Here is a 72089-nt window from a genome sequence, read left to right as displayed (position 1 = left end):
GTTTCCAGGCTCTCGGCCTCACGTGGCCCTCCACGTGGCTGGCTCAGATAGTAGATGGCTGTCAGCTGTGGCTAGTTGGCCATCAGCTGTAACCAGTTAGCCATTGGCCACTAATATAACTGCCATGGCTTTGCTAGCAGAAAATGGGGGCTAGCAAGAAGATGCTGGCTGAGCTGGCAAGCGCGGATTGCAGTTAGGACGGTGGGTTGCGGACAGTGTGGATCCAGCCGCCAGTGAGACTATAGTGCTGCCAGCGAGAATATAGTAGTATGACTCCCCTATCTGTGGCTCCGTGGGTGTTCCTTTTTGGCCTCACCATGTCCTGCGTTCTTATGTGGGGAGCGGGACCAGAGACCCCGCAGGCTGCCCCGCACGACACTTCCTATTTGCAGAAAAGAATTCTTTCCCCTTTCAATATCCTAAGGGAATCGAGCTACGGGCAAAAGGCCACCGAGATCTGGTGAGACCAAAGTTCCAACCTGGCTGCACTTGTATTTGTTCTACTGGGGCTGGGATGGAGGGGGCTTAGGAGCTGGGGTGCAGAATGGAAGAGCTGGTATCTGCAAGTAGCAGAACCCCTGGGATGGAGTAGGAGACTCAGCTGCAGGAGCTGAGTTCGGTGGGGCACCCAAAGAGTGGCAGCAACAGGTTGCAATCTAGACAAGCAATTGGCTTCAGTGGAAGCAGCAGTTCTACCCAGCCTAGCTGAACTAACTGATCATGCAGAGGTGGGGCTACTGGTAGTCCCATCGGATACTGGTAGTAAGGATGGGACCCCATTTCAGGGAGGGGATGAAGATGATGGGAACCTGGGGAGAAATAGACAAAGCCTCAGTCCTAGAGGAGCTGAAAGACTAGACTAGCGGCTGGCAACTGAGGCAATACTACCCCCTGGAGGACTTTTGGAAAATCTGTGAGGTCACTTGGACTGGTAATGGGGGTTAGGTGTCCTGCAATGCACAGGACAGTCTTGCAAAATGAAGACTAGTCCAGCATCCCAGATGATTTTCGAATGTTCTGTTGGACGTCCATGGAGGTGAAAATCCCATTTATAAGTATATAAACTTATACAATAAATATTTTACATATATGCATAAAGGGTTTTGTTCCCCCCCGCCAAAAACCACACAATTTTAATTTTATGCATTGCATAGAAATGGAAGAGTGACTTTTGTTTTTTTCCAGAGGTATACCCAGAGTCATTCACCATTCCAGAAAATCATGTCAAACTACTGTGATGTTGCTTTTGGAATCAGAGTTGTCAATGCAAAACCCCATTATCAGTTTGTGTTTGTAGCTGTTGCATTCATGAGGATTCTATATGAAGGCCCACGCCTCTCACTACTTCACTTAGTCATTCCATGTAGTCCTGTGTGGACATTTACATACTTAAATACATGGTAGTTTACTATGGATTATTTTAAATTCCTCTTTATGTCGCAAGACATTATTGATCTTTTTAAATTTATGTGTGTAGAAATGTTATAGTAGCTATGAATTTAATGTCAGGACAGTAAAGGGGCGCGATAAAAAAGACTTGTTATAAAAGAGAGATGTTGATTCTGATAAGGTTGAAAACTACTGTGCCAAACTGTTGGCTTCCTCAGGGCCAGAACCATGTCGATTTTTCTTCTACTTGGCTTAATTAACCCAGTGCCAGGTCAGAGTAGGTGCTTAGAAAAAAGCAGGTGAGTGAATAATGAATACTGAGTGTGGACTCAAGCATAGAGCCAGAGAGTCAGGGATCTAGGTCAGCAGAGTGGGGAGATAAAACTAGCAGGAGATGGGGCCTCTTGATTGCCGAAAGAGGGCAGGATCCCAGTTATGGAAAGAGGGTCCTGGTTTAGAGCTCTCACCAAAGCCAGAGTGCTCTGATAGCAAGGCTCAGTGCTCCTATAGGCCTCGTCTTGAGTTATGCTTGGGTCCAGGGACTGAGGTCAGATGGTTCCAGTGACAGAGAGAGATGTGTTCACACCCTCACATGCTGGTATCAACCTTAGGAACCACTAGACCTCATCAACTAAAAGAAAGGCTGTTTCCCAGCATGGCAATACCTCTTCATTGTGTTACCTGGGCTGAGGCAGAGATGACCCCAGGGAAAATGAGGTTCAGGTGCGGTCCCTACAGTATATTAATGCCGTCCATGTCCCCAGTGGCGTCTCAGGCTGCCTTGGCCTTCAGGGAGATCGGTCCCCCACTTTCCTTTTGTTGCTGCTGTTGTTTTTCACTCTCCTGATACCCTTTCCATCAATAATGACCCCTCCTTCTGGTTCCTGTCCCCAGAGGTGACTGCTCAATATCTGAAAAATGAATGCCTAAAGCCTTCACGGTTCCTGATGAGGGAATGGGTTCTCCTCACCTTTGTACGGAGTGTGGGGGTGAAGGGAAGTACCTCTGGTAGAGATAAAATGGAGAAATGTTGAGGAAGGTATTGAACCACCTGATGTCAGAGGTGGAAGCCACTCTGAGGTCATCGGGTTCCCTGGATGCCAAACCTGCCTGCACAGTGGACTCACTGGGAATTTTGTTGAAATATAGATATAGCAGCTCTCAACTCTCAGACAGTCTGATTCAGTATGTCTAAATTGAGGCCTGGAATATGCATATTAATAAATAGCATCGGTGATTTTGACAAGGAGCCTGGTTATGGAATCCACTCAGATTGACCTCATTTTACTAGAAGCCAGCTGAGTCCGAGAGGGGCAGTGACTTGCCCCAGGTCACACAGCAAGTCATGGCAGAGTTGGTGCTAGCACTGACGTTTCTTTCCATTGTATCGGTTGTGGGACTATCTGACATTACTATGACTGGTTGGACAGATCCTTGTCACGGGAAGAAGGACCTTAAATCTCACTGCAGAGGCTGACTGCCCATTATGATTGTCAGTAGGGGACAGATGAGATGCTAAAAGGTTGTTTTACCTTATTACAAGCAGTAAATTTACTGCGGGGTTTAGGAGAAAAGCAACAAAATACCCACCAAGGTAAGTAGGACAAGAACTCACTAGTATGTTCAGTTGTGTATATCCATGGAAAACCAAGTGAAATAATGGAGGCAGTAATCCACCTATTTTGTTCAAATGCTCTGACTGAAAATCTCCTGGTAACTGAGGGAAATACGAGCTTTAAAAAAATGTCACCTCAAGTAGCCTGAATGACTTCAGCTCCCACCTCACTTTTCTTTTTCCCTGGAGACACCTTCCCACCTGTCTGTTTCCAGGGGTGCGAGGGGTGTGTGAAAATGTCCACAGCCTGGGGAAATGTGGAGGGAGAAGGGAAAGCTTGTATAGGAAACACCAAGTGAAATGGAATATTAGGCCACGCATCAATGGAGGTGGTGTAAACACTTGTCCTTTCAAGATAACCTTTTGGATTCTCGGTCTGTTCTCTCTGGGGCCTCGGGACCAGTTCCAGAAGGTTCCAAACCACCAGCTTATCACTTTGGCATAATTCAAGGCAGCCCCCCCCCCTTAGAAGGCTCCTGGGACAGCAGCTGCTCCGTCAGCAACTACATGAAAGAAAACAACACCAGATTTCTTTATTTAGAATACACACTTCCTATTTTGGTTCCTAGATAACAAATCTGTCTGCCCCCTGCCTTCAGTCCTCTGCAGCCAAAGCTACCTCAATCTGAGGTATCTTAGCAGAGATCAGCAGTGTTTGCCTGTTTATAAGTAGCAGAGCTGCCATGGGTCACTGCATTCCTATCTCTGAGTAAGAGGTCAGGTGGCTTATTGGAATGGGAAGGTACCGTGGCCACAAACTCTTGACCCACGTCAGGGTGGACAGTTCAACCGCACCAGGGGTTGGAGCTATGGAGAGGTCAGTTGTGTATTGCTGCCATGCAGTCAGCAACCCCTGGGACCTTACATTTCTGCTCAGTTCTGGCACCCTAATTTGCTATATGACCCTGAGCAAGCCTTTTTCTCTCTGTGGGCCTCACTTCACCATTTTTGGGGCAAAAAGCACACCATTTAATATATGGTGCCATTTACTGTAACAGCTGGCCTGCCATCAGAATGAAATGAAGCTGACTCTTCTATCTCACTCCTTAATCGAAAATATATTTTAGCTTAGTCAGAGATTTAGATTTATTATTATTTTTTTAAATTTATTGGGGTGACAATTGTTAGTAAAATTACATAGATTTCAGGTGTACAATTCTGTATTACATCATCTATAAATCCCATTGTGTGTTCACCACCCGGAGTCAGTTCTCCTTCCATCACCATATATTTGATCCCCTTTACCCTCATCTCCCACCCCTCACCCCCCTTACCTTCTGGTAACCACTGAACTATTGTCTGTGTCTACGAGTTTTTGTTTCTCATTTGTTTGTCTTGTTCTTTTGTTGTTTTTGATTTATATACCACATATCAGTGAAATCATATGGTTCTCTGCTTTTTCTGTCTGACTTATTTCGTTTAGCATTATACTCTCAAGATCCATCATGTTGTCACAAATGGCCCTATATCATCTTTTCTTACCGCCGAATAGTATTCCATTGTGTATATATACCACAACTTCTTTATCCATTCATTTATCGAAGGACATTTTGGTTGTTTCCATGTCTTGGCCACCGTAAACAAAGCTGCAATGAACATTGGAGCACACGTGTCTTTATGTGTAGATGTTTTGAGATTTTTTTGGGTAGATACCCAGGAGAGGGATTGCTGGGTCATATGGTAATTCTATTCGTAATTATTTGAGGAACCTCCACACTACCTTCCATAACGGCTGTACCAGTCTGCATTCCCACCAACAGTGTATGAGGGTTCCTTTTTCTCCACAGCCTCTCCAACACTTGTTACTATTTGTCTTGTTGATGATAGCCATTCTGACTGGGATGAGGTGATATCTCATTGTGGTTTTTATTTGCATTTCTCTGATGATTAGTGATGTTGAGCATTTCTTCATATGTCTATTTGCCATTTGTATGTCCTCTTTGGAGAAATGTCTCTTCAGGTCCTCTGCCCATTTTTCAATTGGGTTGTTTGTTTTTTTGTTGTTGAGTTTCATGAGTTCCTTGTATATTTTGGATATTAGCCCCTGATCGGATGCACTGTTTGCAAAAATCTTCTCCCATTCAGTCGGTTGCCTCTTTATTTTGTCGATGGTTTCTTTTGCTGTACAGAAGCTTTTAAGTTTCATATAGTCCCATTTGTTTATTTTAGCTTTTACTTCCATTGCCTTTGGAGTCAAATTCATAAAATGCTCTTTGAACCCAAAGTCCATATGTTTAGTACCTATGTTTTCTTTTATGCAGTTTATTGTGTCAGGTCTTATGCTTAAGTCTTTGATCCATTTTGAATTAATTTTGGTACATGGTGACAGATAGCAGTCCAGTTTCATTCTTTTGCACGTGGCTTTCCAATTCTCCCAGCACCATTTATTGAAGAGGCTGTCTTTCCTCTATTGTATGTTTTTAGCTTCTTTCTCAAAAATTATCTGTCCATATTTATGTAGTTTTATTTCTGGGTTCTCAATTCTATTCCATTGGTCTATGTGTCTGTTTTTCTGCCAATAGCATGCTGTTTTGATTATTGTACCCCTGTAGTACAAGCTAAAGTCAGGGAGTGTGATACCTCCAGTATTGTTCTTTTTTCTCAAAATTGCTTTGGCTATCGAGGACTTTTGTGGTTCCAAACAATTCTGATGATTGTTTGTTCTATTTCTTTAAAAAATGCCATTGGGATTTTGATGGGGATTGCATTAAATCTGTATATTGCTTTGGGTAATATAGCCATTTCAACTATATTGATTCTTCCAATCCATGAGCATGGAATGTCTTTCCATTTCTTTGTGTCTTCTTCAATTTCTTTCAAAAATATCTTATAGTTTTCAGCATATAGGTCCTTCACATCCTTGGTTAAGTTTATTCCTAGGTATTTCATTATTTTTGCTGCAATTGCAAAAGGAATTGTTTTTTGTATTTCTTTTTCTGAGATTTCATTGTTAGTATATAGGAATGCAATGGACTTTTGTAAGTTGACTTTGTAGCCAGCAACTTTACTGTATTCGTTGATTGTTTCTAATAGCTTTTTGATGGAGTCTTTAGGGTTTTCTATATATAGCAACATGTCATCTGCAAAGAGTGATGATTTAACTTCTTCATTCCCAATGTGGATGCCTTTTATTTCTTTCTCTTGCCTGATTGCTCTGGCAAGGACTTCCAACACTATGTTGAAAAGCAGAGGTGATAGGGGACAGCCCTGTCATGTTCCTGAACGTAGAGCAAAGGACTTCAGTTTTTCACCATTAATTATGAGATTAGCTGAGGGCTTGTCATGTATGGCCTTTATTATGTTAAGGTATTTTCCTTCTATACCTAGTCTATTAAGTGTTTTAATCATAAATGGATGTTGTATCTTGTCAAATGCTTTTTCTGTATCAATTGATATAATCATATGATTTTTGTCCTTTATTTTGTTTATGTGATGTATCACATTGATGGATTTGCGGATGTTGAACCATCCTTGTGCCCCGGGGATGAACCCCACTTGGTCGTGATGAATAATCTTTTTAATGCATTGTTGCATTCAATTAGCTAGAACTTTGTTTAGGATTTTTGCATCTGTATTCATCAGAGATATTGGTCTGTAGTGGTCTTTTTTGGCGTTGTCCTTACGAGGTTTTGGTATCGGGGTAATGTTGGCCTCATAAAATGAGTTAGGGAGTACTGTCTCTTCTTCAATTTTTTGAAAGAGTTTGAGCAGGATTGGTATTAGATCCTCTTTGAAGGTTTGGTAGAAATCACTAGTGAAGCCATCTGGTCCCGGGCTTTTGCTTTTGGGAAGGTTTTGGATGACTGATTCAATTTCATTACTGGTGATCGGTGTGTTTAGATTTTCCGGTTCTTCATGGTTCAGCCTTGGAAGGCTATATGTTTCTAAGAACTTGTCCATTTCTTTTAGGTTATTGAATTTGGTGGCATATAGTCCTTCATAATATTCTTGGATGATCCTTTGTATTTCATTGGTGTCCGTGATAACTTCCCCTTTTTCATTTCTGATTTTGTTAATTAGAGTCTTCTCTCTTTTTATCTCAGTGACTCTAGCCAAGGGTTTGTCAATTCTGTTAATCTTTACAAAGAACCAGCTCTTTGTCACATTAATTTTTTCTATAGTCTTTTTGTTCTCTATTTCATTTAGTTCTGCTCTGATTTTTGTTATTTCCTTTCCTCTGCTGACCTTGGGTTTCACTTGTTCTTTTTCTAGTTCTTGAAGGTGCAACATGAGGTTATTTATTTGGGCTTTTTCTTGTTTCTTGGGATAGGCCTGTTATGACATAAATTTCCCTCTTAAAACTGCTTTCGCTGCATCCCAAAAATTTTGGTAGGATATATTATCATTGTCATTTGTTTTTATGTATCTTTTGATCTCTCCTTGAATTTCTTCTTTGACCCAGTCGTTCTTTAAAAGTATGTTGTTTAATCTCCATGTATTTGTGTTTTTTCCTGCTTTCTTTTTGCAGTTGATATCCAATTTCAAAGCCTTGTGATCAGAGAATATGCTTGGTATGATTTCAATCTTCTTAAATTTGCTGAGGCTGATTTTATGTCCCAATATATGGTCCATCCTTGAGAATGTTCCATGTACACTAGAAAAGAATGTATAGTCTGATGTTTTAGGATGAAGTGCTCTATATATGTCAATTATGTCCATTTCATCTAATGTGTCATTTAGGGCTGCTATTTCGTTATTTATTGTCTGTTTGGATGATATATCCATAGCTGTCAGTGATGTATTTCGGTCCCCTAGTATAATTATGTTTTGGTCAATTTCTCCCTTTAGTTCTGTTAGTAGTTGCTTGGTATATTTTGGTGCTCCCTGATTGGGGACGTAAATATTGATGACTGTTATGTCTTGTTGTTGTATAGTCCCCTTTACCATTATGAAATATCCTTCTTTGTCTCTTGTTCTCTTTTTCACCCTGAAGTCTGTTTCATCTGATATCATTATGGCTACACCTGATATTTCTCTGGGTACCATTTGTTTGGAGTGTCAATTTCCACCCTTTCACTTTGAGTCTATGCTTGTCCTTGTAGCTGAGATGTGTCTCTTGGAGACAGCATATGGTTGGGTTTAGTTTTTTGATCCAATCTGCTATTCTGTGCCTTTTTATTGGTGAGTTCAGTCCATTTACATTTAGGGTGATTATTGATATGTGATGATTTCCTGTCATTCTATCTTTAGTTTTCTGGTAAGGCTGTGTCTCCATTGTTTCTTTGCCTTTTTGTTGTTGTCTGTTATTTCTGTATGGTGGTATTCTATGTTTCCCTCTGTTTCTTCTTTTATTACAGTATGTATTTCAGTTCTGGATTTTTCTTGGGTGGTTATCCTTAAGTTTAAGTAAAAGAAAGTTTGATATTTAGAGTGTTCCTTTTTCTTTAGCACGCTTACTTTCTCCATTCCCGTATTCCGGTTCATGCCTTTACTCTCCCCCTATTTATGTTTTTTTTTTTAACAATTCCCCTTTTTATGTTTTGGTTGCCACAAATTGTCCCTGTTAATGGTGGTCGAATAGCCTCCTTTAGTATTTCTTGTAGTGCAGGTCGTGTATTAGAAAATTCCCTCAGCTTCTGTATGTCTGGAAAGGTCTTTATTCCTCCTTCATATCTAAAGGATATCTTTGCTGGATACATTATTCTTGGCTCATAATTTCTCTCTTTCAATAGTTTGAATGTTTGGTTCCACTCCCTCCTGGTTTGTAGAGTTTCTGCTGAAAAATCTGATGATAATCTAATGGGCTTTCCTTTGTAGGTTACCGTCTCCTTTTCCCTGGCTGCCTAGAGGATTCTTTCTTTGTCGTTGATTTTAGACAGCTTCAATACAATGTGCCTTGGAGAAGGCCTGTTGGGATTGAGGTAATTAGGTGTTCTATTTGCTTCTTGGATTCGAGGATCCAGTTCTGTCCACAAGTTTGGGAAGTTCTCATCAACAATTGGTTTGAATGTATTCTCTGTTCCCTTCTCTCTTTCTTCTCCTTCTGGTATGCCCATTATTCTTATATTGCTCTTTCTGATGGAGTCAGAAACTTCTTGTAGAGTTCTTTCATTTCTTTTAAGTCTCAAGCCTCTTTCTTCTTCCATCTGTGTAATTTCCAGGTTTCTATCTTCGATGTCACTGATTCTTTCCTCCATCCTGTCAACTCTACTACCTAAGCTGGTTATTTCATTCTTAATTTTTTCTATTGAGTTCTTAATCTCCAGAAATTCTATTTGGTTCTTTTTAAAATTTCAATCTCTTTCGTAAAATGCTCATGTTGTTCTTTGATTGTGTTTCTGAGTTCATTAAACTGCCTTTCTGCATTTTCTTGCATCTTGTTGAGTTTTTTCAGAACTGCAATCTTGAATTCTCTGTCATTTAAGTCACAGATTTCCATATCTTCAAGTTCCTTTTCTGGAGACTTTTCACTTTCTTTCTGAGCTGTCTTGTTGCCTTGGTTATTCATGGCAATTACTGATTTATTATTTCTCTTCCTAGGCATCTACAGGAGTGGCCTCTGGAACAGGTTGATAGGTTGAGGTCTTTCTTTTGTTTTCCAGTACTTGTGGGTAGAATGTTTTATTTTCTCTCCGACTGCAGCCTTTTATTTCTCTCACAGGGTAGTGCTATGTTTTCTCTGCACTATTCCAGCTTCTCACACAATGGGGGAATTCCCTGGGAGACGGGCTTCTCCTCTGTTAATAGTTTGCTTGGGTCACAGGGCACAGTGTCCGTGTGGGTATGCGGAGAGCTTTTGAAGTTCCAAAGTTCTTCCTGCACCAGATTCAGAGCCTGTATGTTTCAGCAGTTCTGTTTACTCCTGAAGGGATCTGCCCAGATAGGTGGGGCCAGGGGCGGGGTGAGTTGTGAGAGGTGGCCCAGAGCAATGGCGGCGACCACCACCACAGCCGGTCCTGCTTGCACAGCTCCCTCCCCTCTGCTGGAACTAGTTGGGCTGCGAATCTGTGTCTGTGGTCCACAGTTCTCAGAACAGAAATATTCTATTCTTTTGATCTGACACTGCTACTGTTTCGCTTCTAGCACCTGCCTGGTGGGGGCTGGGCGAGTTCTGGGAGGTTCGGGAGGAGGCGGCTTGTCTCAGTGCCTAAGGCTTCCATTCTCTTCTCTGCAATGAGGGCTTAAACCACCGTTTTCAGCCTTCTTCCCTCAGTCTTTGCTCCGAGGGTCTGCTGTGAGTGTTGGGTTCAGCCGTGTTATATGCTGCCCCCTCACCCTGTGGGCCATAAGCGGAGCCCTAGCAGTCCGAGTTCTTCCCTCTTCCGCAGCTGCGGTAGTTCCGGGATGCAGCGAGCTCGGAGCACTGAGCCAGGTCTGCGTCCTGCGCCCGCCCGAGCGGCTCTGTCTCCGCACTTCTCCCTTCCCTCCTCCCCCACTCGCATGATTCGCCTACCTTTCAGTGAATTCAGTAGTGGGCCTCTTTGTCTTGCCTGTCTGCTGTGCAGGGAGTCCTTTGTGGAGTTATTGTTGTTCGATTAGTTGTAAATTCCAGGGGAGCTTTACAGAGGCTCACCTCAGGCCGCCATTTTGATGATGTCTGAGATTTAGATTTCAAAAACAAAAACTATTTAAGTTTGTAAGAAAGCATAGGAGAATAATTTTTAAATATTGAAATAGGAAGTCTTTGCAAAGCAAACAAACAAACAAACAAATAAACAAACAAACCCAAGAGCTATGAAGAAAAAGAATGACAGATTTGACTGCAAAATTTTTTTTTTTTTACATCTGAAAAATATATGTATTCATTTTTTTCTTTGTTTTAATTGAAGTTTATTGGGGTGACAATTGTTAGTAAAGTTACATAGATTTCAGGTGTACAATGACTGCAAAAATTGAACAACTTCAGTATGGCAAAGATATGTCATGCAAAGTTGGAAGACAAAGGACAAACCAGGATAAAGTCACAACATAGAAGCCAGACAGAGGTTTATTTTTTTATATTTTAACAGTTCCATTACAGGAAGTGTGTTATTTTCTTTACAGCACTCGTCATGATCTGCAATTACATTATTTGATTATTTGCTTATTATCTGTTTCCTCTACTTACATGTCACCTTCATAAAAGCTGAGGCTTACTTATTCACCACTGTATGCCTAGTCCTAGGACAGCATCTGGCACACAGTAGATACTCAATAAATACTTGTTGAAGGAATGAATGAGTGAGCGTCTATAGATCAATGAGACTATGATGAACAAAAAATCCACTAGGAAAATGGTCAAATAATAATGAACAGGAAACTCACAAAGGAGACATAAAGAGCTTATGCCATATAAAAAAGTTCACTAGCTCAATAATAATTAATAATAATGCAAATTAAAACAGCACTGAGATTGTTGAAGTATCATTTTTCACCTCTCTGACTGGCAAAAATGTAAAACCCAATGTTTGTCAGGATACAGTGTCAGGCACACATATTCACTCTTTTTTTTTAATTTATTTTTAATTTATTGGGGTGACAATTGTTAGTAGAATTACATAGATTTCAGGTGTTCACTCTTGATGCACATCTAAATCAGCACAACTTCTGGAGAGCAACTTGAAAAACCATTTGACCCAGCAACTCTTCTTTTAGGAGTTTATACTTTTGAAATACTCCGTGTATAAGGATGCTCATTTAAACATTATTTGTAAAGAGCAAAAAATTGGAAATATCCTAAACAACTTCAGTGGAGGACTGGGTGAATGTAGCACATCCAAATAATGGCAGACTGAGCTTCACTATGCGAATAATTAAGAATTTGGACTCTGTGGTCAGACTGCCTAGGTTTGACTTCCTCCTCTAGCCCTTGGGATCTGTATGACCTTGCTCGAGTTTCCAAATCTCTCTGTGCCTGAGTTTTCTAATTTGTAGAATGGGAAAAATAATAAAACCTCGTTTATGAAGAGTAAACAAGATAATCCATACGAAATGTGAAATATTTAGACAGTACCTGGTACAGAGCATTTGATAATTGCCACCCTAATTACTATCCCTACTACTACCACTGCTCCTCTACTACTATTACTACCACTGCTCCACTACTAGTACTTATAATGATGGTAATGATGATGTAGCCACAAATAACGACAAGCTAGATCTCTATATACTGACATGCAATGATGTCTCCAATGTAGTGATAAAAGCAAGTTGCAGAAGAATTAGTAAAATAGGATCTGATTTTCGTTAAGGACATTATATGTTAAACATAGGAAAAATATCTGGAAGGGTAGACAGTGGTTATCACTGGGGAATGGGATGGGGGAGGCAGATTTTTCACTTCAGTAATGATTAGACTTGTTTGAAACAAGCATATGTTACTTTTATAATAAACAAAAGATGTAAAGGGGAAAAAAGCTCCATTTGGAAATCTGAGGACAGTTAATCCCACCAAGCCTCTCATCCCTCAGTCCTTGGCTACAGCCCAAACGTGAGCCTCCCTGCCTGTCATCTGTCCTCTCCCATACCATCTTCATTCTGCTCCGTGTTCTCATTCCCCACCACCCCGACTCATCTATCTTCCTACTACTGCCCTCTCCCACTCTTCTTTGTACCCTTTGGACCCCCGTCCCCCAAGGGAAACAATTGCTCCTGCCCTGTAAATAAACTTCACAGAATACTGTTCTCTTCCTCAGCGTCTGGAAGTGCTGAAACCAGTCTCCACGGAGGAGCTCACAGCTTTGCCTGAAACGCCCCCTAGTGGACATCGCTCGCACTCCCATACCACAGGCACCCTAGGGCTGGGAGGTGGGATCTGTGCTCTAGCTTCTGTTTGCTTCCAGACCGTTACTCCTCCGCCTTCGGCCAAGCTCCTCCTTCTCAGGCCATCTGGCTACAGCACCATCTTCTCTCTACTCCTATCGATCTTTCCTTTTAACCGTCCCCTCCTGGTCAAGCCACCCCTATCCCCCATTCAACGAAGAGTTCGACATCTGGCTCACTGTCTTCTTCTCCACCCCAAGTCCCGACATCATTCTAGGTGAGTTCGACATCCATGATCCATGTGCAGGACACATCCCCATTCTAGCCATGCCATGCTTCCTCACCGGTCAGAACTGCCGCGTCTCAGAACCTCCCACTATCCACATCCTGCCCGCTGACCTCAAAGCTCATCTTTGTAACTCAGGACGACCTCTAGGCTCTTGAGCTCCCTTCATTCTTCCACCTTGTCAGTCCCTCCCACCTAATCTCCTTCCCTCTACATTCTTGAAAATGATGGTGATGATGATAAAATTAGCAATGAATATGTATGTGCTAGGCACATACTAAGCATTTTACACCATCTCAGTAATTCTCACAATAACTTTATGAGACAGGTACTGTTGCCTTTTTTTTTTTCCATTGAGGGTACTGGGCTTCAGAGATGTTGAATGACTTACCCAAAGTCCAACAGTTAGTACAGGACAAAGATGAGATTTGAAGCCAGGTCTGTTTGCCTAAATCCTGAATGCAGACTTCAGAATCTTGTCTATATCCTCAGCTCTCTTACCCTGTGTCTTTCTGACACACCCACTAGGCAAAAACCCAAGCCTGGATAAATTTAACTGACAGCCTCCTCCTCTGTGCTTACACCCAGATGGAGGAATTCTTCTGGAGAAAACCCCATCACTTTGTTGATTAGTCCCACTTGAAAGTCATAGTTTCCAATCTCAGCTGGGCCTTCAACTCAGCTAAACAATCCTTCTAAGTAACTGTCCTGACAACAGCACTTTTAAACTTTCTCCACCGCCCTCTGGAGTCAGACTGTCTGGGTTAGAATCCTGCCTCAGACACTTCCATGCTCCATACCGTGCCAGCCTTTAAGGAAGAGTGAGGTGGAGGAAAAGGGAATGAGGGGAAGGGGAAGTGACATGTTTTCAGTGTCTTCTGGGTACTAGCCAGTTTGTCAGGTGCTTTGCATGCACTGTCTCATCTAATCCTCCCAGCGACTCCACAGGGAGATGCTACTGTTATTTTTGCTTTACATAGGAGCTGGCTAAGGCACAGAGAGGTTAAGTTACCTAATAAGGTGACACAGCACGTAGGTGAAGAAGCCATCTCATTTTTTTAGATCCTCCTCATCTTTCTTTTCTTTTTCTTTTTCTTTTTCTTTTCTTTTCTTTTTTTTTTTTTTTTTTTGCACTTACAGGCTAAAGGCCCTATCCTGGAAATAAGGGGAGACAGGAAAGCATTGTGACATGGCAAAAGTGATGTTTTATTTAGACATTTTGGTATATATATAGTTTTAATTAAAGTTTATTGGGGTGACAATTGTTAGTAAAGTGACTTAGATTTCAGGTGTACAATTCTGTATTACATCATCTATAAATCACATTGTGTGTTCACCACCCACTGTCAGTTCTCTTTCCATCACCATATATTTGATCCCCCTTACCCTCATCTCCCAACCCCCTCCCCCCTTACCACCTGGTAACCACTAAACTATTGTCTGTATCTATGAGTTTTTGTTTCTTCATTTGTTTGTCTTGTTCTTTTGTTGTTTTCAGTTGTGTATACCACATATCAGTGAAATCATATGGTTCTCGACATTTTCTGTCTGACTTATTTCACTCAGCATAATAATCTCGCGATCCATCCATGTTGTCGCAAATGGTACTATTTCACCTTTTCTTATGGCAGAAGAGTATTCCATTGTGTATATATACCACATCTTCTTTATCTAGTCATGTAATGAAGGACACTTTGGCTGTTTCCATGTCTTGGCCACCGTAAACAAAGCTGCAATGAACATTGGAGCACATATATCTTTACGGATAAATGTTTCCACATTTTTTGGGTAGATACCCAGGAGAGGGATTGCTGGGTCATATGGTAATTCTATTCGTAATTTTTTGAGGAACCTCCACACTGCCTTCCATAGCAGCTGCACCAGTCTGCATTCCCACCAACAGTGTATGAGGGTTCCTTTTTCTCCACAGTCTCTCCAACACTTGTTACTATTTGTCTTGTTGATGATAGTCATTTTGACTGGTGTGAGGTGATATCTCATTGTGGTTTTTATTTGCATTTCTTTGATGACTAGTGATGTTGAACATTTTTTCATATGTCTATTGGCCATTTGTATGTCTTTTTTGGTGAAATGTCTATTCAGGTCCTCTGCCCATTTTTTTTTTTTTAAATTTATTGGGGTGACAATTGTTAGTAAAATTACATAGATTTCAGGTGTGCAATTCTGTATCACATCATCCATAAATCACACTGTGTGTTCACCACCCAGAGTCAGCTCCCCTTCCATCACAATACATTTGATCCCCCTCACCCTCATCCCCCACCCCCCAACCCCCTTACCCTCTGGTAACCACCAAATTACGTTCCCCAGATTAATTTTCAAACCCGTGGCCATCCTGCCCATTTTTTAATTGGATTGTTTGTTTTCTGTTGTTGAGTTGTACGAGTTCCTTATGTATTTTGGGTATTAGCCCCTTATCAGAGGCGTTGTTTGCAAAAATCTTCTCCCATTCAGTTGGTTGCCTCTTTATTTTGTCGATGGTTTCTTTTGCTTTGCAGAAGCTTTTTAGTTTGATATAGTCCCATTCATTTTTTATAGCTTTTACTTCCCTTGCCTTTGGGGTCAAATTCATAAAATGCTCTTTGAACCCACGGTCCATCAGCTTAGTACCATGTTTTCTTTTATGCATTTTATTGTTTGAAGTCTTATGTTTAGGTCTTTGATCCATTTTGAGTTAGTTTTGGTACACAGTGACAGATAGCAGTCCAGTTTCATTCTTTTGCATGTGGCTTTCCAATTCTCCCAGCACCATTTATTGAAGAGGCTGTCTTTCCTCCATTGTATGTTTTTAGCTTCCTTGTCGAAAATTATCTGTCCATATTTATGTGGGTTTATATCTGGGTTCTCAATTCTATTCCATTGGTCTGTGTGTCTGTTTTTCTGCCAATACCATTCTGCTTTGATTATTGTTTTTTTTTTTTAAGATTTTATTAGGGAAGGAGAATAGGACTTTATTGGGGAACAGTGTGTACTTCCAGGACCCCCTTCCAAGTCAAGTTGTTGTCCCCCCAATCCCAGCCGTGGAGGGCGCCATTCAGCCTCAAGTTGTTGTTCTTTCAGTCTTAGTTGTGGAGGGCGCAGCTCAGCTCCAGGTCCAGTTGCCTTTGCTAGCTGCAGGGGGCACAGCCCACGATCCCTTGTGGGAGTCAAAACTGGCAACCTTGTGATTGAGAGGATGCAATCCAACCAACTGAGCCATCCGGGAGCTCAGCGGCAGCCCAGCTCAAGGTGCCGTGCTCAATCCCAGCTGCAGGGGGCGGAGCCCACCATCCCTTGCAGGACTCGAGGACTTGAACTGGCAACCTTGCGGTTGAGAGCCCACTGGCCCATGTGGGAATCGAACTGGCAGCCTTCGGAGTTAGGAGCATGGAGCTCTAACCACTTGAGCCACCGGGCCGGCCCCTGCTTTGATTATTGTTGCCCTGTAGTACCAGCTGAAGTCAGGCAGTGTGATACCTCAAGCATTGTTCTTTTTTCTTAGGATTGTTTTGGCTATTCAGGGTCTTTTTTGGTTCCACACAAATCTGATGATTTTTTGTTCTATTTTTTCCAAAAATGCCATTGGGATTTTTATGGGGATTGCTTAAATCTGTATATTGCTTTGGGTAATATGGCCACTTTAACTATGTTGATTCTTCCAATCCATGAGCACGGAATGTCTTTCCATTTGTTTGTGTCTTCTTCAATTTCTTTTAAAAATGTTTTATAGTTTTCAGTATATAAGTCTTTCATATCCTTAAAAGTCCTCGTTAAGTTTGTTCCTAGGTATTTTACCCTCCTTATCTTGCAATTACTGTGAAAGCCTGCTGAACAGTTGCCCTGTCACCTAGCTCATGTCCTGCCATCTACCCTCCAAACTGTTCCTGGGGCAAATTTCTTAAAATGTATCATGCTACTACCCTGCTTAAAATTCTCCTGAAGCTCCCCTACAGTCTTCAGAATGAAATTGAGAGCTTTAGTCTTAATAACTTACCCCCTCCTTTCTTTCTTACTGCAGCCACTGCCATCTACCTATTATCCAGCTATTCTGAACTATTTTTGGCTATCTGATGACACCTTGCTTTCCCCTAACTTCATGCCTATGTGTATGTTCTGCCGGGTCTCCTGTGTCCCCTGCACCTCTTTCCCATCTACCTTTAATGTCTCTCTTCTGTGCATTCCTAGCATTCATGCACTGATCACAATGTGGGGTAATTTCCCGCTGACTTGTCTGTTTCCCCCATTAAACTGGGAGCTGCTTGAGGGTGGGACTGTGACTTTGTCATCTCCATCTCTGTACTTCCCAGGGCGTAGCACCAGAGCCTGGTTAAATCCATGTTTGTCAAATGACTGACTGACTGACTGACTGAATGGAGTGAATGAAGGAAGAAAAAGTCCTCGCTTGGAAAGTTCAGTGGCATGAGCTGTATGGTATCTGGTTCTTGGCTGAAGCTGCTGCAGTTTTTCCCTATGACTCCAGTGCTGTAAAAATATGTCTGCACGTGAATAAAGACTGGAAGAGAACTTTCCATACAAAATTAAGAGTTGTATTAGAGTGGTGAGTTGATGGATGCTTTTTTCCCCCTGTTTTCAAAATGTTCTTTAGTGCTGCTTTCCGAGTGTATTGGCAATATAGCAGCCATTGTAGAAATGGAGTCGGAACTCCCATGGAGGAATCGACAACCCATGTGTATTGATGCCCAGTGCACCATGATGGGTTCTGAGTGCTGTGGGGCAGGTGGAAGGCAGAGGCTACTCCTACTGCCTCGGGTTCACATGGCCAAGAGTCTTGCCAATTCAGTTGGATTTGCTGGAATAAAATGAAAACTTTCAAGAATTTTCCAAGCTCCTGGGTCAAAGTATTTTTTCTCCCAAAGCTGGGTAGCAAACAAAGATGGCTTTTGATCATAATAAAATACTTATTGCTGCGATTTTGTCCTACAAAGTGACTTCTGCAGCTGAGTGGAAAAACTGATAACTCATGCTGGTATGGTTTAAAAATGACCAAAAATGTTTCCATCTTCAGGCTCTCAAATAAAATGTTTAGGAATTTCATTAGCAAAATGATGAAATTGATCTTCACTGCAGCAGGATTTCCAAAAGTACACATCATGTGTGAACCTGGAAGAGGCAAAACGTGGGAAGTAGCACTCTCCAAGATTCAGATGATGAGTGCTCTGCCTTTGCTGGGTGCTTACTCACCCTGCCATGTCAGGCACTGCGCTCAGGACTTTGGAGCTATGTAGCTATCTCATTTAAAAGTCTCAACAGCCTTCAGGGTAGTATCCCCACGTTAGAGATGGGAAAACTGAAATCACGAGACTCAGGGGCTCTGCAGGCAAGCACTAACCATTGGCATACCCTGCCTCTAGGCTAGTCTTGCTACAGGGTGAGAGAGGTATGCATTTATTTTTATTTAACAAAAAGTCATGGCATATTTACCAGGTACCAGGTATACATGGTAAGTGCTTTACAAATATTGGGTCATTTAATTAACAGATTGGTACTCAGAGTATTTTTCCCCAATAAGCCTTGTGTTCTGCTCCCAGAGGTCTTGAGGGGGTCGGGGGGGATAAGTACATACCTCTGTTCCTATGTAGCAAGACTAATCTAAAGGCAGGGGGCTAAGTGGTTAGAACTTCCCTGTGGTGCCAGCTGAACTCTGCTTTGAAGCCCCGTCTCTTGATTTCAGAGCTGAACCTTTCTGAACCTCAGTTTCACCATCTCTCCTAAAGGAGAAGGGAGCTTTCTCTTGATACCTTCATTTACTTCCATTTTTGGGTGTTTTGGGGAGAGGCGGGTTTCCTCTCCAGTTGGGCACTGGATGGGTGAGCGCCTTTGGTATGTCACTTCAGGAGTCAAACCCATCTCTTTTCATGCAGCAGAGACTTTAGGTTGGCACCCTTCAAAGGCAGTTTGCTAGGAGTCACCAGGAACAGACAGTGCTCTACCCTACCCAACTTGTCCTGCTTGTTCTTCCCAGCTTCCTACCCATCCCCTCCACACTGCCTCATTCCCTATAGACCAGGAGACAATGGTAGCCTCTTAGCTTGCGGGGAGGGAGCATCAAAGGGACAGCAGGCCAAACCTACCAGATTGTAAGCTTCACTTGACAGGGGACGAGGCACATCTGGTTTGGGTTTTCAATTCAATTCAACGATGATTTTTTGTGGGCCCGCCAGCTGCAGAGGTTCTGGACTAGGCTAGACAGGCAAAGATGCAAAGATAAGTAAAATACTGTCTGTGCCCTTAAAGGAGTTTTATAGGTTGTAGGGGTGCATTGTCCTGAATGAGCAAATTTTAGGCGATGAGCCCTGTGCTCAGTGGTTTACCTTGTGTACATTACCTTTGAACCTTCCCAACAGGTTCTGGTATGGGGGCAGGGAAACTATTATTACTTCATTTTACATATGAGGAAACTGGGCCTCAGAGAGGAAGTGACCGGCCCAAGGTCACACAGTTAGGTAGTGACAGAACCAGACCTGGAACCCAGATGTGTCTGGTTCCCAAGCCCACACTCTTAACCATGACTTCACCCTGTTTCACAGAGACGATGACAACTAGTAACACTTACTGAGCCAAGTGTTGTCCTGAATGGGCTTCAGATATTATTATTTCTTTTGCAACTCTCAGTATTTCATTGAGGCAGATTGTTATCCCCTTTTCCAGAAGAGAAAAATGAGGTTGCCTTGGGAAGTGATGGAGTCAGGATTTGAACCTAGGTTATTCCAGCTCACCAACCTATAGCATGAAAGAGGTAGACACAGAGTGCCATGAGACTTCTGGGACAAAGCAATGAATTGTGCCTGGGAAGCTTCCATGGCAGAGACAGCATTTGGATTTAACCTTCAAAGGTAGTTGGTGTTTTGATAGGTAGAGTTGGCAGAGAGGACTACCAGTCAGAAGGGATATTATGAGCAAAGGGATACACTGTGGGGCATTGTGATTGAGAAGACTGCAGGTTCATTCAGCTTGTGGGTAGGATACCCTGGATATAGGGGAGCCATGGGAAGGAAACTGGATACCCCTGAGGACTTTCACATTTTTGCCAAGTTGAAGTTCTTGTTTTTCAGTGAAGAGCAGGTACTCCACCCAAAAGCCTTTTCAAGTGATACTATCATCTAATCCATGAGCAAATGCACATGGAACTCTCACTGTGTACATACTACTGTGCTGTGAGCTGTGGGGAATAGAAGAGATAGCAACTCAGTTCCTCCAATGTGTGCTGAGGGCCCCCGTGTGATTGGGGAGACAAGATACACACACCGGAAAAAGCAGCAGCCAGCCCAGATAGCTTGTGATTTGGGCCAAATGAGTTTTCCCAACTGTCAGCTTTCCAGGAACATGAAGATGGGGGGAGTTGGGAGGGGCTGCAAAGGGAGGCTTCACCAGGAGAGTGGGTTTGGACTTAGAGGACTATTCTAATAGGCATGTGTGGAGAGGTATTGGCATGTCACTTCAGGAAGACAGGAAAGCTTAAGACCAGGTAGAAACCACTAGTGTGGCTGGTAGGAAGGGCTCTGCAGAGGACTCCCTTCCCCCAACTGCTGCCGCCACCATCCATGTCTTGACCTCTGGGAGTTTATTAGGGAAGATGGGACTGTATGGGGTTAGAGACAGCCTGTGAGAGCTGGGAAATGGCCAGCTACCTGATATTTCTGTTCCTCCAATTTTCTACACTTAGCTTCAATTCCTGGCAGCTCCTCCAGCTGCTGAATTGTATGTGTATGTGTGAGCAGTATTTTAAATTAAGTAGTGAGTGCTTTTAGCTCATCATAAACATGCTAAAAAGCTTCAGCCACGGCCTGAGCCCACCCCCACCCCTTACACTCAGGCGGCAGCTGGGGCCACTGGACCCCACACTCTAATGCGCCTTGCGTATGACTCACCAACAAAAAAGACTATATTTCAGTCTTCCTGGGTAGCTGAATTCTAGTTGTGGTGGGATCACAGTTTGAATTTGGAAGGCAGAGGTCCTCAGCCCCGCCCTACTGACTGAGAATTCTACAATATATGCAGCACCTACTATGTACAAAGCATTGTGGGTAAGTCCATTAAACTATATGGGCCTTTCATTTTCTCTTCTTCAAAATGCATATAATAATCCTGCCTGCTTTGCCTCCCTACCAGGGCTGTATGTCTGAGCCACGCTGTTCTTTTGCTTTCTGGAACATTCTCAAAGTCTTCCCCTGCCCCAGGGCCTTTGTGCCTGCTGGGCCTTCTGCCTGGACTGTGGGTGGAGGCTTCTTAACCCTTCAGTCTCAGTTTAAATGTTACCTCCTGAGATGAGCCTTCTCTGACCACCTACAGTTAGTTCCCTCCTGCCCCTCCCTAATATTCTTTTATCAGCAATAGTTTCTTAATCACACTTACCTCTTCGGGTAATTAACTCTGTTTATATTTATCTGTTTATAGTCTCTCCCACTGGAATGTAAACTTCAAGAGGACAGGAAGTTTTTATAGCTTAGCAATGTGTCTGTCTCACCTAGAGCGGTGCTTGGCACATAGTAGGCTGACAAACAAAACCATCTGGAAAACATTTTCTCCCTGAGGTTCTTGCCAGACATAGGGTTGCTAAGAGAAAAGTCATGGCAGAACCGTGTCGTTCCAAACAAAAAAAATATCAGGCTAAAGTGAGGAGTTTGTTAAAAGCAGTTCTGTTTTAGAAACCAGTCCTGGAGTCTCACCATCAGGCACAGAGTCTTACAAAAATCAATCAAAAGGGGTAGAAAGGATAAAAAGCTGACTTTTTACTGGGTGCTTACTATGTGCCAAGAACTGTTCTAAGTGTTCTACACAGATTATCTCATTTAATCCTCATAATGACCCAATGATGTCAATTCAACTTTGCCCCATTTTATAGATGAGGGACTTGAGGCTGCAAGATGTTAAAGCAAAGTGCCTAAGGACACACATCTAGTGAGAGGCAGAAGGACAAGTCGAACCCAAGACAGTCAGAGTCTGAGTCCGCAGATGAGATCATCTCTGTGCCCTGCAGTCTCTGCACATTTGTCTCCTACAGCACGGATTGTGCGGCAGTGTGGGGGCTTGTGTATTTGTCTAGCCTTCCCACCAGACTGGAAGCTTTTCAAGTGCAAGGGCTGGGTCTTCATTCTTGCTTCCCCTGTGCCTAGAATAGAGCTTGCTCCAGAATAGGCACCAGTTAATATTTGTTGAGTGAGTGAATGAGTGTGGGAGTGAGTGAATCCATGTTCCTTTATTTTTTCAGACTTCGGGCTCATAGGCTCATGTTTATTTCCCTGGTTTATATTAAAATATATCACTGGGGACAAGGACGTTCTGGTGCAAGAGGTCCCTCTCACCATGGGCTACAAGGGGGACCAGCTCTGACTGGGAAAACCGAGGCAGTATCTGTAGAGCGAGGCACTTGATTCAAATGGTTTCATTTTGCCGTCAATCTAAAAAGTAGCTGGACCTGTTTAGGACTTAAACAAACTTTCAGTGTTCAAATCCCATCTTAAATCCTTTGCAGAACGAGGCAGGGTGTGGGGGAGTAGGAGGAGGGAGTTATAAATAAACAAATACCTACATACCCGCTGGTTTTTTAAACAGAATTTGCTTCAATCAGTGCTGCGCCACATTTTCCCAACTGGCCTCTGTCATGAGAACAAGTGGGAACTTTCATACTGAATGGCTTTATTTTTTTTTCCAACTGGATGAATGGCAGGAGTTTTGGCTTGGGAGGCAGGTTTCAAATCCTCGGCATACAGTTTGCTGCCCTACTGTGCCCCGTCCATCACACACAGTACCCTGCACAGCATACCCAGTCATCACATCTGCTGCTTCAGCCCTCCAAAATAATTGGGTCATTGTTTTATTGCTCCAGTGAGAGAGCTGCCAGCCTGTTAGGATTATGTCATTGACATTTGCGTGAAAAGGCAATCATGATATGCTGGTCATTTAACACAGCTGGGAATGCAACTGTGTTGTCATTGAGGTTGTCATCCAACTCCTCTGACTGCATTTCACAGCCCAACCAGTGTAAATGGATCACTCTGATGTATGTCAACTTTGAAATATTTTCTAGCCCTTCAAAGGACTAAGCAGGATCTAACTCTTTTCATGCACTTGGACTTTTCAGTTTGTAGGCACAGCGGTCTGAAGGTGAGAGATGCTTGCTTGTCATGCGTGTAGGAGTTGTACACTCTAGTGGCAGAATGCTGTAATACACTGCCATTTGTTCACTTACTGCTGATCAGAGCCAAGGGCAGTTTGGCTCAAGAACAAATGAAGGCTAATGTTGTCTGTGGGGGAAGACTATTTAGACAATTTATGAATCAGAGTTCTGTTGCAACTTCTATTGTGTGTTAGTTTCAGTAGGACCCGTGCTTTGATTGCACTTGTCAGTATGCTTACACACAGGTCTCAGCTAATGAGATTCAAACATATTTGCATTTTTCAACAGGTATTAATAATGGCAAAATATCTTAGTTCCAAACAGGGAAATGATTAGCATTGATTATAGAAGTACAAACAGAGCTCAAATTCATGTGTCAAATTTTCTATTGCAACTGATTTATCTTCTTCTCCTACTTAACATGCTAACTGGAGTTTTATGGCATATGGCCATCAATGTACTCTTCAAAGGAATCTATTGCAGACACCTATCCATCTCTCTTCTGGTTCCAGTCCTTGCCAAACCATCCCTTACAAGCCACCTCCAGGTGTGACAGACCGAGCTGGCCCAGTAAGGGAGTCAGTCAGCAGAAGAGGCAGAGATGCAAATCCCCTAGTCCCAATCCCAATCCCGTGACTATAAAGAACTCAGGTTCCTGAATTTTGCTTTGCATCTGATTCCAAGTCCTTTGTCTTCTGGGCACTTTGGAATTTGTGCTGTTCCTGGTTCCTGCTTTTGATCTGTCTTTTCCTTATGGCAGCAGTTCCCTTTCTATAAAGTTGGGGCTCTTGCTGGGATCAAATGAGAGAACATAGCATAGTGCCTGGCAGAGAGGACATGCCCAACAAATGGTAGTTGTCACCTCCTTTTTCCTGTCCATGTTTTCTGGTTCTGTTCTTTGCACCTCCAATATTGGCCCTGGAGCAGGGCCTGTTCCCTCCCCTGACTGGCAAGCCAGGGTAACTGTCTCTCAGACAAGCTGGGCTCCCTTTGCTGGCAGCCTTCTGCTGTCCTTACCTGTTGCCATGTGGCAATCGTAACCACAGGTGAATCTCTGCCAGCTGCTGATATTAGCCTATCGGGTTCTGGCAGGGAAGAGTAAGTTTACAGACAGAAATTTGCATGTCTAAGCCAGATACAAGACCAGGAGGCAAAGCCATATTTACCTGCCCTCCCCAATTGTGAGCAAATCACCCATTCTGGTTAAAACCAGATGTTTTACACCTGTGACTGCAATGCCACACATCACTCGCTTAGAAGAAACAGAGTGGTTTTCATATCAGAAATGTAACCTGCGTGCCACTTCTCAAATTTCTTAAAAGCAGCTACCACACTTGGGTACTGTTCTCTTGAAAATGACCACCTTGTTGGGTATCTTGTAGAGATTTTAATTTGGAAGCCCTAGGAGCACTTATATGCTCTTTCCAACAGGGTCTCTGCCTGCTTTAATTTGCAGGGAGTTAAAATATTGGAGAAGATAAGAGATCTTCCCCAAACTCACCTGCTCTTTGAAAATGCTCTTCAATTGCCTTGGCGAACAGCCAATCCAAACACTAAAAAAAGAGTCAGAGAATGCAGGAATCCTGAATGCTATTCTCAGGTGCATGCTCAAACAAGAATGGGGAAGGGGGTGGGCAACAGGAAAAGCAGTAAAGGCAGTTTTTACATCCTAGGCTGGGAGCTGATCTCACCCCATCATGATCAGTCTTCCCTTCACTCATACAGAGGAGAGACATTGTGACAGCAGACTTCCCTGTCAGGGTCAACTGCTCAGCCTGAGAGGTTCTCCAATCTGGCAGGCCACTCCAGAGCCAAGAGCAAAGGCTCAGTCCAGTGAGATCACTACCATGTTCAGTTCTCATCTGCTTTGACTTGGTTTTTCTGTTTGGGGTTCGTTGGTTATTAGTATATTTGTTTCTACGCATTTGGGAAGAGGTGACATGGTTGACTATTCCATATGATTTGTCCTTATGAATACTTAACCACATTCTGAGGCACTCTCTGAACTCTAGCAACTGTGTGGTTATGCTGTGAAACAGTGGCTTCTTTCTATGCATTCACTGAAAATGGTTTGTTCTGATAACGTTAGTTTTCTAGTGTTTCTAACATTAGGTATTACATGGTGTGGGGACAGAGTCCCAGAGAGCAGTTTCCAGGCTCTTGGCCTCACGTGGAAAGGCGCTGGTTCAGGTAGTAGATGGCCGTCAGCTGTGGCTAATTGGCCATCAGCTGTAGCCAGTTAGCCAATTAGCCACTGATATAACTGCCACGGCTGCACTGGTTGGTCAGTCAGTTGGGTGGCAGGCAGACAAGCGGACAGCATGTTGCAGGTCGTGTGGATCCAGCCTCCAGTGAGACTATAGTGGTATGACTCCCCTAGCTATGGCTCCGTGGGTGTTCCGTTTTGGCCTAGCCATATCCTGCGTTCTCATGTGGGAAGCCGGACTAGAGACCCCGCAGGCCGCCTCACACGACAAATGGCGCAGTGAGCAGGGTCTTCCGCACGACGCATGGTAAAAGACAGGTGGTTTAACCAGGTCTTATTGTAAGTTATCTCTTCTTCCTTCAAATCTCATGCAAATGCTAAAGAGTGTCTGAAGCTTCTTTCATGCCATTTTATTGATAATACACATTCATTAATTCATAAAATAGTTTTTTTGAGTCCTTATTATGTGTGAGGTACTATGCTATGGTGTGCTTTACATACTACATCTTATTTCATTCTCAGTAAGAAGCTGTGAGGCCGGTACTGTCATTTTCTTAATTTTACGTTTGAAGAGACTGAGGTTCAGGGAGCTTAATGCAAGATTACACCATCAATATGTGGGGAGCTGGGATTCAAACCCAGGCTTATCTGATTCAACTACACTACTTCCTCCACATAGCTTATTTTGGACCCCTCATAGCCCTCAAGTACAAAATTAATCCTTAGGGAAATTTTCCTACTCCAGTTTTTGCTAACACAGTAGCCTCCCCCCCTTACTCATGGTTTTGCTTTTCACAGTTTCAGTTACCCGTGGTCAACCAAGGTCTGAAAATATTACATGGAAAATTGCAGAAATAAACAATTCATAAGTTTTAAATTACATGCCGTTCTGAGTAGTGTGATGAAATCTTGTGACATCCTGCTTTGTCCAGGATGTGAATCATCCCTTGTCCCAATTATCCACACTGTATATGCTACCCGCCCCTTAGTCACTTAGTAGCCCCTGGGGTAATCAGATTGACTGTCTGTCGGAGTATCGCAGTGCTTGTGTTCAAGTAACCCTTATTTTACTTAATAATGGCTACAAAGCGCAAGAATAGTGATGCTGGCAGTTCAGATGAGCCAAAGAGAAACCGTAAAGTGTATGTACATATAGGAAAAAACATAGTATGTGTGTATAGGGTTCGGTACTATCCTTGGATTCAGTCATCCATTGGGGATCTTGTAACGTATCCCCCATGGATAAGGAGGGACTACTGTAGTTACTATTACTACTGCTGTGGCTGCTGCTACTAGTACTATTACTAATATTATTACCATTTATCCAGCACTGCATTTTTTCAGCATTGGTAGGTGCTTTACACCCAGGTACCAGTTGTAGAGTTCAAATCCAGGCCTGTATTAGTCCAATGCACCCATTACACTTTTCTGTACTGCTTGTAGTTAAACATATGAGATGTAAGACATACACAACTTGAGTAGATTTTTAACTGCTAGTTCAACTGCCAACATTCACTAAGAAGATATTAGATGATCAATCTATAGTTCCTGCTCTTAAGTTGCTCATAAGACGTCGCAGGTAGATAGATATGGGAAGCATAAATTTAAATTTGTTAAATTTGCCTGATGTAAAAAACAAGCATGACCTGTAATTAGTATAGCAGAGTATGTATAAACGGGAGACTATACAGGGCTTGAAAGAGGCAGGCCTACTTTCATAGTGAGAATAAGGAGCATAAGGCTCTGTACTAAGTAGTTACATGGGTGTTGTCCCCTTAACTCTCTGTTTCCACATGAGGGACCCCAGAATAATAGTCACAGCTACCATTTATTTAGCACTTTACTGTGCAGTACTCTTGGTACTAGGTGGTTTCCTCTTAGTCTTGAAAACCATTATTCTCTCTTTCCCTTTTCTATAGCTGAGGCTCAGATACATTAGGCAATGTGCTCGAGGTCGCACAGCTCTTCAGTAGCCAGGATCCTCTCATAGCCACTAACTTGTATGACCTCCCTTACCTCCTGACTGAACTTCAAGTGTTCTCCACTGTTTCCTTGAAATTAAAATCAAAATCAAGGACAATCGTATTCAACTGAGCCGAGAGGATAAACATTAGAAATAGCAATTAATAGGTAGAATGATACCAGAAAAAGCTATACAAAAGCACAGAAAGACACCCAAGGGAGTTAACAATGATAGGGGTGCAGTGAGAGTTGCATGTTGATGGTCAACTGCATTCCTGTCAGCCCTTACTTTCCTCCTTCACCTTCCTGCTCTGCAATTTCTCAAGCTTCTCTACAGAGCACCACCTACATGGAGACAGCCTTAGCTGCCACGGGAGGGTACCAGGCCAGAAATGGCAGGCTTAGGGCATGAGGGTTCTGGGCTGAGAACCATAAATAACCACTTTAATGAAAACCAGCTTTGGCCAAGAGCCTTGTCGTTTCTTAAGAGAGTCTGTGCCTTTCATACGGACCTGGTTTCTTGAGAAAGGCCTAGCCATATGTATATAGCAATGATAATAATTACAGTTGCCCTTTAGTGAGCACTTTGATGGGCCAGGCCATGTACCAAACACTTAACATACTCTAACTCATTTAGCCCTCACACAGCCCTATGAGAGCTAGTGCTATTGTTTCCCCACTTCACACAGGAGGCGTCAGGCTCAGAGAAGTTAAGTAACTTGCCCAAGTGCATACAGCTGATTAGAGCTGCAATTGAAGCCTGGTGCTTATGGTTCCTGGGCCAGAGCTCTTAATTCCTGTATTTAATGAATGTCTCTTGAAGGAATAAATAGATGAACGAATGGACAAATGTATTAATTGATTTTATTTTACTCTAACAAACATTTATTGAGTGCTCTGTATGTGTCAACCCCTGTATTAGGTAGGCATTGAGGATTCAGACATTTAAACACAGGCACACGCCCTACACGGCCCCTGCCCATGAGTTCACAGAAGCACTCTCTAATGTGACATGATTTCTTCTGGGGCAAAGTAATTTGAGTTTCTTGAACCGCAGTTTTTAACAATGTTATTACATTTAACCCAAAACGGGGGTTGTGCACTGGTGAGCAAGGAGTTTCAAATGAGAATGTGTCTTTGATTAATCATTGATTCAGTCAGAGAACGGTTACTACCAGAAATGGAGCTGAAACTCCTACCACATTAGCTATCTCTTCTTCCATCTATCATGTCTATATCCTGTCGAACCCTCCCATGGTACAAAAGTTATCTGTTCCCTAATGGACAATTATCCCACCCATCAACCTGTTTGTCCTGCTGATTGCTGGCAGTCTACTACCCACGGAGTAGTCTTACAAATAGTCACTACCAATGATGCACTGGCAAATTGCTTCTTTTTATACATTTTAAATCCATGCAGAATAAATGTCTTTGCAGGCTGCCCTTTAAACTACATTTGTTTTCCTGGTTATTTAAGAGCAGGTTGTCATGCAGGGTGTCATGCGGGGTCTCTGGTCTCTCTCCCCACATAAGAACGCAGGACATGGTGAGGCCAAAAAGGAACACCCACGGAGCCATAGATAGGGGAGTCATACCACTATAGTATCGCTGGCAGCTGGGTTGGAGACACAGGAAGCAGGAGCCACGCTATCTGCAACCTGCCGTCCACTTCTCTCTGCCAACCAACCTCACTTGCTAACTGCAATCCGCCACTTGCTAGCTCAGCCACCATCTTCTTGCTAGCCCCCATTTACTGCTAGCGCAGCCACGGCATTTATATTAGTGGCCAATGGCTCACCGGTTACAGCTGACGGCCAACTAGCCACAGCTGATGGCCATCCAATCACAATTGATGGCCATTTACTACCTGAGTGAGCACCTTTCCACGTGAGGCCGAGAGCCTGGAAACTGCACTCCTGGCTCTGTCCCTACACTCCACCCATACAGGGTCTGGACTCACAATCTACGCGACAAGCATCTTCCGCGAGGGGTGCTATGCGAGGAGCCTGGAGGTGAATGCAATATCCTGGACACAGCCAGGATCTCTGGGAACAGCCAGGGTTTCTCAGGGCACCACCAGTCCTCCTGGGCACAGCCAGACTTCCTGAGATTCTTAGGGTACCACCAGTCTCCCCAGGCACAGCCAAGGCTCTCAGGGCACTGCCACTCTCTCTGGGCACAGCCAGACTTCCTGGACACAGCCAGGGCCACTCAGGACACTGCCATTCTCTCTGGGCACAGCCAGACTTCCTGGGCTCAGCCAGGGCTCTCAGGGCACTGCCATTCTCTCTGGGCCTCTCAGGGTACCATGCTGAAACAAGAGCGGCTCACAGTCAAGGGGCTGACATATTCTTGATGGCGGCCAGTCAAGACACAAAAGCAAAAATTGGCCAGTTCAACTACATTATGGTACATTCCCAAGTAAACAGTCAAGCAGTCCATTAAATTAGGGATGGAGCCCATTCCCCATAGTCCACAGTCATTCACCAGGGCTTTGCGTTAACCTCACAATGTGTGCCGTCTCCGCAGGATGAGGGCTCCAAGTCCTCCCCAACCTGGGGGTGAGGGCCTCAGCAAGCACTTCCCAGCCCACAGGGCTGCAATGACCTTCACTTTCTCTGGCCTACGCTGGTCGGAGAACCGTCCACGACTTCCAACCCCTCCATGGGGTCCAGCTCTCTGGCAGCTGCTCCTCCTGGTCTTCCTGTGACTGAGTGTTCATACGAACAAACTGCTCCACTGCCCTTTGGAGAGCTTTGGCTGGCACCGTATCCTGCTCGCTGCGCCATTTCCTAAGTTTTACCCCAGTCTGTGTACATTTTTCTCTCTCCCTGTAATACATCTCTCCACTTCTTTCTCTGGTTAACTTCAAAACTCAGACGTCATTGCCTCTGGGATGTTCTGAGACTCCTCCAGTCTGGACTAAGTTCCCCTTCTATTTATTCCTATGACATCTGTCATGCAGGGTGTCATGCGGGGTCTCTGGTCCCGCTCCCCACATAAGAATGCAAGATATGGTGAGGCCAAAGAGGAACACCCACGGAGCCATAGATAGGGGATTCATACCACTATAGTCTCACTGGCGGCTGGGTTGGAGACACAGGAAACAGGAGCCACACTATCCACAACCTGCCGTCCACTTCTCTCTACCAACCCACCTCACTTGCTGGCTGCAATCCACCGTGCTAACTGCAATCTGCTCTTGCTAGCTCAGCCACCATCTTCTTGCTACCCCATATGCTGCTAGCGTAGCCACAGCAGTTATATTAGTGGCCAATGGCTCACTGGTTATAGCTGACGGCCAACTAGCCACAGCTGATGGCCATGCAATCACAGTTGATGGCCATTTACTACCTGAGCCAGCACCTTTCCACCTGAGGCCAAGAGCCTGGAAACCACTTCTGGCTCTGTCCCCACACACGTTATGAATTCTTTACCTGTATGTGAAACGTGGCCTTTGTGACTATTTTAAAAACCCTCTAGGCAGCAGCCCTATAGATATTAAAATGATGAATGAATGAAAAAATGATGAATGAGTGAAATAAACACAGCTGGGATAATAGCAGAGGGGCAGGCCCTGTACCTGGAGCTCTGGTGGTTGGTCATCACTTCAGGGTGATCACCGTCTTTCTTTTCCTTCCCAGATATTTTGAAGAGAATCCCAAGTTGATTAGGGTTGAGGTGAGGACTCATGGTGATAAAAATAGGGATTGAGTGGACAGTGAGAGATGCCTGTTGAATTCCCAGGGACTATTGCTAGGATATTTTTTGACATTTCATATTATTTTATATTAATTTCAGGTATACAGCAAATGGTTAGACATTTATATATTTAAGAAGTGATCCATTTGATGAGTCTAGTGTCCTTTTGGTACCATATATAGTTATTACGATAGTATTGACTACAATTCCTATGCAGTACTTTACATCCCCATGACTATTTTGTAACTACCGATTTGTACTCCTTAATCCCTCCATCTTTTTCACTCAGCCCCCCAACTTCCCTCCTATTGGGCAACCATGAGTTTGTTCTCTGTATCTGTGAGTCTCTTTTTGTTTTGTTTATTCATTTATTTTGTTCTTTAGATTCCACATATAAGTGAAATCATATGGCACTTGTCTTTCTCTGTCTGACCTATTTCACTTAGCATAACACTCTCTAGGTCCACCCATGTGGTCACAAATGGTAAGATTTCATTCTTTTTATGGCCGAGTAATATTCCATGGTATATATGTACCACATTTTCTTTATCCAATTGTCTATTGATGGTGTAGGGACGGAGTCCCAGAGAGCGCTTTTCAGGCTCTTGACCTAACGAGGAAAGGTGCTGGCTCAGGCAATTGATGGCCATCAGCTGTGATCAGATGGCCATCAGCTGTAACCAGTTAGCCATTAGCCACTAATATAACTGCTGTGGCTACACTAGCAAGCGCAGATTGTGGTTAGCAAGTGCAGTTAGCAAGCAGATTGTAGATTGCCGATTGTGTTGATCCTACTTCCTGCATCTCACCTGGCTACCAGCAAGACTGGGGTGCAGGAAGACCCCTCGTTGGGGTATTGGCAGATGTTTGCTTTTGTGTCTTGACCAGCCGCCATCCAGAACTTCAATTCAAAAATCTTTATGCACTCCTATGTTTATTGCAGCACTATACACAATAGCTAAGACATGGAAACAACCAAAATGCCCATCGGTAGATGACTGGATTAAGAAACTGTGGTACATTTATACAATGGAGTATTATGCAGCCATAAAGAAGAAAGAAATCTTACCATTTGCAACAACATGGATGGATCTAGAGAACATTATGTTAAGTGAAATAAGTCAGACAGAGAAAGATAAGTACCATATGATCTCACTTATTTGCGGATTCTAAAGAAAAGAATAAGTGAATGAACTAATCAGAAACAGTTTGGGAGACAATGAGGAAAAACTGAGGGTTGCTAGATGGGCGGGAGGGGTGGGGGGTGAGGGGGAGGGTGAGGGGATTGGAGGGCAATCGGTGACCATAGGATGGCCATGGGCTTGAAAATTAATCTGGGGAACGTAATTTGGTGGTTACCAGAAGGTAAAGGGGTTGGGGGGTGGGGGATGAGGGTGAGGGGGATCAAATGTATGGTGATGGAAGGGGAGCTGACTCTGGGTGGTGAACACACAGTGTGATTTATGGATGATGTGATACAGAATTGCACACCTGAAATCTATGTAATTTTACTAACAATTGTCACCCCAATAAATTAAAAAAAAAAAAAAGAATGTAGTGGTATGACTCCCCTATCTATGGCTCCGTTTTTGTCCCTTTTTGGCCTCACCATATTCTGCATTCTTGTGTGGGGTGTGGGAGCTGAGTCCCTGCATTACAGATGGGCACTTAGGTTGCTTCCATATATTCGGTATTGTAAATAACACTGCAATGAACATAGGTGTGTATATATCTTTTCGAATTAGTGTTTTGGATTTCTTTGGATGAAGACCCAGAAGTGGGATATCCAAAATTTATTAAAAAACTCATACAACTTTACACCAAAAAAACCAAAACAATCCAATTAAAAAAAATGGGCATAGGACCTGAAGAGACATTTCCCCAAAGAGGACATACAGATGGCCCATAGACATGAAAAGATGCTCAATATCACTAATCATCAGAGGAATGCACATTAAACCCACAATGAGATATCACCTCACACCTTTCAGACCAGCTGTCATCAATAAATCAACAAACAACAAGTGTTAGGGGGGATGTAGAGAAAAGGGAACCCTCATGCACTGTTGGTGGGATTGCAAATTGGTGTTGCCACTATGGAAAACAGTTTGGAGTTTCCTCAAAATATTGCTATGATATTTGGTTGCAGAAATGTCCCCAACCCCACCTCCCAACCCCACCCCAAGTCTGGTAAGACATTAAACTTTTGATTACAGCAAACAACATGCCTAGTATCAACCAGAGTCACTGATTGCCCAAGGCAAAAACCCAGAGTTGTCTTTCCAGCATCCTTATTTCTCACCTCTACATTCAGCCAGTCACTAAGCCTTGCCCAGTCTACTTCCTAAGCAGTCCTGCAATTTGACCCATTTTTTTCCATTCCTCCTACCATGGCTTTAGTTCAGGACTCCCTCTCTGTCTTCTCTTGCCTTGATTCCTTCAGTAGCTTCCTGCTTCCTCACCTCTTTTTCCTTTTCTAAGATGCAAATCAGATCATTTCACACCCCACCTTTCCTTAAGTGTAACTGACTTCACAATACCTGAGACCAGAGTCTCTCAAATTGTGGTCCTGGGGCCAGCAGCAGTAGCATCTCTGAAAACGTGTTAGAGTAGGTACTTATTAGAGAGTACTGAATCAGAAACTCTAGGGGTGCTTCCCCAATTTCTGTTTAACAAGGCCTCCAGGTGATTCTGATTAGCACTCAAATTTAAGAACTCCCACCCTAAAGCCATGGTTCTCAATCCTGGTTGCACATTAGAAAGAACTGCAGAAGCTTTTAAATATCCCAATGCCTCCCACACAGACTAATTCCTAGTCCCTGGGGGTGAGATCTAGTAGTCATCAGTGTTTTTTAAAGTTCCTCAGGTGATTCCAATGTGCAATCAAGGCTGAGAGCTATTGTTCTGTAGGATGGAGTCCTAATCCTCAGCTTGGCATTTGAGGCCTATTTCTTTGATTCACATCTCCCCATGCTCCCTCTATGCTCATTCTGTAGGTGAATCATAGGTAATTGTTTACAGTTTCTGAGATCACAGACAGTTTCTTACCTCTGTGCATTTGCATACACCTCTCCCTCTTGCCTCATCCTTGCTTCCCTCTCTTCACCTAGCTACCACCTTCTCATCTACAACAGATAGCTGAAAAGACACCTCTACCAAAGGGACTTCCCTGACCTCCCCAATCTGGGTTAGATGCCTCTGTATACCCACATCATCTTTATCATAGTACTTTCCACATCATCTTATTATTCAGTGGTTGGTTGTCAGCTTCTCCTCTCAGCCCAAGAACAAGGATTCTCTGCCTAAAGAACAGCTTGGCACACAGTAGATGTTCCATGATAGTATACATTCTCTTCCCTGTTCCTAGAGTGCCCTTCTGTGCCTTGACCATGGGGTAAATTTCTACTCGATTTTCAAGATGCAGCTCAGGTATCACATCTATTTGGAAATCTCTGAATCCCCTGTCTGGGTTAGGTACCCTTCCTCTAGACTCCCACAATAACCTAAACTTAATTCAATCCTATCCCTTAGCATATGGGACTGTGTCATGGTCTATTTACTTATCTGCCTCTGTTACTGTCATGCAGGGTGTCATGCAGGGTCTCTGGTCCTGCTCCCCAAATAAGAATGCAGAATATGGTGAGGCCAAAAAGGAACACCCATGGAGCCATAGACAGGGGATTCATATTACTATAGTCTTACTGGCAGCTGGGTTGGAGACACAGGAAGCAGGAGCCACACTATCCACAACCTGCCGTCCACTTCTCTCTGCCAACCCACCTCACTTGCTGGCTGCAATCCGCCGTGCTAACTGCAATCTGCTCTTGCTAGCTCAGCCACCATCTTCTTGCTAGCCCCCATTTTTCTGCTAGCGTAGCCACGGCAGTTATATTAGTGGCCAATGGCTCACTGGTTATAGCTGACGGCCAACTAGCCACAGCTGATGGCCATCCAATCACAGTTGATGGCCATTTACTACCTGAGTGAGCACCTTTCCACGTGAGGCCGAGAGCCTGGAAACTGCACTCCTGGTTCTGTCCCCACCGTTACTGAGTAGCTTGAGGTCAGGAGTGGAGTCTAGTGCATCCCTGAATCTTAGCCCTTAGCACATGTCGGGTGCTCAGCAAATATCTGTGGAATTGATAACTGAATAAAGTGAAGACCCTTGTCTTCTTCTCCATGTCTTCTGCTGGTATTCCTGCCCAGATGCCCATTGCTTTATTGCAATAGTCTCCTGACTACTCCCCATCTCTCTTTTCTCCAATCCATCTGTACCCTCATATGGCTTTCTAAAACCACAGTCACCATGTAGCTCTCATACTCAAAACACTTTTACTAATTCCTCTTTGTCTGCAGAGCAAATGTCAAAGTGGCATTCAAGGTCCTTCCCAAAGAGTGCCCCTGCCTTTCCAGCCATACCTCCCTCCAGTCCCCTATATAGGACTGTCTACATCATTTTGTGGGCACTGGGAAAAATGAAAACGTGGAGCCCTGTGTTAAAAAAATCATTAGGACTTTCAAGACGGTGACAACAGCACACTAAACCAAGCATGGAGCCCTTGTGAGTACAATTGCACAGGCCTCCCCCTACATGCATCCAGTGTGCTAGCCAAATGAACTCACTGTTCCTGGAACTGTTCTCTATAGGATCATTTTCTCCATGACCTTGGTCAGGCTGCTCCCAGGCTCCTCTACCACTCTCACCAATCCAAGCTCCTTTCCCCACAGATCCACCTCTTTTCTATCCTTTAAGAACCCACTCAAGTTATATTTCCTACCATTTCAGACCACAGTATTTTCTACCACACAGCCTGATATCAAGGGTTAGTTTTCAATGTGTGTAGTCATGTCTCTCTACTGAATTTTAAGCTACTTCAGGACAGAGATTCTACCATGCTCATCTCTGTAGTTTCCACGGACCGAGCACAGTGCTTTCTACTCATCTCACTCATTGACTGACTCTGGGGAAAAATACTATAGCCCTGTTAACTTAGTCTGCTAAAACACTAGACGCAGAGGACCTGACTTGAGTCCCTTGTTTTGAGCTGTGTAATACTGAAGGAGTAACTTCCTTCTTTGAGCCCTAGTTTTGCCTTCTATAAAACAATGATACCTTTTCTAATGATTTTATGCTTGTGTGTTGTTCTTTGCTAATGTTTTCAAAATCTTCTTTTGTTTTTAAATACACCTAAAACTTTAACAAATATATATTTTATATCACATAATTGCAGTATCCGAGTCTTTGAGGGTCTAATTCTGTTTTTGTTGTTTCTGGCTTTATTGTGTGCTTTGCAGTTTTGGATTACGAGTTCATGTTCAGCCAGACATTGGCTGTGGTAACCCAATGAAGACCGGATGGAGGGTGTGTGTCTCCAGGGAGGATTTGTGTTTGCTTCATCCAGGTGCTTTAAGGCACTGTTAACCCAGGACTACTTTGAGTGAACTGTTTAGTCCCAAAGGCAAGAGCCATGTTTTATTTGTCTATATGACACAGGCTTAGCTCAGGGACTTACAGATGCTCAACGTGGATTGAATGGATGAATGAATAAAGGTGAAGGAATGGACAAGCTTCTTTTGGAAACCCAATAACAATTGTAACCTCTGGTGGTAACAAAGAACATTGGGTGCATCAGGACAATAAAATTACTAGTATTTATTGAGCATGAATTATGTGCCAGGTATGCTAAGTGCACCCTGTATATTAACTCATTTAATTCTCACTACAACTCTTTGATGTAGGTACTATCATTGTCCTCATTTTACAGAGGAGGCACCAGGCTGAGTAACTTGGCCAAGGTCACACAGCTAGTGAATGGCAGAACTCAGAGGTGAACTCAAGTACCCTAGAGATACATCAAACCATCATCTTATATTGGAGAAGAGAAAAACAGTGACAACAACAGTTAGCAATAGAGTGAAATTTTTCAGTACTGCCAAAGGGACTGCAACAGCCACACAAGCCACACCAGGCATAGGAAGGAACTTGGTGCGGTCTTATATTGTCAGTTAACACATGTATGTAGGGTTCCCCAAAAACAATAATAGAAAAGGAGCAATTTGAAGGAAGGAACCATGGATTACAGCTCTTTGAAATGCTTAATATACACAGAGGGTTCCAAAAAATGTAGGTACATTTTAAGATAGGAAAAAAAACTGTATTAAAAGCAAAAGAATACAAAACCGTGGGTAGTATTGTGAACAGACAGACAGAAGCAGGAAATGGAAAACCTTACACCAAATAGGACACTATACACTTCAACATAACATACAGGGTAAAGAAGGAAAAAAAAAACCCTTAAAAAAAAGAGGAAAAAAAACAACTTGCTACTGCAGTGCAGAAACCAACTCCCAGCATAAATAAGGATAATTTGTGGCAAGAAAAACATAAAAGGGGAGAGAGTAAAGGTCTGAATCAGCACAAGGAAATGGAGAAAGGAAGGATGCTGAAGAAAATGGAATACTCATAATATGAAACTTTCTTTTACATAAACTTAATGGTAACCACTCAAAAAAAATCGAGAACTGAAATATATAACATAAGAAAAGAAGAAACAGAGGGAAATATCACAGAATACCACCACACTGAAATAACAGACAGCAACAAAAAGGCAAAGAAACAAAGGAGACACAGTCCTACCAGAAAACCAGCGATAGAATGATAGGAAATCCTCACATATCAATAAGCACCCTAAATGTAAATGGACTGAACTCACCAATAAAAAGACACAGAGCAGCAGATTGAATAAAAAAATCTAAACCCAACCATATGCTGCCTCGAAAAGACAAATCTCCGCTACAAGGATGAATATAGACTCAAAGTGAAAGGGTGGAAATTGACATTCAAAACAAAAGGTATTCAAAGAAAATCAGGTGTAGATATACTGATACCAGATGAAACAGACTTCAGGATAAAAAAGGTAACAAGAGACAAAGACGGACATTTCATAATGATAAAGGGGACTATACAACAAGAAGACGTAACAGTCATCAATATTGATGTCCCCAATCAGGGAGCACCAAAATATACAAAACAACTACTAACAGAACTAAAGGGAGAAATTGACCAAAACACAATTATAGTAGGGGACATAAATACATCATTGACAGCTCTGGATAGATCATCCAAACAAAAAAGAAATAAAGAAATATCAGCCCTAAATGACACATTAGATGAAATGGACATAATTGACATTTATAGAGCACTTCATCCTAGAACATCAGACTATACATTCTTTTCTAGTCTACATGGAACATTCTCAAAGATAGACCATGTATTGGTACATAAAATCAGCCTCACCAAATTGAAGAAGATTGAAATCATACCAAGCATATTCTCTGATCACCAGGCTTTGATTTAGGATATCAACGGCAAAAAGAAAGCAGGAAATCCCACAAATATGTGGAGATTAGACAGCATACTTTTAAAGAATGAGTGGGTTGGGGGCCGGCCCCGTGGCTCAGGTGGTTGGAGCTCCGTGCTCCTAACTCCGAAGGCTGCCAGTTCGATTCCCACATGGGTCAGTGGGCTCTCAACCACATGTTGCCGGTTCCACTCCCGCAAGGGATGGTGGGCTGTGCCCCCTGCAACTAACAAGGGCAACTGGACCTGGAGCTGAACTGTGCCCTCCACAACTACGATTGAAAGGACAACAACTTGACTTGGAAAAACTCCTGGAAGTAAACACTGTTGCCCAATAAAGTCCTGTTCCCCCTCCCCAATTAAAAAAAATGATAAAAATAAAGAATTACAGGGTCAAAGAAGAAATAAGAGATCAAAAGACAGATGGAAACAAATGAGAATGAAAATACATCCTACCAAAATTTTTGGAATGCGGTGAAAGCAGTTTTAAGAGGGAAATTTATATCACTGCAGGCCTATGTCAAGAAAGAAGAAAGAAGAAAAATCCCAGATAAATAACCTCACATTACAGCTTAAAGAACTAGAAAAAGAAGAACAAATGAAACCCAAAGTCAGCAAAAGAAAGGAAATCATAAAAATCAGAGCAGAACTCAATTAAATAGAGAATAAGAACACAATAGAAAAAATAAATGCACCAAAGAGCTGGTTCTTTGAAAAGATAAATAAAATCGACAAACTCTTGGCAAGACTCACTAAGATAAAAAGAGAAAAGACACAAATAAAATCAGAAATGAAAGAGGGGAAGTTACCACGGATGCCACAGAAATACAAAGGATCCTCCAATAATACTATGAAGGACTATATACCACCAAATTCAATAACTTAGACGAAATGGACAAGTTCTTAGAAACATATAGCCTTCCAAGACTGAATTACAAAGAACTGGAAAATCTAAACAGACCGATCAACAGTAAGGAAACTGAATCAGTCATCCAAAACCTCCCCAAAAGCAAAAGTCCAGGACCAGATGGCTTCATTAGTGAATTTTACCAAACATTCAAAGAGGATCTAACACCAATCCTGCTCAAACTCTTCCAAAAAATTGAAGAAGAGACAATACTCCCTAACTCATTTTATGTGGCGAACATTACCCTGATACCAACACCTGGTAGGGGTAACATGAGAAAAGGAAATTACAGACCAATATCTCTGATGAATACAAATGCAAAAATCCTAAACAATATTCTAGCAAATCGAATGCAACAATGCATTAAAAAGATTATGCATCATGACCAAGTGGGGTTCATCCCAGGGGCACAAGAATGGTACAATATGCGCAAATCGATCAATGTGATACACCACATAAACAAAATAAAGGACAAAAATCATATGAATATATCAATAGATGCAGAAAAAGCATTTGACAAGATACAACATCCATTTATGATCCAAACATTTAATAAAATGTGTACAGAAGTAAAATTCCTTAACATAGTAAAGGCCATATATGACAAACCCTCAGCTAATATCATATTAACAGTGAAAAACTGAAGCCCTTTCCTCTACATAAAATCATAATTTTATGTAGGAACATAATAGGGCTGTCCCCTATCACCTCTACTTTTCAATATAGTATTGGGAGTCCTAGCCAGAGCACTAAGGCAAGAGAAAGGAATAAAAAGCATCTGAATTGGGAATGAAGAAGTTAAATTGTCACTTTTTGCAGATGAGATGATGCTATATATATGAAAATCCTAAAGACTCCACCAAAAGGCTATAGAAACAATAAACAAACACAATAAAGTTGCTGGCTACAAAATAAATGTACAAAAGTCCATTGCATTCCTATATACTAACAATGAAACCTCAGAAAAAGAAATTAAAAAAGCAATTCCTTTTTCAAGTGCAAGAAAAAGCATAAAATACCTAGGAATAAACTTAACCAAGGATGTGAAAGACCTATATACTGAAAACTCTAAGACATTTTTAAAAAAAATTGAAGAAGACACAAAGAAATGGAAAGACATTCCATGCTCATGGATTGGAAGAATCAACATCGTTCATATGGCAATATTACCCAAAGCAATATACAGATTTAATGCAATCCCCGTCAAAATCCCAATGGCGTTTTTTCAAGAAATAGAACAAAAAATCATCAGATTTGTATGGAACCACAAAGGACCCCAAATAGCCAAAGCAATCCTAAGAAAATATAACAATACTGGAGGTTCACACTCCCTGACTTCAGCTTGTACTACAGAGCAACAATAATCAAAACAATATTGTAGTGGCAGAAAAACAGACACACAGACCAATGGAATAGAATTGAGAACCCAGAGAAAAACCCACATAAATAAGGACAGAAAATTTTCAACAAAGAAGCCAAAAACATACAATGGAGAAAAGACAGCCTCTTCAATAAATGGTTCTGGGAGAATTGGAAAGCTACGTGCAAAAGAATGAAACTGGACTGCTATCTGTCATCATATACCAAAATTAATTCAAAATGGATTAAAGACTTAAGCGTAAGACCTGAAACAAAAAACTGCATAGAAGAAAACATAGGTACTAAACTTATGGACTTTGGGTTCAAAGAGCTTTTTATGAATTTGACTTCAAAGGCAAGGAAAGTAAAAGCTATAATAAATGAATGGGACTATATCAAACTAAAAAGCTGAACAACAAAAGAAACCATCCACAAATTCAAGAGGCAACCAACCGAATAGGAGATGAATTTTTGCAAACAATGCCTCCGGTAAGGGGCTAATATCCAAAATATATAAAGAGTTCATACAACTCAACAACAGAAAAACAATCAATCCAATGAAAAAATGGGCAGAGGACCTGAATAGACATTTCTCCAAAGAGGACATACAAATGGCAAATAGACATATGAAAAATGCTCAACATCACTAATCATCAGAGAAATGCAAATAAAAACCACAATGAGATATCACCTCACACCAGTTAGAATGGCTGTCTTCAACAAGACAAATAGTAACAAGTGTTGGAGAGGCTGTGGAGAAAAAGGAACCCTCATACACTGTTGGTGGGAATGCAGACTGGTGCAGCCGCTATCGAAGGCAGTGTGGCGGTTCCTCAAAAAATTAAGAATAGAATTACCATATGACCCAGCAATCCCTGTTCTGGGTATCTACCCAAAAAATGTGGAAACATTTATACATAAAGACACGTGTGCTCCAATGTTCACTGCAGCTTTGTTTATGGTGGCCAAGACATGGAAACAACCATAGTGTCCTTCGATAGATGATCAGATAAAGAAGATGTGGTATATATACACAATGGAATACTATTCTGCCATAAGAAAAGACGAAATAGTGCCTTTTGCGACAATGTGGTTTGATTTTAAGATTATTATGCTAAGCGAAATAAGTCAGACAGAAAAAGTCTAAAACCATACAATTTCACTGATATGTGGTACATAGAACTGAAAACAACAAAGGAACAAGACAAACAAATGAAGAAACAAAAACCCATAGACACAGAAAATAGTTTAGTGGTTACCAGAGGGTAAGGGGGGTGGGGGGTGGGAGATGAGGGTAAAGGGGATCAAATATATGGTGATGGAAGGAGAACTGACTCTGGGTTGCGAACACACAATGTGATATATAGATGACGTATTACAGAATTGTGCACCCGTAATCTATGTAACTTTACTAACAATTGTCACCGCAATAAACTTAAAAAAATTGTAATAATATATATTGACAGCAAAAGATTAATACAAGTCATGTATATACATTTTTTTGGCATCCCCGGTATTTGCAGAAGTAACAAATGAATTTTAAAAAAAATTAAACACAGGTGCTCTAAATAAATAACTTCACATTTTGTGTGTGAGACTGAAATTGGTGATAAAGCTTTCACTTTGTTTTAAAACCTGAAAGTGCCTAGCTGTGGCTATAATACCATTGGGTATAATCACATCTTGCATTTGTCCTGGTGTATGGTACTCAGGACCTTGTCAGAATAGGAAGGAAGAAACTTGGATTCTTCCTTCATAAGCCCTGAGGCTGTCAGGAACCAAAGGCCACTGTGTTTGTCACCTGCTCCTTTGGCTGCTGCCCAGATCTAGGAGGACCTGGAGGAAGGGGGCGCTTTATTCGCATTTATTCTTGCCAAGGCCAGGAAAGAATTTGAATGAGGCCTCTCAGTAAACAATCTTAGTCTTCTCCCTGGCATTGCTGTGATGGAATGAAATTCCCAGTTTCCACCAATGTTTGTTGAATATTTACCTGGAGGTTTGCAGTTAGCCTTTGGACAGGGCTCCAGAATGCAGAGGAACGGAATTGGGAATGAGAGGAGCGCTGTGTGTGTGTACTGGGTGAGAAACGGCGGGGGTACCAACATTGCAAAGCAATGAGTGTCCGGAGGGAGAGTGTTAGAGAAAAAAAATAGCTAACTCCTCAGCACACATTCATTCCTTTTCAAGACTTCTGTTTGCTGAAACAACTTGACTGGTTGCAATCTTAGAAGCCCACTTTGGGCAGTTAGTGGCCAGGGTCCCCAATTTGGCTTTCCTGTGGGTGGGGGTTGATGATTAAGTGGATGAGGACAAGGACTTTGGTATCCTGGCATAAAGAGAGGCCCTGGGATCAGTGCTAATAAGTTCATGCCCCATCCTACTAGGGGGCATACAACAAATCCTTCCCTCCCTACCCCCTGGAAAGACCAGGATTCACTGTTAGAAAACCCCTGGGGACATCACTAGTGAGGAATTGAATGTGGGGCATGTTGGGTTTAAGGAACAGAAGGACCATTTAGGCTGAGGCTGTCTGGGCTGGAAAGAGAGACATGGAAGTGAGGAGCATAGAGGTGAGAGTTGAAACTGCCCAAAGGGAGCATATAGAAAGCAAAACAGAAGAAAGGGTTTCCATAGTTATCATGGTCTGTGAGGTGGGAACAGGGCTTGGTAGTAGTATGAGCTTGAGAAGGGTTCATGTATTCATTCACACATCCATTCACATTTATTGAGCTTTATGCCAGATACTGAGTATGATGAGGAAGTTGGGGATTTAAGAGGGAGAAGGGTTAAGAGGGTTCCCCGTGTGGATTCAGAAGAAGAAGAAGGGAGGGGCTGAGCGCCTGGGCGCTCTCTTGCCAGGAGAGCACATCTGTTAACACAAAGCTGCATCTGTATCCCAGCCAGCTCTCCCCCCTTTATTCCCCCCTCTCCACCCACCCCCTCAGGAGGGGAGTGACAAGGAGGCTTCTTACACCCTGCCCTCCTCCCCCATGTTCTTTCTAGGCACTTAACTGTGGCGCCAGCAACACCCCTTCTAAGAGCTCAGGCAATCCCCAGGGGCGTTGGGGGTAGGAGTGGGGGAGGGTTGACAGTTTCAAGAAAAAGAGCCAGAGAAGGAGATGTCTGTCCATCTGTAATTAGCTGCAGCTGCTGTTGTGCGGCAGCATTGGAGTGTGAATGCATGCGTATGAACCTGTGTGCGTGGGGCCTCATTGCTATGACTCTATTTTTCACTGTATTCTGCACCAGCTTTGGCCTCGATGCTCTCCAACCTCTCCTGTCCCTGAGGATCCCAAAGGACAGAGTGTTCCACAGGCAGCACCAGCCTGAATCACTAATGCTGCTAAGCAGGAGGATAACAAATAAAGGCCTCCATATACCCTAGATGCACAAGCCCCTGCTCTCACCCTCCACCCCCATTTCCTGACTGTTTCCTACTAAGTGAAACTCCAGCACTTGACATTAGCAGCACTTCACTTCTGCACAGCCTTTTTGGCAAAGAGCTTTCACAGCTGTCATGCCACACATCTTCAGATAGTCCTGAGGGGCAGCATTGTATAAGTGAGGACCCTGAGGTCCAGGAAAACAGAGAGATTTGCACAGGGTCACCCAGCTGCTTGGTTGGCAGAGCTGCATCCAGGATGCAGGTACTCAGCCTCTTGGCCTAGTGCCTTGTCCCCAGCGGAGCACTGACAAATCCCAAGGTCTCATGGGTGTTGTAATTGAGGAATGTAGCAGCATTATGGGTACTGATGGTGAATGGTCTGGTATCTAGGAATTAGGAAAGCGTCACAAATGATGGTTATTGAAATTGGATCCTGAGAGATGGAGGGTTTTTCCAGGAGGAGCAGTGGAGGGAGGGGAAGGACATACCAGGCAAAGGGGACAGTATTTGTGTGAAAGTGCAAGTTCTGGAGGGTGGGACAATGGTGGGTGGGGTGCATTATTGGCAGCCAACAGAAGGGGAGTGGAAAAGGTGGTTGGGTCAGCTTATTCATGGCTTTGTTGGCCAATCTGAGAAAGTTGCACTTTGTTTTGTGAGCAATAAGGAATCATCAAAGGTTTTCATTAAGGCAGAGGAATGATGGATATGGAAGGCAACTCTTAGGGCACCAGGTGGGAAGGATTGGAGGGGAGAGAGGCTAAAAGTAGGTAGACCCATTGGGAGGCCATCTCAAGGGTCCTGGTAAGAAGTGGCAAGTACTCTGGACCAGGACCATGGCAGTGAGACTGGAGAGGAGGGGACCATTCTGAAGACATGTCAACAGGTAGAAACCACAGGTCAAGGAGGGTCAAAAAAGGAAAAGGTGAAAGTGACCCTAATGCTCTAGCTTGGGTCCATGGTGAGACTGTTAACTGAGACGGGGAGCACAAGACAATTATTTGGCACAGGGATGAGTGTTGGAGACAGGTGACAAGTTCAGCTTGGACACGATTGGTTGGGGCTACGAGTGGGAATTCCAAGTGGACATATCCAACAGTACGTGGGGTGAGAAATGGGAGCACATCCCAAGTGAGAGATGGGGGCTGAGAAGATACCAGGTTTCAAGTGATATTAGTTGACCCCATGGGACTGATGGAGTGTCTGTTCTTCCACCTACTTCTCCAGGGCAAGGCCTGGGGACAGAGCCAGGAGAGCTTCAGCACGAAAAGGATGAGGTGGTAGGGGACACTGGCCCAGGTGAATAGACGCCCTTCTTCCGGTCCTTCCCAGAAACCTTTACCCGTTCCCTCAGGATTAGTGCTCCCTTTCCAGGGTTGTGCTCTGGGCAGTGAAGGCAGGTGCTCCATGGGCAGGACTCATGTCCACCCAGGGGCCACAAGCCAAAGAAAGGACAATCACTTCAGCTTTTGAGTTCTTTACTGGGGAAGAGTCTTCCAATGAAATCCAAAAATATTAACCACTGGAGACTTGGGACAGAAAGGACAAATAAAAAGACTCTACAATGGCTGCTGGAGCAGTTGGTACAAACAACTGAGTCTCCAGTGCTACGAAGCCGGGAACACATTCATGACGGCATTTTTAAAGATCCAGTCTGTGCGAACTACAGCCCATCTCCTAGGAGTCCTAAAACTTTAATTAGACCTAGCAGGTCCTGTCACCAAATCCTATAATCCCATATATCTATGGCAACAAGTTAGGCACGAGAGTTTTAGTTATACTCTGAATGTAAGAGGCTCCAAACTGCCATTTTCTTGACCAACTCCTCCCCCAGAACTATTTACTCAGGATGGCCTTGGTCTCCCCTGAAGCCCTGAGGACATCTATTGATTTCTCTGTTAAATCCCTGGACCCACAGCAATAATGGTCCTGAACCCTTTCCACATTAAGAACTCATTTTTTCCTCCTGAATATTACAGACCCAGTTTATGTGTATGACGATATTTATAGTAGTAATAATAACAGATAATGTTTGCTGAGGGCTTAATGTAGGCAAGGCATGATTCTAAACACATTCTGTGAAATAACTCATAATTCTCCATGAATAACACTATGAATTACGTGTTATTACTATTCCCATTTTACAGATGAGGAAACAAATCACAGAGAGATTAAGTTGCTCAAGATTACTCAGCTTATAAGAGGCCTGGACCGAGTCAAAGCCTGCTGGTGTAGCTTCAGAGTGCTGTTAAACTGAGGTCTTCTATGCCACCAATTAGCTCCAAATGCTTCTAGATAAGAACTCTCTGTCCATTTGCACCTCAGACTGGTAGCATTGCTGACTTAGGTCTGCAGTCCAGATATTTAAAACTGCTAAGGGTCTTTGTGAAGCAGCCTAGGATCTGTTGACTAAACTCGGAAGGCATATACTCATGCTCCTGGAGAGAGTCAGGATGTAGGCTAGGGCTAGTTGTAGGATTCAGAGCCATGTGATTTTCCTCTGCACCTCCTGCCCCTTTTCCACAAGATGAAGTGCACTCTTTCTTAAAGTGTGGCTCGAGAAGAGCTTTTTAAACATACAGATTCCAGAGATGAACCTCAAACACAGAGGCTCTATCTCTATGGGGACAGTAGCTGGAATATGCATTTTAGCCAACTCCCTGACTGAAAGGGTTCAAGAACTGCTCTCGTTCAGTCTTTGAGAGGATGTAGGTCAGTCTTCTGATTCTAGAGGCACCATAAGCATGCCTAGCAGGGCTTCCTCCCCATCCCCCCTGCCAAGCAGAGACTCAGGGAGGGCTAGATTGCAGAGAGCACGCTGAGGGCATGCCTGCACAGAAAGCAGAGCTCCTGACTGCCACCACACCCCTTGAGAAAGTGAATTTTGTATCCTAAGGTGAGGGTGGGGAGGAAGAAGAGAGAGGAAGCAAAGGAAAGGCTCTTGAAGCCACAGCACCCTGGGGCTCAGACAAGGGAGTGTCCTGAGGGAGAGGGGGAGCGGTGGGGGTATTGGAGGAGGAGAGCAGCAGTGGGCCAGTAGTCACAGGGTCAGGGAGCCACAGTGGGAGTGGCCGAGGCTAGGTATTGATTCCACAGCTGCATGAGATTTACAGGAAATAGAGACACGTTTTAGGTGGGACTCCTTTTCTTTTGTTAGTGCTTCATGAGCTGCACCCTTCTGGACCCCGCCCTATCAGAAATGATCCCATCTCACCGCTATGGAATGGTTAGCAGTAGTGAAGCTTAGTCTGCTGTTGGGGAAAGCTAAGGAAAAATTTCATAAATCCTTAGAAGTGAATCTGTGTATTTAGGTAGGTGGGGGATGGAGTGGATGTGGAACTAGTGAGAGGAAGAGCTTAGGAACACTCTCATGTAGTGAGACTGGGAAGAAAAGGAGAAGAGGGCTCCCTTAAGGAAATGGTGAGTCCACGAAACCCTGGGGTGGTGTTATACCTGCAGTGAGCAGGACCATCTGCTGTTATAAGTCATTCTCAGATGACGATGCATACAGCAGAAAGTTTGGAATCTTAATCATTGCTGATTTTTGTTAAGCACTTACTTTATATTAAGCACTGTACTGGGCTTTACAGGCGTCATCTCATTTATTCTTCACAACACTATATGATAGATTCTACCATTATTGTGCCCATTTTACAGATGAGGTTCAGATCAGTTACATGACTTGCTCAAAGCCACACAGCTAACAAGTATCCGAGCCAGTATTTAAAGCCAGGTGGTCTGACTCCAAAACCCTGTCCACTAGGCCCTAGAGATGTGGGGAGCTTCACCCTTGTCTTGTGATTCTGGAAGGACAACCCCTCTTTGTACCTTACAGATCTTGGTGAACAAGGTGAGTCACTGTATCTATCATGAATACCCTCAGGTATGAGTTCAGTGTTGATCCCAGAGGAAGGAAAGGGTGGAAGTAGAGTCTCAGAGTCTAAGTCCCTGTGTGCTTCTCTCCTTTGACCTGCCCTCCTGGGCTGGAGAAATGCCAGGTTTGAGGGGTGACAGAGTATTTGATCTGCTTGATTCTTTGCACTGAGGCCTCTTAACATATTTTGAGAACCGTAGTTCAGTGGTTCACGTAACAGCCTGAGGGTGCCCTTGCAGCGAACTCTCCTATCTCCTTTCCCACTCTAGTAAATAGGATTCTTCCCCCTCCATGTTCCCCAGTTTCATTAAGTGGGTCTTCACCTTATTCCTGAAATTCCAAGTCTCCGCCTCAGTAAATTGCCTTGTACTCCATTTTAGCAAGACTAGAACCTCTTTCTGCCAGTGGAGCTTCTTGGTACTTTTGGCCCTAACCCAGGTCCTGCTTCTAGACTCCTGCTCTGAGGTTCATCTTTCTATCTACAATGATCTCATGTTCCTCTTCTCTCTTCTCCCCTCTGTCAAAAGCTTCTGTCAGGGTGGGATGCATCCAGGTGAGGTTTAACAGGTTGACCCTCCTAGAGTTTGGCATTATAGCTGATGCCAAAGCCGTTAGTCAAAGGAATTATGTACTTAAGAATTTTCAAGCCCTTAGGAGTGGATAGGGAGAGATTTGGAAGGGCCAGGGGACATTCTTAATACTCCTGGAATGTCATAAGTAGACAAAAAATTCAGGCTACTGCCAAGTCAGAACCTGGATCATTTTGGTTATAATTAGAGTCCATCACACAGGGTGATCTCCCTTCTCCTACCCAACACCCAAGGCTTTGACAAAAAAGTCTTCCAGACGTTGAGCTTCTATTATCTGAGCATCATTTTCTCAGAGCTCTTCAGAAGGAGAAGGGCTGAGATACTTCATGAGTTACCAAAGGCTATACAAACAAGCCGTAGTCAAATCAAAGCCAAATTCCTCCTGAGACTAGTTTCTTCCTAGAGTCTGAGATCGAATCCAGTCTACACCAAACACAAGGTGGTTTTCCCAGCACTGATATTAACATTGTTCTCTTCAAATCCTCCCCAGACCTGGTATTCTTCATAGAATACAAATAAGAATCTGCATATTTCTCCAATCTGAGAAATTGAAGGTAGCCAGCCTTGGTCTAACGAACATCTTATGCTTTTTCTCTGCCGAAGACAGTGTTCTTTCTGTGGTGCTGTGTGGAAATAAAAGGGGAAGACCTACTGGCCTGTCCTGTTCTTATTTATGGCTGAGGAAGTCATTATGAAAGCCCAGAAGGACACTGTTTTTAGTCTGGGTCACGGCAGGTTTTCCAAATGACTTTCTATCAATGACATTCCTCATCCTCACCTCCAAACACATTCTGGACCCTATGAATGACATTTGTCTTGGTGTTGGGGGAGGAGGGTAAGTCACAAGGCCTGGCTCTGTCATCCTGGGTTATTTTGAGGAAACTTCAGCAGTCCTGAAAAGAAGGGCTGAATGTCCTCTTCAGGGACTGAAAGGCCAGCCAGAGACAATGTCTAGTCTCTCAGGAAAGTGGTAAATAAAAGCACCAGAAATGTTCCTTTCCTGGAGAGAGCCTATAGATAGCTGCTTTGGCCTCTTCTCCCATTCAAATAGGAAGGCATTGAAAAGGGCCTCCTCATCTCATAGCATGGAGCCATTGTGGCAGCATTTCTAACTGCCTTGAGAATCAACCCAAACCACACTGCTCTTCCTTTTTACTGTGAAGGAATTTCTAGATTCTCATTTATACCCTCCTGCTTATGACATCTTTCATTGTTTCAGCAAATTGCTGCATAAAAGATGGAGAACCCAGCAGGGGCTGTGCCCACAATAGTAGCTATGGTTGCTTAATATAAGGAATTCAAATGTCAAGGATGCACTTCTCCAATTAAGTCCAACATAAGAAATCAGGTGTGCACAGCACTGACGGGCAGAAGACCCTGAAGGACAGGTGGAGTTTCTGGTATGCTGGGGGCTTGGGCAAGAACAAAGAGGCATTTTCATTTTCCCAACTAAGAAGCAGTTCTGGTGGGGGGTGGGGGGATGTCAGGAATTCTTCTGACGCCATGGGCCTGCCCACACCTGAGTCAGATATTTATGACCTTCCCCAGGCTTTGCCCTCCTCTCCCCCTCCCCAAAAGACATCATGAGCTGCAGTGAGCCCTGGTACTTACAGGTGCAGAGGATTTTAGGACACGAAAATGGATACTGCAGGCTCCTGAATGCCTGCCGAGTCAGTTGCATCAGATTAGGAAGTGATGACTGTAAGAATAAGATGTTTGGAAAATCTTGTCCAGCTCACCCCTCCTTTGTCTTTTCAGTCACATCCAAACTCAGACCACCCCTTAGGACATCTGTTCTTCCAGGCTGCCTGGTGCTTCCATGCCCATTACCGTGTGTGCTGGCAGCCACACTGCCTCTAGGAGACTGTGGACCCGCAAGGTAGTCAGGCTCCTGGGATTAGGTTGGCAAGAATGCCCGTCTTCCAAATGATCAGCCCAGAGAAACAAAGAGAGTGAGCAAACCTGAAAACAGGTCCAGGACAGAGAGCTCCAGGTCTTTAGCGTGTTCCTGGCATATTCCGAAAGTAGCATCCACAGCAGAGAAAATGTCCCAAAATAGCTCAGGCTTCCAATGCCTTGCTGAAATCTGAGAAAGAATCGCTGAATTCAAAGATCTGGATCCCTCTGGGTTTATGATCAAAGTGCAGATTTGTTGGTAGTAGGAACTCAAGCCATGAGCTTAGGAGAGACATGAGGTCATCTGGGTCACTGCCTTCTCTTTTCCAACTTGCTTAAGCTGGTGGCGATGTCAGAAAGCTCCCCTGTGCTGAGATGGGGCTGGCAAGAGGTCCTAGGTTTGCTGTTTGCATTCCTAGGACTCTGATGTACTAACAGTATGAAGTAGCAATGCTCTATTTTCTGCATTTCGAACAAGGGAACTGATACTGTGCAAAGGTTTGTTTTGTGTGTGTGTGTGTGTGTGTGTGTGTGTGTGTGTGTGTTTTAAAGATATTTCTTCATAACTGATTAAATTCCCTTTCCAGTAGATTTTTCATTTCTTTTGGTCTTTGGCATAAGTAAATGTCAGCTTCTTAAAAATCAACAGAGAAAAGCAAACAGCAGGGTCTCTGTGATTTTCTTGGGATTTGAGAAATCTCCCCTCCCTGGCTTCTGACTGGATGGTGTCTATACACTTCTGCCTGTGGTACTGGCATAAGGATGAGGTCCACTCAGGCACACTGTCTCATTTTTATATTTGCTGAGATCTTAGGACACTCTCCTTCCATCAGGTATGTTGAAAATTTTAGGATTGTATGCATAGAATGGGGGTCAGTGTGTGTGTGGAATGTTCAGCATATGTCTTTCTTGGACCAGCTTTGAGGTTTAAGAAGAAAAAGCACAGAATTTGGTTTCTAGTTCCAGCTCTGCCTATCTTTTGCTGTGTGATTTTGGGCAAGTCATATCTCTTCTCTGGACCTCAGTTTCCTCCTCTGTAAAATGAAGACAATAATCCCTATCCTAATTCTAACCCAAGGGTATATAGTGAAGATTAATGCAAATAATCACCAGAATGTTACTAAGGGAAGGGCTGGTCACTCTCAGTAAATGGTGGCATCATTCAGGGAACCCTGATTGGTAGCTACTAGAGTCCTGCATCAGCATGCCTATAGCAACCCAATGCATACCACAGTACTAGGCATTGTGGACTTCATGTCTAAGAGACAAAATTACTTCTGCTTCAAAACTGTGAGATTTTGGCCAGTTGCTTAGTGTTCCAGAGCTCAGTTTTCCCATCTGTCAAGTAGGTGTACATACTACTAATAATACAGATCTACAATCTTTTATCTGAAACCACTGGAGTTAGATATGTTTTGGAGTTCAGAACTTTTGGATTTTAGAAAATCAGTATAGTACGTATAACATATATAACACTCCTTATGGGATCTGGGGCAGTATCCTGTGATCAAACACATTAATACTTCTAGATGAGATAAATGAATAGCCTCATGCCAGTTGAGGCCCAGTTTTGCCACCGAGAGTGAGCTTGCCACAAAATTTCAGTTTTCAGAAACTTTTGGAGGTCAGAAAGGCAGATAGGGAATTGTGGACTATGAAAGAAGCTAATATAGCTGATCCTTGAACAATGCAGGAGTTAGGGGTGCCAACACCCTACACAGTTGAAAATCTGTGTATAACTTGAATCCCCCAAAACTTAACTAATAATAGCCTGCTGTTGGCTGGAAGCCTTACCAATAACGTAGTTGATTAACACATATTTTATGTTATATGTATTATATATTGTACTACAATAAAGTAAGATAGAGAAAAGAAAATGTTATTAAGAAAAGCATAAAGATGAGAAAATACATTTATATTATTTATGAAAAAATCCTCATTATAAATGGACCTGCACAGTTCAAACCTGAGTCGTTCAAAGGTCAACTGTACTTATTTAATGCTTGCCAAGTGCCAAGTATTGTTCTGAGCAGTTTCTATGCATTACCTTATTTAGTTGGACCAATAACCTTATGCGGTAGGCATTATTATTATCATCCTTATTTTACAGATGAGAAAAACTGAAGCTCAGAGAGGTTAAGTCACTTGCCCAAGGTCCCAAAACCAGTAAGAGGCAGAGCTGGCATTCTAACCTAGACAGTTCGGCTTCAGAATCTATGTTCTTAACCACCTTCTCATAGGGTTAAAATGAGCCTTCAAATGCCTCCAGAGGTGACGGAAGTCACTGTGAAAAAGTAACTGGTGAGCCAATGCCCCATCTACAGGGAGCAGCTTACTCAGCTCCAGCTGACTGTGCCATATCATAATGAGTATCCAAGTCTTTCTGTTTTTTTCCCAGAGAAGCCAGAAATTCAGCTTTTTATGTGAAATCTCATAAATATTGGCAACTAATTTAAAAATGTTGCAAACACTGTGTGGGTCAACTAGAATTCATCTGCAGTTTTGATCCAGCCTATGACTGCCAGTTTGCAAGCCCTGCAGTGAGGAAATTCATGCAAAAGTGTTTGAAAACTTCAAAGCATGTTCCAGAAACAGACAGTCTCATTTTAGGGTTAAGATTTTTTTCTTGACTGTTGTCTAGTTTTTTGAAAACTGGTGTTCCTTGAGATGAAAAGTCAGAATTTAAATAGAGACGTCAGTTAACTTGAATGCTTCATTCCTTTGGCTGGCTGGATAAATGAGAAGCCTAGGTGTACTGGATGGGCTAAGCCTCAGAATGCTTGCCACACCCACAGGCCCCTTCTAAGGAGTTTCCATCCACAGACCCTAGCTGAGGGAAGTAGCAGTTTCTTATGAATAGGTGGCTATGTCTAGTACCACGTGACCTCACTTCCCCCTGGCAATAGCAGATTAAGCCAGGAGAGGGCATCTGATCTAAGACAGTCATTCTATAGGCTGGCAAACAGCATATGAGGGAACCCAGGATGAGAACTTTGCCCAAGAAGCACAGTTGTGACTAAATTTGGACCAGTGAGGGCACTTGGGGAGTTTGAACACTAGACCTAGAAAGGTAGAGCAGTTGGCAACAGGGGCAGCAGCTGAACATAGGGAAGGCAGGCAGCAGGGTCCACGAATAAGAAGGACCAGGAGAGATTACTGAGCTTACTAGGTGCCAGACACTTTACACATGTTTTTGTTTAAAATACATTCACAGAGCCTGTGAGGTAGGTACTGTTTGTTATCCCTGTTTTCCAGACAAGGAAACTGAAGTGAAGGAAGTTGAAGTGCTGGGTGGGGTTGGAGCCCAGGCTTGTTAGATGTTCAAATCAGGACATACAAACTCATAAGCCAGTGGTTTCTTAAACTCTAGAGTGTTTCAGAATTAGTTGTGCCAAAATTTGGTTTCCTTGGCCTCACCCCAGACCTATTGACTCAGACCCTTCGAAATGAAGCCCCTATCCCGAAGTCTGCATCACATTTTAACAGTCCTCTCAGGGAATGGCTGAAGCAGAGGTTCGTCAACCATACTTAGAGAAATGCGGTTTGAGAGAGTCTGGTAGGTACTGTGTACTGTATTGCCTTCACCTTCAGAAACTAGGTCAATGTCAACAGATGAGGTCAAACTCTAATATAAACTCTTTTGGAAATGGGGCTAATTCTGCAAATAAGAGGACATTAATTTTTCCTCTTTTCTGATGCAGGAAGTATACACTGACACCAGCTGTCTGAGGGAAGATGACAGGATTGAGATGAATGCTCAGCATTTTGTATAGAAGACCCTGTCTGCTCTCCAGGGTACAGAGCTCATATCTAGCATATGTTCACTAAGCATTTTCCATGAGGAGCACAAATTGCAGGAACTTACTGCATTAGCAAGAAAGAATGAGAAAGAAAATTACCAAATGCAGAGAGATAGATTGTAAACCATGGCATTTTCAAATGTAAACCCACTTCCTAGGTTGATGGTAGAGGTTCTTCTTGGCCCTAGAATGATTGTGTAAGACTTCCACCCGTGCCCTTATTTACGCCATTGATAAAAGTGTTGAACAGGACAGGATCAAGGCTAGCAGTGCCTTCTAGGTAGTTGTAGAACCCCATGCTGGCAACGGTATTGAGCCAGTTGCAAATTCATCTGCTTTTAGGAACTCTCTTTGGGAAGATAAGTAATAGTCTGGAGATTGCTTGGAGAGCCTCAAGTCAAAATCTGGTTAGTGGTCCAAATGCTCAATGACATCAGGCTCGTATTACTACAAGAAGGCTGTGTGGTCCAAGGGGTGGCATAGGTCAAATACATTGGCCAAGTCTGGCCTCAGCAGGGCTTGAATCCACAGTTGGCAAGTTTTATTTCTCTCACACTTCCCCCCTGGATACCTCCTTTATCTATGTTAACGTCCTCACTTAGCATAAGGCCAAACTTTGTTCTTCCCTCCTCTGGCCAGAAAGATTTCTTGTCTTATAGGTATCTGATCTTATTTGTGTTGGTATTTTGACTGGGAGTGATTCCCTAAAGTGGGTCTTTGGACAAGTGTCCATTCTCCAGGAAAACTGCAGCAATCCATGGTGCAATGAGAAAGCCTGAACTACATAGTCAGTGTTTTGTAAAGTGAAATCTATTTTATTTAAATGACTGTCTATTATTCTGAGATTATTTCCTACTCTTTTGGTGTTTAAAGAAAGCCCTTTTTATGAAACGATAAATTGGCGTTGTTTTGTCATGTTTCTTAGTACATTTACTTGGAAAACTAAAAAATTAGCAATCCACTGTCAGTCCTCCCATTTTTCGGTTTGCAATAACTGCCAGTCTGGGCACCTGGTCTAATTTGTACAGTTCTGCTAGTACTTCTAGGTACCTCCTATCACCACTTATGTCCTAAGTGCTTATAAATTACCTGCTTCATAGTCTGCGGCAGAATCTCTCGGAGGATTGACATCAAGCTCACAGCTCTGGAGTTTACAGTATACTGGTCTGTAGTTTCCTTATTTAAGAAAATTGGGACGCTGCCCATTTGCAGTCCTTCTGTATCCCTCCTGTTCTCTCCGATTCCACAGATCCTTCAGGACGGCACCTAATGCAAGGCAGTTCCGTTTGCTCTTCTTATAGTGATCTTTTCCCTATAGAGTTGGACATGCATATACATGTTGTTTGGGGAATTTGCAGCACATCCAATGAAAGCGCAATTCCCAACTAACAGTCAAATCCTTCTCTTTGGAGCTACCCAGAACACACCTACCCTCTCTTCCATATGACAGCCCTTCAGAGACTTGAAGACAGTGTGTGACTCTCCCCTGAGTTAAGAGCACCAGCTGAGTCAGACAGACCCGAGTGACAAGCCCAGTTTCATTCCCTCTCAGCTGTGAGAGCCAAGGTAAGTTATTTGATTTGATTTTCTCCCAACTTCAGTTCTTTAGCTGATTTATAAAATGGGGGTAAAAAAAACCCCACTTCATTAGTTTATTGTGTAATAAATAATGTAATTTATGTAAAGTGCTTAATACAGTGTGTGGCAGAGTGAGCGCCTAGTAAATGCTTCCTCTTTTCTCCTCTATTATAAGAGCGGGGTGGGTATTTTAAGTGTCCATGCTGCTGGGGAGCAAAGGGATGAGGAGAGTTTCTCCTTTCCTGATTGATCAGGACCTTAAAGTATACCAGGTGTTTCTTTATCCTGAGGTTGTCTATGTCCAGTTATCTGGGTATCTGTTTGCTAGGTCTGTGGGAGAGGATATTGTTGAGAATCTAGGGAAAGGTTTATTTTCAAGAGCTCGAGAGCTATTTGTTGACATACTGAACTGTTTCTTGTTTATTCTTATTTCCCTGAGCAGCTAGCCAAGCAATCCCCCAAACTCAATTACCTTTTGTGAGGTGGCAGGAAGCATGACACCTCCTAGCCATATCGATCAGTGCAGACAGGGCAGGATGTGAGGGACCTGAGAGATGCTAAGCAGTGACTTCTGGGCTTTTCCTTCCTTAGAAGGTATCTCCTCTCTGTGTTTGTAGAGACACTGGCATTAATAAAATGGACGTCTGTGACCCAAATGGACTGAGCATTCAGTTCTTTCAGTAGCTTCCTTAGAATCAGGCTGATGATGAATAGTCACAATGGACCAGAACTTGGAATCCTGGAATGACCAGTGCCAGAATGGTTTTCTAACTGTAGCTCTTTGCATATACTGGGTTTTCCAAGCAATTGCATGATATGAACTCTGAATACCATTAAAGCTAGAAAAAGTTTGAAAGGAGACACACCCAACTGTGAACAGACAGAGGAATGGGACTTGAGGGGATGGGGGGCAGGGTAGGCTCAGGACTAGCTTTATCTGTATGTAGGATTTCTAGTTTTTATTCTGAGAATATATTCCTAGATGGCTTGTGTAACTATTAAACATAAATAAAAGTTAGAAAATAAAAGATAATTTTTTTTCAAAACAAAAAGCAACAACAAAATAAAAACAAGCCATTGCAGAAGTCACTACTGACCAAGGATCTGAGTATTGCAAGCATTAAGTTTGTGGGGGAAGAAAGATTGCTTGGATGGGGAGATGTTGGAGATCCTTAGAGAGAACATGCAAGAAGAGGAGGGGAGTGGGCTAGACACAGAACCTGAGGGAAACACACCTTTTCAAAAAAGAAAAATAATGTTCTTTTTCCTTCGAATGCAACTGATATGAGTCCATTATAGACAAATGCGAAAATACAGATAAGAAAACAAAAGCAAAAATCTTCTTTAATCCTAGCACTTGGGTATGGTCACTGCTAAGATTTTGATACATATCTTTCCAGACTGCATTTTTTTTCTATGCAAAAATATACATATTTATTTTATAGAAAGCAGGTCATCACACTCAATGGCTGCTACAAATGCACCATGATTCATTCATCATTAAATGAATTGTGTTCTAACATCGGCATTTAGGTTCATTTCCAATTTTTTTATTATTATACACAACAGTGCTTTCTAGCTGTGTGACCTTGGGAAAGCTAGTTGACCTCTCTGTGCCTTTTCTCATCTGGAAATGAAGGTGATAATAGTACCTACCTCATAGGGTTGTTGTGAGTAACAAATGAGATTATGTATGTAAAGTGCTTAGCACAGTGCCTGACACAGTAAATGTTAGCTTTTATTATTAGGTATAATAATAATAATTGTTGGGTTTCCTGTGACTAGTTTTTGGTTTACCGGAGAAGGGAGAACAATTGGAATTATTCTTTTTGAGTAGTATACTATATATAATGAGCTCTGGAGTCAAACAGAGCTGTGCTTTGGAGCATGCCAATTCACCTCACTGGGGCTCAGTATTCTTATCTGTAAAATGAGAGTTAAAAGGACCTAACTCACAGGATAGCTATTAGGATCAAATGAGAGAATGCTTGTAATGCCCTCAGCATATTCCCGTATGCCAAAGTTAGAGTTCAATCAAAGTTAGTTTCTATTACTATTACTATTACTATATTACTATTACTACTATTACTACAATGACTCAGCCATTGGTGGGGGTGAGAGGAGGAACGTGGCAGTGAATAGAGCACTTGAAATGTTTCTAACCACTTGTCTGATTACAAAGAGAGGAAATGGAATCAAATGGACCCTGGCTCAAATCTGGGCTTTGCCATTTTCTAGCTCTGTGACCTTGGTCACAACTTCTCCAAGACTGTTTCCCCATTTGTAAAGTGAAAATGGCACCAGTGCCTACCTTGCAGGTGTTGCATTGAGGCCCAAAGGATATAATGCAAGCATAGTGCTTATCCTGAGTGCTCAAGCATTATTGGTTGCTAATTATGAATGTGGGAAGGTTTATAACGACCTGAATGCCTCCCCGCAACCTCCAGACTCTGAGTCCCTATACCTCAGCTACTTGAACTTCTCCTGAAGTTTTTGCCCTATGCAGGGCTCAGGAACTAATTCTGCCCCTAGTCTTGGGGTTTCAGGGGTACTGATTCAGAAGATTAGAGGGCTCTGGTAAAACTTTTTGCTAGTTCTACTCTGATCTTGTGCCCCAGTTCTAGAAAGCAGGCTGTAGCCCTGTGTTTATGAGCAAGCCCTCACCTGGTATGCTCAAGACTGGTGTGCTTTTCTTGTCAGCTGTCTGAACATCCTGGAGCCTTGCTGTCAAATCCTAGCTCTGGGACACTGGTTGCCAGATTTTGCTCCAGGTCTCTGACACTGGGGCAAATCAGCTTTTTTAGTATCACTATCACAGGTCTCTATGAAGCCCCCATGGCCTGTCTTCCCAAACCCTGGTTTCCCTGCACTTGAACTCTTTGAACTCTCTAACACTATTCCACTCACCTCCAGCCCTGGTTCTCTTATCTCTGACTCCTGCCTGCACTTCCATGTCACACCAGTTGCAGTGCCTGGCGTTCAGGACTCTCGTGTCTGCTCAGCCGCAGAGGGTGTGTCTCATTTTCTGAACCAGGACCCTTTCAGTCTCAACTCTTTAATTGTGGGAATCTCCTCTTTTTCTTTGGGAGGGGGGGCAGCCAGAGGTGGATATAATGGGCTGGTCCAACTATTGGGGTAAGGAGAAATAGGGTGGAGTTGCATAGGTCAAGTGCTAAAGCGGAGCTTCTGGAGGGCTGTCAAGTGAAAAGCGGCCAGAGGCAAATGTCAGAGCGTATATAGAGGCAGGAATCCGGGACCAGAGAGACAGAGCAAGCACTAGCAAGTTAGGAGCAGTGGGGCGGGTGGGCGGGCAGGCTGGGTGGCTGTCGGGCAGGAGGGGGGCGTGGCAGGGGATAGCTAAGGGAGATTGCAGAGAACAGCTGCTGGTATTGGGTCTTACTTTAATGAACTGGCTGGGCATGGGGCATAAGTAAATAGGACAGACTAAAAGAGCTAGGGGTGCAAAGGACACACACCCTCTTCTCCCTAACTGCCAAGGTAAGATCTTCCTGGTTTTTGCCTGATGGGAAACTGTTGCATGTTCAGGGATTTTTCTGAAGATGGGAGGTAGATGTCTATGACTGCTCTTTTGACTCATCTTTCCCATTGCACCAATTAATAGAGTAACTAAGGTGCCAGCAGGAGGCCAGTATTTATTTTACTACACTCCATCTTGGGGTTGTCCAGGCTGGCTGGGGTTGGCTGGTGGGGAGGGCTCTTGGTAATGTGACTGAGTAAGGGAGAGAAAGCAGATCAGGTGGGTCTTTCTAGACCAGTGGAGAAGAGTAAGGAGTTCTGGAGTTGGATGGACCTAGGAATTTATGTTACTGCAGGCAAATGAGTAAGCTTCTCTTGGCCTTAGTTTTCTCATTTGTAAGAGGAAGATAAAGTATTATCCAATCTCTTAGTGTTACTGTGGGAACCAAATGAGAAGATGCATGTCAAGTGCCTAGCAGAGTGCTTGCCAGTCAGTGCATGCTCAAGAAATGCTTGCTGTTAGAATTTCTGTTGCTAGTATTCATTCTCATTACTTTTATGAAGACACAATGCCACTACAGTGAGGACTTTTGTGACATTGTCCCAAATGAGTAAGTGTTCCATTTTTGTCATGGACAGGCTGTGGGGATGTGTCAACATTGTGTAATGTGTGTGTTGGTTTCCAAGGAGCCAAGGAGCCCCTTCTGGGGCTGTTTACAGGGAAGAGCCAGAGGGGTGAGGCTCTGGGATAGCCCACCACATGTCATCAGAGAAACTTGAAATTTGTACATGCTATAGACTGGGCTTCAAGTGATCCTATGGTCTAGGACGTCAGAGAGATAATTGAATGCAGACTTAGGGATACCAAAAGCTAGGCAAACTCAAGGAGTGGTGATAGTCAAAGACATACAATTTTTACTGTTGTGGTGACCCTATTTTAGCCCCCACCCTGGCTAATCTGAGAAAGCTGGTAAAATGGGAATAATAATAGTATTTATTACACAGCATATTGTATGATTCAAATGGGATAATGCTTGAAAATCCTTGTACATTATAGACAGTTTAAAGTTGAGTACAGTTATTTTAAGTTTAGTGTCTGGAACACACTAAGTGAGTAATAAGTAGTAGTAGCAGTGGTTGTTATTTTTATTATTTTTATTATTGAGAATAATGATGATGATAAGCAGGCTTTTCAGTTCATGAAATGTTGCTCCAAATTGCTCTTTTTCTGAGGAAGACATTCAGGGCCATCAGAGTAGTAAAATGGGGACTAAATCACTGGCAGGACTCAATGAGTCCCAGGAACTAATGATGTTTGTTTAGACTTATATTGATCACAGATGATGTATTACAGAATTGTACACCTGAAACTTATGTAACTTTACTAACAATTATCACCCCAATAAACTTTAATTAAAAAAAATATTTAAAAGACAAATCACTCAAGAATGCCAAATATCTATTTGCAGCGACATTGAATGTTTGAGATACACATCATGACATTTTCTATTAAAAGGAGCTAATGATTTTTCTGGAGCAAAGAGCTTTCTCATGTGGGCCCACCAGTATCTTGGCTTGCTTGTGAGTGCTCTTGTAGGATAGAACATAGCCCAGGAACCTACACTTCTCACAGTTTTCCAGAAGGTGGTGGTGCTGCTTCATTTGATCCAGGACTGCCTAGGCTCCTGGCAGCTGAGGTTGCCAGCATTTTTGATGTTTAGAAACTGATAAGCTGTGCAGTATGACTGAATGGGTTGGTTTGGAAAGAATAGGAGCAGAAGGGATATTTGCTTTACATTTGATCATTGTTGCACAGCTTCTTTAACCTGATAGGCCCATCTCCGATGCCACATAGCTGGCAAGACAAAAAGTCAGACAAAAGGTCTCCATCATGAATTATTTGTCTGTTTCCCAATCTTTTTGATATTGACCTTTGACTGATAAACTTGTTTCTTGTTTATAGATTTTCTTGCCACTTTGGCTTCAGCAGGACCCCTGATATCATCACTCTAGGGGCTCCCTCCACACTATCCTGTGGCCATGGCAGATACGTCAATACCCTTACATTCATTGCGATTCAACAATATGCTGAGGGAGGAAAATGACAACCCAAACAGGGGGATGACCTTCTCTGGAACAATGATAGAAACCACAGAAGAGGTACAAATTCTGCATTCCCATGTACAGCCTGTTGTCTCAACTTCAGAATCAGACCCTAGAGGGGTGTCTACACAGCTGATGACATCCTCAGACTTTGACACCATCTCCACACCTCTAATGGGAGTACCAGACTCTGGAGAATTGTCCCCACCACTTATGCCAGACTCAGACTCTGAGGAACTGTCTCCATTGTTAACACCAGTTTCAGATTCAGAGGCATTGTCCCCATTGCTAATGCCAGCCTCAGACTCTGGAACATTGTCCCCATTGCTGTCCACTTCAGAATATGGACTAATGTCCCCAGGTATGATGACAATTCCTGACTTCGGGACAACGTCCACAGTACTAATGGCAGCACCAGACTCTGCAGAGATATCACCAATTCCACCCTCTGGAATGATGTCTACACCATTGATGCTTGCTCCAGATCCTGGAGAGATGTCCCCTCTCCTAATGCCAGATATAAACCCTGGAGTGATATCCACACAGCCAGTGTCAGCTCCAGGCTCTGAAGCAATGTCACCATTGCAAATTACAGATGAAGACACTGAAGCAATGTCCAAAGTGCTAATGACTGCTTTGGCCTCTGGAGAGATATCTTCACTGCTAATGTCAGGCACAGATGTTGAATCTATATCCTCACTAATAATGTCAGCCCTAGCTTCTGGAGCAACGTCAACTCATCCAACAAGCACCCAAGACTCTGGGGAAATGTCAACCCAACTGATGTTAGGCCCAGACTCTGAAGTAGTGTCTTCAGTGCTAATGTCAACTCAAGGCTCTGGAGGTATGTCCACACTGCTCCTGTCAAGTCCAGATGCTGGAGAACTGTCCACATTGCCAAAGCCAGCCCAAGATGCTGGAGCACTGTCCCCACTGCTAATGACGGCCCTAACTTCTGGAGTGATGCCCACCCAGCTGATGCCAGCCCAAAGCAGCTCTGGAGTGATGTACCCAAAGTTAACACAAAATCTAGGCTCTGAAATCATGTCTACTCCACAAATGAGAGCAACAGCCTCTGGGGAGATGTCCACACTGCCAGTGAAAGCCTCAGACCCTGGAGCAATGTCCACACTGCGAACGAGAGCCCCAGCCTCTGGAAATATGTCTACATTGCTAAAGACAGTCCCAGACTCTGGAGCATCGTCCACCCAACTGATGATGATCACTACCTCTGGAACAACGTCCGTGGAGCAAATATCAACTGCATCCTCTACAGTGATGTCCACACAGGTAACAATATCCAGAACTTCTGAAGCAAGATCCACAGGCTTTTTGAAAGCCACAGCCAACGGGGCAATGTCTACGCTGCAAAGGAGAGCTCCAGATTCTGGAGCAATATCCACACAGCCAGTCACTGCCCCAGCCTCTGAAACAATGCCCATGCTACAACTGACAGCCCCAACCTCTGGGTCAATGTCCACACTGCAAATGAGAGCTCCTGTCTCTGGAGCAATGTCCATGTCACAAAGGAGAGCCATAGCTTCATCAATGACAGCTGTACCACAAATGAGAACCCCAGCCTCTGGAGCAATGTCTGCACTGTTAATGAGAGACACAGTCTCAGGAGTGATGTCCATGCCACAAATGAGAACTATGGCCTCGGGAGCATTATCCAAGCCACTAACAACATCCAAATCCTCAGAAGCAATGTGTATGCAGCAAGTGACAACTGAAGCTTCTGGAGAGATATCCACAATGCTAATCAGAGACACAGCTTCTGGAGCCATATCCATGCCTCAGATGACAGACAACCCCTCTGCAGGGATGTCCACACCACACAAGACAGCCTCAGCCTTTGGAACTATGCCCATGCCTCTAATGAGAGCCTCAGGCACTGGAGCAATGTCCACAGCACTAACAAAAGCCACAGCTTCTGGAAAGATGGCCAGGCAGCCAATGAGCTCCCAAGATTCTGGAGGGATGTCCATGTCACTCATGAGATCTATGACCTCTGGAGGGATGACCCCACTGCAGATGGAAGCCCCAGACTCTGGAATGATGTCCATACCAAAAATGAGAGCCCCAGCCTCGGGGGTATTGTCTACACCACTAGTGAGAGCCTCAGACCTTGGAGAGATGTCCTCACTGCTCATAAGAGCTTCACCCTCTGGAGAAATGTCCCCACCACTAATGAGACCCCCAGCTTCTGGAGAGATAGTCACATCTCTGAAAACCCCAGCTTATGGAGTGACGTCAACTCCACAAATGACAGCCACAGCTTCTGGAGGGGTTTCCATGCCACAAATAAGGGCTCCAGTCACTGGAGCCGTGTCTACACTGCTCATGAGATCTACGGCCTCTGGAGTGATGTCCATGCCTCAAATGACAGCCACGGACTCTGGAGGGGTGTCCAGGCCTCTGGTAAGAACCCCAAGCTCTGGAGAAGCATCCACACTACAAATGATGCCCACGGCTTCTGGAGAGATGTGCACACTATCAATGCAAGCTCCAACTTCTGGTAACTCTTGCTTCAGAAATTCTGGATATTGTTACCAACCATTAAGGGCTCCAGACTCTGGAATTACGTCCACACCACTAAGGAGACCCTCAGCCTCTGAAGATGTGTTCACAAAGTTAACGAGAGCTCCAGTCTCTGGAAAGATGTCTACTGGACAAATGACAGCCGTGGCGTCTGGAGGGGTGTCCAAACCATTCATGAGAGTCACAGATTCTGGAACAATCCCCATGCCATTGATGTCAGCCATGGCTTCTGGAGAGATGTCTATGCCTCTAATGAAAAGCATGGCCTCTGGAGCAATGTCAGCACTGCAAACAAGAGTCTCAAGTTCTGGATCTATGTCCTTGCCACAAACAACATACTCAACTTCCAGAGGGATACTTGCATCGCCAATGAAAGCCTCAGCTTCTGGAGCAATGTCCACACCACTTACGAGAGCCACAGCCTCTGGAGCGATGTCCATGCCACAAATGACAGCCACAGCTTCTGGAGGGATGTCCATACCACTCATGAGGACCCCAGACCTGGGAGCCATGTCCACACCACAAATGGCAGCCACAGGCTCTGGAATGATGTCCAGTCTTGACATCAAAGCAACAGACTCTGGAGAAACATCTGCCTCTCACATCAACATCACGGCTTCTGGATTAAAGTCCATGCCACACCTGACTGCTACAACCCCTGAAACAATGAACCCACCACCAAAGGAAGTTCCATCCTTTGGCATGCTGACCCCAGCACTCTGTTACCTCTTAGAAGAACAAGAAGCAGCCCGGGGTACATGCTCTGGGGAGGAAGAGATGGAGATTGATGAGGAGAAGCAAATGAGGGTATTTTTGGACGATTCAGAGAAAATGGCCTTTCTGGTATCTCTTCATCTGGGGGCAGCAGAAAGGTGGTCCATCTTGCAGATGGAGGTAGGAAAACCCCTCTCAGATGAAAACAAGTCTTTCCTGAGAAGATCACAGGGCTTATATGAGTCTCTCTCTGATATAGACATCCTCAGTGCTGTTCTTTGCCATCCCAAGCAGGGCCAGAAGTCAGTCAGGCAGTATGCCACTGACTTCCTGCTGCTGGCCCGACATTTGTCTTGGTCTGATGCCATTCTACGGACCAGGTTTCTGGAAGGACTCTCGGAAGCTGTTACCACCAAAATGGGCCGGATCTTCCTGAAGGTGGCCGATAGCCTAAAGGAGCTGATAGACAGGTCTCTCTACACCGAGTGCCAGCTGGCTGAAGAGAAGGATTCCCTGGGCAGCTCAAGCCAGGTTCTACCATCAGCCTGTAAGCGGAATAATGAGGAGGCAATGGAGAATGAACTGAACTCTCATCAGCAGACTGAGGAGGTAATAATGGAGAAATACACTTAAGGTTTTTGAGCAGAAAAATGATGAGGAGTACATCCTGCTCCTTTGAGCAGGATAAGGAAGAGGCAAGGGGGAGGCATTGAGCTGGTAGACCATTACTCCCAACATGGAGTTTCATCAGCAGGCCTGGCTATTGCAGTTATTTGGGGAGCATTAACCACTTTGAGGAACAATACCCTGCCCAAGTTATTGAAGGCCTAGGGTGGTTAAAGGACTAAGTCCTCTGATTAGGGGAAGCCGGCTGGGCTCAGTCCCAACTCTCCACTTATTCCAAGCCCAGTTCTAAGGGAGGGGTCATCTTTTGGGGGCTGGGTCTCACCTACAGCCACATGTGTTATGGATCCAGGTCACTAAGGAATTTGGCTACCCTGGTCCTCGGTCACACTTTATACAAGTAAGATACATTAGCCAAGTTCCTTGGTCTACTAAATTACTGAAATTATCTAGGCAGAACATCCTTTGTCACAGTAAGGGTGGCTCTTACCTCTGCTGGTTTTTTGTTTTTTTCTCACTTCCAGCACCAGCATGTTCCCAAACGCTGTTACTACCTGAAAGAGCATGGAGACCCGCAAGAAGGTCTGCACGACCACCTTCGACAAAGCACAGGCCATTGGAAGGCCCCCACCAACAAGTAATGTTTCCTGGACTCTTCTGTGATACCTGACTTGGCTGAAAACTTGAGGACTGGTTCCTGGACCCATTCCATTCAATTACATCACAAAACTTGTGGCCTTCCCCCTTCAGACTCCCCCTCCAGGCACACCCCACCCTATTTTCCACTTGGCTCACTTGGCCTTGTCTTTCACCCCATATGCCTGTGACCTGCCCAGATAATCAGAGTGTGGGCTTCAAGAGTGTTTGGTATATGAGGTTCTGAACTGCCATCACCATTGAAGTCAGTTTTAGTTCTTGGTTCAGGAAGATGTCTAGGCAGGAGAAACCATGTCCTACCTCAAAACACCTTAGAGTGTCTTGCCATGTGTCATCAGGCAAACTTGAGGATGTTCTGGTACCCATTTCACCAGGAAGAGCCTATAAGGAGAGTGATGCCCACCTTTATACACCCTTTTCACCCAGTAGACTTGCCCTTATATGCCCCAACTCATAACATCTATAGTGGGTCTCCAGGGTCCTTGCCCTGTTTATAGTCTCCATCGTGAACCATTTGTTTTGACTCATAATAATAATCATAGTAATGGCTAACACTTACTGATTACGTACTCTGTGACAGGTACTGCACTAAACCCTCGACAACCACCATCTCACTACATTCTTACCATAACCCAACTTGTTCTTGTGTTGTCAAATTCTGACCTCTTGATCTGTTATGTGTGGCCCTTTTGTTGTCCTTCAGTGTCAAATCTCTAGCTCTGACCTCTAGGTGACCCCCTCAGATGTCAGTTGCTCTCACTGCCCTTGGCTATTGTGCTTCATGGCCAGCACTCTTGATAAGGGTCTTGGTCTTTTAACAGGCATAGATAGTTAGGACATAATGTAAGCAGTGTTTGCCTTCTGGTGGTGGGATTATGAGTGTTTTTATTTCCTTCTTTCTACTTCTCTGTTCTTTCCAGATTCTCTACAGTAAGCCTGTAATACATTTGTAATTGTAAAAGTAAATAAACTTCATTTATGAAAAAAGAATTAACGGTGGCCAACAGAATTTGATTTATTGAGTCCTTCATTCAATCAATATTTATTATCTAACATGTGCCAGCCACTGTTTCGGGGACAGACAGATAAGAACCCTCATTGAATGAAAACTTCATTCCAATGGAGATAGGAAACAGGCAATAAGCAAGAAAGCAATAAGTAAGATAAGTTGAAATTGTGGTGAAGCTTACAAAGACACAAAATCAGGGTAATGGGGAATTTGATACTAACAGGACCAATTTATTTATTCAATAATAGCCCATATAATTGGGTTATTCAAAGATCTTTAACAAACAATAGGAGCTACATGACTGGAAATGTATTTTAGAATATTAACTTGGCAACACTTTAGAGGCAGGATAGGAGAAGGGTTCAGGGGGCCACGACAAGCTCCTTACTACAATTGTACAGGTGACTGACATACCAGATGACTCAATCTAGGGCTATACCAGCAGGGATGAAAAGAGAAGGAAGGAGACCAATCTCCCTCTGCAGACTCAAGTCTGCTTCTTCATTACCCTAAGCACTGGGTCTGATTCTAGGAAGAGGAAAATAATTCTCAGAAACAAAACAAAACAAAACACAAAGATTGGCAGACAAATTGGTAGCCCCATGTTAATATAGATAAGAATCTGGCACTGTGGACTGCCAGCAGATGCATCAATCATCAGTGCTGTTGCGTCGGGAAAAAGAGGGTGTAATAAATTGGGAAACTCAAATTCCAGGTGTAGAGGCAGTGGGCGTCTGGAGACCCAGCTTTCCCTTCATCTCTGACCCTGTTGGCTCACACCTGGGCCAGTCCAGGTCCTAGTGAACTTTCGATCTCTGTGTTCAGCCAGGGTTGCTTTTAGCTTGGGAAAGCACTGTTGACCTTACTCTCTACTGAAAAAGAAATTGATGATACAGAATCACAATTTGTGTCTGGAAAATGCGTATGGGAAGAAAAATGTCTTTAAAAATAAAATTGATTTTTTTATAGCCACGATAATGGAGAACAATAACATTCTTTCCTTTATTTTTCTCCTTGGGCATTCTTCTTGCCTTTGCTTTTGCCTCTCCACTGTTTAAAGCTAACATCACTGGAGATAAATGGAACAAACAAAGCCCACTTATACCCTTCCAGAGCTCAGTCCCTGTTCCTATACCCACCCCAAAGGTTATATTTAGAAATGTTTCAAGAGCCACTCAGCATCTACATGGAGCTGAGCCATCATATGTTCAAGTACTCGAGACTATTTTGTCTGCTGTAAAATGGTGTTTCAAGTTTCTCCAGTCCTCCCTGGCCCATGGGTGAAAATAAGGCCCATAGGCAGTAAAAATTCAGATGTCACTGACCCCTGCCCCTACCCATCTGTTATAGGATCTCAACCCCTTGAAGGTTTCCTCCAGTTACTTGTGGAAAACCTCAACAGTTTCCCATACTCTGAGACCGTCTTCTCCCATTGCTCTTTTCATCCTACACTGCCTCCTGGAGGTCAGCTGTCCACATTGCCACATGAGGGCAGCCCCTTTGCCTTGCCCCACTGCTGGTGGGTGCCTCTGGCTGGCGGGTGCCTCTGGCTGGCGGAACACAGAGGCTCCAGCTGGGGTGGGGAGTGGATTCTGCAAATTCTAAAAGGGCCTAAGTGGTGCTGCCCTCCCTTTAGGCAGCTTTGACTAAAGCCACTGATGGGTTATTGGGGTGAGGTGGAGGGTTGGAAGGGTGGGGATTTGGGGAATGGAATGGGGGGTAGGGGTTGGGGTGCTGTAATTTCCCTCTGCATTCCACACTTTGTCACTTTGTCACCTGGACATTGAAACATTGCTTCTGTCTTGTACCTCAGTAAGGGCCATGTGAGAAGAGCAGCTGCAGCTTCTTCCTGCAGCAACCTCTCCCCTATCACCCTCACCACCCCCATTGTCCCAACTCAGACTTTTAGACTTGGTTCCAATACTTGGAGAACAAAAGCCATCAAGTCCCCCATTCAGACCCAGCCTTCAGCTCCAATTTCCAAATTCTTCTATCTAGTCTCAATCCTTGCTCCTAAGGCACTGTAAGTCCACAGGTGTCTTCAAAACCACTATCCCCCTTGTGAATAGATGCCAAGAACTTTTTCCAGACATCTAGTCCTTAGGGCACAGGTGAAAAGCAAATATCACCCTGTCCTGTTCCTCTACTCTTGGGCCATCCCTTCATCTACCACTTAGTCTCTGTCTCTGCCCCTCAGGGACCAATAGCATATGAAACCTTTATTTTTGCCCTTTATTTTATTTTCTTAAAATCAATTCACAGAGGTATCTAGTAAAGAACATTTTAGTAATCTGAGAGTAATTTTAAAATTGCGTATGTATCACTGTTTCATGAGAATTTTGAAAATGAGACAAATAAAAAACTGTACATGTATATTAAACAATCATTGATAAGATAGTCTCTTTTAGCCTCTTGAAGACCACTTTCGCAATGCAAGCACAGGCTTGGGCTGCCACTGAATGACCAATGCTGCAAACAGTTTCTGGACATTTCTGAGTCTCCCTTTGGGCTCAGGAAAGATCCCAATACACTGGTCAGATCAAATACAGGATTCATGTCTTCCAATAGGTTTGAGACCTTAAGGCACTATCAACTTCATTCTCCAACCAGAATATTACAGATAAAATAAATTGTCCTACCTCAGAGTATAAATAATTTTTTTTCATATGTGTCACATGTTTCCTTTCTTCTCACCTAGTCTGAAAACTATGCACCTTGAACAGTTGTGGGGCAGGGAAGCAGGCTACTTGATTTATGATCTAATGGAGGAATTATAGGAAAATAGATGTTGTAGGGGGTTGAAATGGTCACTGGAGGAGGAGAACAGACTTGAATGCCTTTGTCTTTTCTTCTAACGAGCTGTGTGGTTCTAAACAGGCCACTTTACCTTTCAGGGCTTTGGTTTCCTCTTCTCCAAAATAGAAATAATCATCACCATTCTGATAACCTCACAGTTTCATGAAATAAAGGTTGTAAAAGTGTTTGGAAAAATCAAGTGGAAGACGTACAATTGTACTATCTTATTATAAGTAAAACTAAGCTCAGCTCTGAGGAGGTTGGGAAGTGGGTGGGATAGGACTAGTTGGGACATATTCAGCATACACTCTCTGCAGGGATTCTATTTAAACTGTGGGGGAGGGCCTAAAAGTAAATTATTAGCTGAAGACTGGCAAAAGACACAGTTTAATATTAGCATCTGTGGAACACTTATCAGGGTCCCAAGTTCTGGACTAACTGCTTTATCTGGATTATCCCATGTAATCTTCAAAACAACAGGGAGAAGTGGGCGATCTTATTAATCCTATTTTATAGACTGAAAATCTGTGGTACAGAGAGGTTAAGTAACTGGTCCAAGGCTACAGAGCTAAAAAGTAGCAGAGCTGGAATTTGACACAAGAAGTTTGACCCCAGAGTGCCCCCCTCCCCACATGCAACCACTCAAGTATATATATAGCTTCATTATTCAGAATCAGATGGCCACTGTGAAGATTTATCCTCCCCTAACAAATTTGCCACCCAACAGCAGCCAACATTTGAAGCTCATGAAGTCTGAGGCCTGAGCAAAAATGGCCCTGCTTACCCCCTTCCCCATCTTAGATCCAAATGTGAATCCTCCTAGGGGTATTTGGGGGAAAGTCTTTAATATTCAAAGAACAAAATCAATCATTGTGGAATGCTACTGAGCTCAGGAGGTTCTTTCCAGGTGTTAGCTGCAGACCCCGAGTGGAGCAGCCTCTCTTCTGAGCTCTGGCCTGAGAAGGAAGCCTAGGATTATCCCTGGGCATCTTCCCATTGAGAAAAAAAAAAATACATCTTGGGCCCAGGCATATGTGGAAGAATATAGACTCTTAAAGTGGAAGGGATTTTTGTGGCTACACCAAGAGCTGGCTCTTTGTTCTCAGCACTTGTTTTTCCCTCTTTGTCACTTCTCTCTCAGGAAGTGGGGGTAAGGAAGGAAGACGATCAATCATTTAGATACTCCATGCCCCTGACTTCCAATGCCCCCTCCATCCCCCAAAAGTGATGCTACTTCTAACATTGGGATGAGTGTTGCATTACAAAGGCACCAGACATTTTCAGTTTAAACAACTTGATAGAGAGAATTTGGAGAGGCTTGCTGGATAAAGTGTGGGGGAAAAAACTCACAGTTGAGTCTGAAATAAAGAAAGGGAAATCCCCAGGGGCTAAAAGGGAAGGAGATCGTAATGGCAGATATGGTGGAGCAAGAAGAGATACAGACAAACTGACAATGGAATATATGCACAGTGCTTGAGGAGCAAAACTGTGGACCTCTGATTCTACACACTGCTCAACTATCACTTAAAAGTCAGTATGGCGCCTAGATGTTTTCCAACAAAGACTGAATCAATTCACCATTCATAGGAAAAGTGCTGCCCTTTGAGCTGGTTTGGGCTTGGGGAAGCTGGCAAGATTTAAAAAGAAAAATATGCTCCCACTCCTTGACAACCTTTGCTGAGAATTTCACTGGCTTAAGCTCTGATGTATAAATGGGCATGGAACAGATTGACCCTTGCTTCCCCACAATATTCTCTAATATTTTTTTAAAGAATTTATTGGTATTTTTTCGGTCAGAGTTTTATTGAGATGTAATTTACATACCATATAATCCACCCATTTAAAGTATATAATTCAATCCTTTTAGTATATTCACATAGTTGTGCAACCATTACCACAATCTAATTTTAGAACATTCTCATCTCCTCAAAAAGAAACCCATACCCATTAAGCAGTCACTCCGCATTCCCTTCTCCCACCAGTCCCCAGAAACTACTCATCTACTTTTTGTCTCTATAGATTTACCTATTCTGCACTCTTCATACAAATGGAATCATATGTTATATGTGGCCTTTTGTGTTTGACTTCTTTCACTTAGCACAATGTTTTCAAGGTTCATTCACGTAACATGTAGGAGTATCTCATTCCTTTTAGCTGAATAACATTCAATTGTATGGATATACCACGTTTTGCTTATACATTCATCATTTGATAGACATTTTGATTGTTTCCTGCTTTTGGCTATTATGAGTACTGCTACTATGAACATTCTTGTACAGTTTTTATGTCAGCATATATTTTCATTTCCTTTGGGTACATACCTAGGAGTAAAATTGCTGGAGCATATGATAAATCCATGTTTAACCATTTGAAGAACTGCTAAACTGTTTTCCAAAGTGGCTGCACCATATAGATACCCATCAGCAATGTATGAGGGATCTAA

At 43.3% G+C, this 72089-nt stretch overlaps 1 protein-coding gene across 1 annotated transcript; it reads left to right on the top strand.

The window, feature by feature from the left end:
- The first annotated feature begins 55625 nt into the window (after positions 1–55625).
- RTL9 (retrotransposon Gag like 9) lies at positions 55626–66605 on the top strand. Its single transcript, XM_033102900.1, has 3 exons — positions 55626–55713; positions 61166–65169; positions 65709–66605. Exons 2-3 carry the CDS (start codon positions 61243–61245, stop codon positions 65823–65825), a joined length of 4044 nt encoding a protein of 1347 aa, XP_032958791.1. The 5' UTR covers positions 55626–55713; positions 61166–61242; the 3' UTR covers positions 65826–66605.
- The last annotated feature ends 5484 nt before the right edge of the window (positions 66606–72089 follow it).

The sequence above is a fragment of the Rhinolophus ferrumequinum genome, chromosome X (assembly GCF_004115265.2).
Source record: "Rhinolophus ferrumequinum isolate MPI-CBG mRhiFer1 chromosome X, mRhiFer1_v1.p, whole genome shotgun sequence".
Lineage (NCBI taxonomy): Eukaryota > Metazoa > Chordata > Mammalia > Chiroptera > Rhinolophidae > Rhinolophus > Rhinolophus ferrumequinum.
This window is presented reverse-complemented; position numbering and strand designations above follow the sequence as displayed.

Bases quoted from the DNA above. Each gene is read 5' to 3' on its own strand.
- RTL9 (XM_033102900.1), top strand. From the start codon at position 61,243: ATGGCAGATACGTCAATACCCTTACATTCATTGCGATTCAACAATATG. The intron at 65,170-65,708 runs GTAATAATGGAG...TCTCACTTCCAG, and splicing joins CTCATCAGCAGACTGAGGAG to CACCAGCATGTTCCCAAACG.